Genomic DNA, 72,089 nt, shown 5'->3' with positions numbered 1-72,089 from the left:
CTGAAAATTTTTTTTAATTTATAAAAGTTATTTGCTTATTTATCTATTTTTTACATATGGAGTCTCTCTCTTTTTTTAGTCAAGAGTGCAGTGGGGTGATCAGAGCTTACTGCAGCCTTGAATTCCTGGACTTAAGTGGGCCTCCTCTCTCAGCCTCCCAAGTAGCTAGGACTACAGGCAAGCTCCACTGTGCATGGCTAGTTTTTAAATTTATTTCAGTAAGATATAGTGTCGTTTTGTTGCCAGGATAGCTGCAATCTTTAATCTATTTTATGCCCTTAGCCTAATCAGGTGTTCTCAGCTTTCTAGATGTCATAATCAGACTAATGACCCCAGTCTTCTCAACTGTCTTTCTCCAACTCCACTTCTAAATTCCAAATTTTCCATTTCACTCTTTTCTTCTCAGTCCATTCTTCAACGGGATTGTCATTAGGGAAGTCCATCCAAGGCGGGTTGTGAAAGTTTACAGTTTATTGCAGGTGACATGGGGCTCTGCTGGAGCAAGGAGGTAGGCTGTACAGTTTGTATTTATTTTGTCTACTCTAAACTAGATTTCCCCAGTTCCCTGTTTTGGTCGAGAGCTGCAATAAAAAAGTATAATGACTTTATTGTGTTCTCCAGTTGCCACATACACACTTACAATTAAACCAAGCACCATGAGTCAAATGCCGACTTGTGTGTCATTCTTGTTTGCAGCCTCTTCCTGTCTCTAAGCTGGCAGATTTAATAGTTCCCTTTGGAAACAATGTTAAATCCAATGATTTTATTTCTATCATTTGACTAAATGAATAACCCAGGAACTAGCAGTTTTAAGAGATGTTTCAAACATGATTTTGTATATATATACATATATATATATTTTATAAATATATCCAGGTTTTTCATGACTAACTTCCCTTTAAGACACAGTTTGACATTTTTATGTTGTTAATTATATTATTAAGTTGAGTATTTCAAATAATGATGATTATATTTAATAAATTGTGTTATAATGCAGTTATATGAAGGGTGGCTATATCTTAATGTTCAACGTCTGACAATAAACAGGTTGCTCAGGACTTAAAAATAACAAAGGAGACAGACACACTTCCTCCTATAAAAGACTCTGTTGTGACCACTTTGCGAATCTCAATAGTGAGGAGGACAGATGCTTACTGAAAAGGCAAAGTCTAAAATTGTAATAGACATTGTTAGTTGCCCTCAATATCCATTACCCTCCTCCTTTAGTAATTTTTTAAAACTCTGATTTTTTGTTAAGAGTGTATGACAGAAAAAAGTTTCCACTTAACAGTCTTTCTAGTAGATAGGAGTAATCATTAGACTGAATGTGGCAAACAGGATTAGTCAGGTATTGCCAAAACAGTGTCGTGTAACAAGCCCCTCTAAAATTCCATGGTTACAAGTATAAGCATACATTTGTTTTTTTTTTTTCCGAGACAGAGTCTCTCTCTGTCACCCAGGCTGGAGTGCAGTGGTGCGATCTTGGCTCACTGCAGCCTCCGCCTCCCGGGTTCACGCCATTCTCCTGCCTCAGCCTCCTGAGTAGCTGGGACTATAGGCGCCTGCCACCACACCCGGCTAATTTTTTGTATTTTTAGTAGAGACGGGGTTTCACCGTGTTAGCCAGGATGGTCTCGATCTCCTGACCTCGTGATCCACCCACCTTGGCCTCCCAAAGTGCTGGGATTACAGGCGTGAGCCACCACGCCTGGCCTAAGCATACATTTCTTACTCACATATCTGTGAAGTCTCCCGGAGTTCAGCTAATATAGAACTGATTTAGAACTTCTGGGCTTGGCTCTAAGTATGGATAGGGTCCAGATCAGCTTCCTCTGTCTCTTATCCTGAACCAGCAGTTCTCTAAAGGCATATTCTTCTCATGACAAAAGACAGAGAACAAACCCAATTACACAGGCACTGTTCAAGCTTCTGTTCATATTACATTCACTAATATTTCATTAGCCAAAGCAAGTCATATGGTCAAATCTAAAGTCAAGGAGCAGAGAAATATTTTCTGTCTGCTATGAAGCCAAAGCAAGTTACATGGTGTATTAGTCCATTTTAGCACTGCAATAAAGAACTGCCCAAGACTGGGTAATTTATAAAGACAAGAGGTTTAATTGACTCACAATTCTGCATAGCTGGGGAGGCCTCAAGAAGCTTATAATCATGGCAGAAGGCACCTCTTCACAAGGTGGCAGGAGAGAGAAGAAGCATGCTGGAGCAGGGAAAACTGCCTCATAAAACCACCAGATCTCATGAGAACTCACTCACTATCATGAGAACAGCATGGGGGAAACGACCCCATGATCCAATCACCTTCCACTGTGTCCCTCCCTTGACACATGGAGACTAAGGAGATTACAATTCAAGATGAGATTTAGGAGGGGACACAGCCAAACCATATCACATGGCCAAGCGCAACATCAATAGAAAAGGAAATAAACTCCTCCCATGAAGAGAGATGGGTAATGAATATTTGCTGCAAAACAATCTAGCCTACCACAAAACCTAAGTAAAAGTCTTACGTGTCAGCCTTCTTTAAAAGCTTTCTGGCTCATGCTCTTTGCCCCAGTGATGACTACAGTTCTAGTTGTCATCTTTGCTCATGAGATAAAGGCTCAATGCCATACCTAGAGATGGCAGAACAACAAAGTAGAAAATGAGTTCCTGAGATCTTTAAACAGAGCCACTACTAGCCCTGTTTTCAAATTCTCTGAACTTTAAATGATAGCCTGATATTGACCATGTTGGAAGTATGTACACTACATAAATCCTGAACACTCCAAGTCAGGGCATTCCAACTCTCCTGCAGAAAGTCATTTTTTAAATGTTCACCAGAACATTCTGAGAGGCTCTGTTAATGGCATAAGTGTTCTGAGGATAATTATTGACAGTAAAATTAGTGGCAATTGGCTTATAGACAAGATGACTATACTATATTATATTTATAGTATATATATAAAATAATTACATTGGGACAGCATATATACATATATATATTGTACAGCAAATATATAAATATATAAAAAGTGGGTGCTGTTAATAATTAGACTGGAGCAAAAATATAAATATATTTGCTGTTTTGGGGGATGAATGAAGTGGAATGGAGAAATATTTCCCCTCACATATGAGACTCTAGTGGCCCCTGGAAGAGTTATATAAATACATCCTAGCACTGTTAACATATTGGGTTGGATATTTCTTTGTTGCAGGGGACTGTCCTATGCGCTGTAAGATGGGTTAACAGCATCCCTGACCTCTACACACTAGGTGCTGGTAGCCTCCCATCTCCCAGTTATGACAACCAAAAATACCTCCCAACACTGTCAAGTGACCCCTAGGGAGCAAAATTGCTTCCTTCCGTAAACCAATGTTGTACAGTGTAAGGGTAAAAACAAATCTCAAAACAAAAACCACAACAAACATGATTTTTCAGGTGCCAAGAAAGAAAGATATCCCTTCTTTTCTCTTACATCATTTTCTTTAAAAAACAAGTAATTGTAAATTATTTCTGTCTTTTTTATTTGGATGTAAATCTTCCAAAAAGCTAAAAGCGTCCTAACAGTTTTATTACTCAGGAGTGTTTTTCCTGAAGAAACTTGGAGCCCTGTCTTTGAACTGTACACATAGGGAAGATAGTACCCCTATATTTCTGTCTATAGGAGTTTAACTAGGTTCCTGGCTCTCAGTTGCAATTACCAGCATAGCACAGCACAGCACAGCACAGCACCGCACCGCATCGCATCGCATCGCATCACATCGCATAGCAGAATAAGACATTTTGGATAAAGACAATCAGCCAACACAGATGTCCACGCAGTACCTAGTGAATTTAGGATAAACTACGTAGAGCAAATGGTTCTGTCAAGTCTTCTTACTGGTGGACAAGTTATCCTTTATCTTGAGAACATACAGGCAATGGGTTGCATCTGCCTTTTTTTTTTTTTTTTTTTTTTTTTTTTTTTTTTTTGAGACGGAGTCTCACTCTGTCACCCAGGCTGGAGTGCAGTGGTCTGATCTCAGCTCACTGCAAGCTCCACCTCCCGGGTTCACGCCATTCTCCTGCCTCAGCCTCCCGAGTGGCAGGGACTACAGGAGCCCGCCACCACGCCGGGCTAATGTTTTTGTACTTTTATTAGAGAAAGGGTTTCACCGTGTTAGCCAAGATGGTCTCGATCACCTGACCTCGTGATCTGCCCACCTGGGCTTCCCAAAGTGCTGGGATTACAGGCGTGAGCCACCACGCCCAGCCGCATCTGCCTATTTTTATAAAATGGTGAGACTTCTTTCTGTTCTTACAATTGCTTTAGCAAATTGCCTGTGATGTGCATTGCAATCTGGTTTAATGTTTATCCAATAATGAAATTGCTTAATTATTTTCTACCTTTGTGGAGAGAATTCAGTGGACTGGCAGAAAATTTTATTTTTATTTTCCCCAGTGAGAACATCAGGAATGAGAAGGAATTGGGAAAGTGGAAGCAAAATAGGACACAGGGGTGACTACAACTGTGTCACCATAGAGATAATAAACACAGGGAGCACTGAGTCTTAAGTGTAACTCTTTCAAGAGCCACTCTCATCTCATATATGGGGGGAAATGTTTCTCCCTCACATCACGTCTGCTCCTAAGTGAAGATGTGCTGAGGATTGCTTCCCAGTATTGTCCGTCTTCTCACCATTGTTCTGGGCTCCTCTAGTTGCCACCCTCTCCCCATCCCACTTCATTCATCCCCTAAAACAGCCACTTAAGCAAGACTATTATGTATTGTAGATTTTCTGGAGAAAATGGGATAGGTGATACTGAGGAAGAATGCAACATTATAGCACAGCATACTCACCAGTAGAAAACTAAATACCATACAGTGTAATCATTATTCTAAAGTTTCTCCCTTGCCACAGGGACTTTTCCACTAGGCAACTTTTTCTCTCTTCATCACTGGATTTACCACTTTGGACTTCCCATCTCTAGACCAATGGCCATAAAAGCTGCCTGATACATCATTTTTGTGTGACCATGTTTACTTCCCACAGTGTCTAAAAATACCGTTTATCTAAGCAGGTACTATGCTTAGTTCCAATTGTGAAAAAATGAAGCAGTTAGCAATATAAGCAAAGTGAATGGGGTGAAATTAAGAAATGCCAGATATTAAATTTTAGATTCTGAGATAAAATTGATGTTGAGAAGAGAGGAGTGTCATAGCAAGTGGAGAAAATAGGAAGGAAACAGAAGAGAATAATATATAGAGAAGACCAAATTCATAAATAGTTGATAGTTACTCAGAAGAAAAGCAGATACATGTACAATAATTAAATCACCTCAGTGGCAAAACCCAAGATTGAAGATTCATAATGTCTTGTGACTGAGGCCCCAGTGCTTCATGAACCCTCTTGATTCTAAAAATATATTTAATTATTTGAGAAGGCTTGTTATATGTCTGCTCATAGATTTGATCTTACAACACTTAATTATTTATCACTCGCTTAGCCAAGCACCAGAATAAACACTGAGGAGACACTGATGAATAATTTAGACAAGTCCCTGCCTTCATGGGGATTATATTTTAGTGGAATGCTCTCAAGAGATTCCATAGCTCCCTCTTGTCACATATATTCTTAAAGTGAATGCCATAGTATCTTAATATAGCTTAAGTTTTTTTATAACCAATAAACATAAATGAAACATTATACAAATATAAAGAAGTAGAAGAAAATAAATCTCCTTCCCGGAATAGTCTTAAGCCTCTATAACTTGCCAATGTTGGACAACTTCCAGGCTTTTATTTATAGGTTGAAGCTTATGATATGATCATTTTTTGTAAGTCAAAATGATTGATTATTGGCAGTTTTATATGGTTAGACTTTACATATTTTCCTTTATATCCACAGATTACTATAAGAAGAAAATTTTTCTTTAAACCTTCTGTTGGAATGAAAATTGATTTTTGTTAGAATTACATACTTACGGCTAAATAATCAAAACACCTAAACGAATGTAAAAATCACCTGAAACAAACTCTTTTGAAAAGAAAGACTATGAAATCAGAAATTCCTAATATTAGGGAGTAAAATGATATGAATGAAAACTGACAGTATAATATATAAGTATGTTCAAATAGCATTTTACAAATATTAACCTGATCTTAGAGGAAAAGATTGGCACCAACAAAATTACAAGGAGAGTAAACAATAAGTGATATCAGTATAACACTTCCAACTGGTTTCTACAGAATACTGAAAATATACATCTGGTTCTTTGAATACATGGTTTACTCATACTTAGAGGAAAGTAAACTGGCATTAGAGATTTCTACTACTCCCTATATTTAATGACATCACCTTAAAATAGTGGATCTGCACATCTAAATTTTAGCATTGAAATAGGAAGCACTATTTTCTACCATGGGTAGCAGAGAAAACATAAAAGAAAGTTGGAGTCAAAACAGGAACAACAATAACAACAACAAAAAAGTAAATCTAAACATGTGTTTCTGGGTCCTGGAGAATTTTCACGGGTTCTCTGGTCAGTTCAGGGAAGTTCCAGTTACTATACCCATTTTATGATGTAGTAGTTGCTGGTGTTTACCCATACCACAGTTTCCTGTGGCATGGGAAAAGCAGAGGCTAATTTTCCTAGTAAAAGAAAGAATTCTACACAAGTTACCCAGAGTTGAGAGTCTATTATTTAGTTTGCTACTTCTGCTGTTGTCATCATACCAGCAAGTTGGGCTTGACAGGAAATGATTATGACAATTATTTGTAATTACCAGAAAAGAGAAAATGATATGCTTCTGTAACACCTAGCTTACCTAACACACAAATCAAAGGAAATATGCAAAAGACTTTAAAAGTGACAATACTTAGAAGCATAAGAATTAAAGAATATTATCATTTCATAATAAGATGAAAAATGGCCTTGGGAAAATAACAAATATGTTAAAATATAGAGAATTTTCTAAAACAAACTCATTTTACTATGAGATCAATATAGGCATAATAGGAGTTCCAAAAAGAGAGGAGAGAGTGAGAAATTTATGCAAACAGAAGTACCCAAAACAATCTTGAAACAGCACAAATTTGGATGACTTACTTCCTGGTTTCAAAATTTAACTACAAAGCTACAGTAATCAAGATAGTGTGGTACTGACATAAGGTAGAAATGTTAATCAGCGGAGTAGAATTCCAAGTCCAGAAATAAATCCTTACATTGATAATTAATTAATATTTGACAATGGTACCAAGAGAATTCCATAGGGAAAGAAGTCTTTTTAAAAAATGTTGTTGAGACAACTGTATAGCAGTATGCAAGATAATGAAGCTGGACCTCTGCCTTAAACAATATACAAAAAGTATCTCAAATTGAATCATAGACAGAAATGTAAGACCTAAAACTATTAAAATTCTAGAAGAAAACTTAGAAATAAATCTCTGTGACTTTGGGTTAGGCAATGGCATCTTAGACATGATACCCAAAGCCCAAGGGAAAAGAGAAACTAGTGAAACTGTACTTCATCAAAACTAGAAAATTTTGAGGTTTGAAGAATAGCATTGAGAAAATGAAGACAACCTACAGCATGAGAGAGAGCACTGGCAAATCCTCTGTCTGATGAGGACTTTTATCCAGAATATGGAAAGAACTCTTACAACTCAACGATGGAAAGATAAATGGACATTTCTCTAAAGCAGATAAGCAAATGTCCAATAGGCACATGAAAAGATGTTCAACATCACTGGTCATTAGAGAAATGCAAATCAGTCTGGGTGTGGTGGCTCATGCCTGTAATCTCAGCACTTTGGGAGGCTGAGGCGTAAGGGATCATTTGAGGTCAAGAGTTCGAGACCAGCCTGGCCAACATGGTGAAACCCCATCTGTACTAAAAATACAAAAAAAAATAAAAATGAGCCTGGCATGGTGGCACACACCTGTAATCCCAGCTACTCAGGAAGCTGAGGCATGAGAATCTTTTGAATCCGGGAGGCGGAGGTTGCAGTGAGTTGCGATTGCTCCACTGCACTCCAGCCTGGGTGACAGAGTGAGACCTTATATCCAAAAAAAAAAAAAAAAAAAATTGCAAATCAAAACTACAGATGGTACCACTTCATGCCAACAACCCAAATGTCCATCAGTAGAAAATGGATAAACAAAGTGTATTGTATCAATGCAATAAAATAGTGACAATAAAAATTAATGAAGTACTATCCATTTTACCACATGAATTAAACTTGAATACACACTATTGAAAGAAGCCAGTCATAAAAGACTACATATTATATGACTCTATTTATATGAAATGTCCAGAAAAGAAAAATTCATAGGAATAGCAACTAGATTAGTGGTTGCCAAAGGAAGGGAGAGGGAGAAAATGATGAGTGGCTGCTAATGGGCACAGGGACTTTTGGAGTGATGAAAATAGCCTAAAATCAGAGAGGAGTATTAATTGCAAAACTCTGTGACTATATATTAAATGCTTTAAAAGTGTGAATTTTACAGTATATTACTTATGTCTCAATAAAGATGTTACAAAAAATAGATCTTCACCTGGTTGCTGGAATAAGAGTACAATGAGAATAATGGAAACGACTTTTTAAAATCAGGCACTTCAAAGCTTTCTGTGGTCACCTGAAATTGATACAGTGAAAATATCAGTTTATTGTATCGACCACCATAAACCCTTCATCACCCACCTAAGTTATTAGGAAGTCATTTCTTTGCTACTCATCACTGTAATCCTGGAATAGTGTGTATTCAGGGTAGTAAACACCTGTTTTATCAAGAACTTATGTGAATATGATAACAAAAACAGTAAATTTTCCAAAGTGAAAAAGGCATAGCAAAGTCAGCTAAATATTTTCGTTGACTTACCTGTGACATCCCTCCCTCTCCCATTCCTATTCCTTTTGATTACATGTCAGGATTAGCAAATTACAGCTACATGTAGGTATCTGAAATTATCTGTCTTATTGGAGGAGAAACAAAAAAACTTGGGTTTTGGTAAAACGGAGGCAGAAAAAGTGGACATATATTCCTTAAAGGACTCAGGAATTGAAAGAAGAATCTAAATGTAGGTGTCTGCTGCCTAAACCCTGAGAAGACAAATACAGTGATCTGAAAAGTGGCAAAGCTTCTGACAGAGACCTCTTATGATAATAGAGTTAGGTTCAAACAAGAAACAAATCTTTTCACCATCATGTTCTAATAAGTCAAAAAAGAAAACTCTAATAAGAATCAAATTGTCCTTTAAGAAAAATCGTTAAAGTTAGGGTAGGAGATAATTGTCACCATTTTAATCAAGATACACAATAGAAAAAAAGGAAAATGTGTACAAAAGGTGATAGAAAAAAAAAATTCAGTGAAAGATGCTTGGTTAACTCTAGGAGAAAGAGAGGTGAGACCAGCTAATTGGAGAAGAGGACTGCAAATTGGTTAGCATTGAGTGTGGGAAGGCTGTCAGCAGACTTTCACAAAGACCAAGAACAAATAAAGTCCAAGATCAGAGTGGACCTCTATTGCCTATTTCTTTTCTATCTCTTGAATTGCCACCAAACTCTTAGCTCTACACTATGTACGAGTGTACAACAAAGGTGTCTATAGAGACCGCCCAAGCTGCTGTTTAATATATTCTTTTTTTTTAATTTTAGGGGGAGGAGGATCTTATTTTCATTTACCTTTAACAATATTCGCTATATCTGTAGGGAGAGAGAGAGATTTTGATTTTTTTTGCACATACACATGATACTTAACTTACTTTAAAATAAATTGAAATAACTTCACCAATTCCCAAATAAAAATAGTATCTTTTGATGGTAGATGTATTTTAAACTATAGATTCTGATGAAACTAAATTGATGAAGTTAATAATATACAAAAAAACCCTCAAAAACCTACTTTCGGCCGGGCGCGGTGGCTCACGCCTGTAATCCCAGCACTTTGGGAGGCCGAGGCGGGCGGATCACGAGGTCAGGAGATCGAGACCATCCTGGCTAACACGGTGAAACCCCGTCTCTACTAAAAATACAAAAAATTAGCCGGGCGTGGTAGCGGGCGCCTGTAGTCCCAGCTACTCGGGAGGCTGAGGCAGGAGAATGGCGTGAACCCGGGAGGCGGAGCTTGCAGTGAGCCGAGATCGCGCCACTGCACTCCAGCCTGGGCGACAGAGCGAGACTCCGTCTCAAAAAAAAAAAAAAAAAAAAAAAAAAAAACCTACTTTCACAATCTGATGTTTGTAGTTGTTTCATTTTGTACTTCATAAATTAAACTTTATAATATTTTTGCATTTTGATTCCAAATTATTCAATATTTTAGCAGTTTAGTGCTTCTCTTCAAAGCTTTACTGTGGATTTGATCATCTTTGTTCCCAATAAATCAAACACCAAATAGGCCCAATTATTTTCTCATTTAACAATGTTTTTATTAGGTATAGAAGTATCCTAATATGCTATATAAACATTTAAATTAGATAATGGAATTTCTAAAGCTGTTATACAGCATCTTGAGACAAATTTGCAGGTTTATCACCACAATCATCCTCCTTATTAACTTGTAGTTTAACGCAGTGCTCCGTATGTTTCCTATTCAACAGTGGTCCATATTAAACAACCTAAGCCTAAGTCTTAAAATAATTACAAACTGTATAATGGTCAAAAGTACCACTGTGGTTTACAGCATTCTGCTAAGTGCTTTATCAGCTGAGTTACTGCGTCACCAGCAGGCTCTCTGGACTATATTAACCATCCTAAACTTCCACTCCATGTGCACATAGGAACTCTCAAAACTGCTCTGTTAAAAGAAGGGAGATTAAATAAATAATATTTTAGTGGATATTTAAATAGCACCTAATTGTGTCTTTAGTGACTTTAATGGCCCAAAATACTTCCATGGGCTACCCGAAGGTCTAAAGAACACACTAAGGAGACACTGACCCACAGCAGCACCAATGGCACTGTCCTTGAAGGCAGGGATGCAAATGAGATCACTCACGTAAAGTGCCTTCAGTGTGTCTAGCAAATAATAAGCTTCCATTGTCTATGATGACAGTGATGACAACAACGATGATGATAAAATAACACTTCATATTTTTATCATACCAATAATCATTATAAGGTTTTCTAATTGTTAGGTTTCGATTCAATTGTTGAAAAGAGGAAGACTAGAGACTGTGCCTGGATTACATGGGAAAATGGACTGAAGCAAGGTCCACACCAGTGCTGCTCTGATTTTGCTTCTTTGCCTCCAGGGAAGGCACTGGACATCATTCATATCACCCCCCATCTCCAGAGACCAGAGAGGCCTTTACAGTCCCTGCTACCTGGTATCCAAGCACCCAAGACTAATCAGAATTGCCATGCCTGCCAAAAACTATTGCTATTCTAGACCTCTTATCTCAAGGATTAGGGAATTTAGATGGCGGGTTTTCCAAGCTAGCATCTAAGAAAAGGGTATGAACTTTAAAACTAGAAAATTTAGACTTATGTGACAGATCTACTGACACTTTTTTAAAATAGACACCTACCTACATACATAAGGAATAAAAAAGTCCAAAGAAATTATTTACTAAAGTGTAGTTGATGGGGAATAAGTAAGTAGTAGATATATAGATTGTATATCCATAACCCTGTATCTAAAATTCTGAGATCCGGCATATTTAGAAAAATATTAATATAACTTCATATTGGATATAAATATTATATGGATATCCATGCTATGCATTATTTACTACCCGCAGTGTGGTCTGGGGTCGCTGTCTATAATCAAAAATATTAATATTTCCATAGCAAAATGCATGACAATACCTGCCAAGTGGGCTAAATAAAGACCATAATTAGCATCTTATGAGTTCAGGTCAGCTCAGTAATGATTTATAAAGGATGATAAACCTGTATTTAGGATGTAATACTAGGAACAAGAATTTTCATGGAAAACGTAAAAGAATATAATTGTAATATCTTGTCATCCTTTTTATCACCATCCTCACAAACACTTCTATGGTGAATTTGAGAGTAGTTAGTGCCAGACTGACCACCATTTCACCTGGAAAAGCTATTTTCCTGAATATCCACTACTAAACAGTCCTAGCTTTTAACACTTTTGATAAATGTTTCTGATTTACATTGAACTGCATGCGTTGCATTAGCCTGACTTTAAAACAAATTACATGGAGTATAATAAAATTACTAAAAGTGTTCAGGATTATCCAAGTTCAATATTATGCTGACTAGCTCTTGACGTTCAACCCCTTTAGGAAACCTATTGAGAGAAAGAGAGAGAAACCTAAAATCCCATAGTTGAGAAACTCTCATTCTTTCAAATTTTCCCATTATCATTTATGATTTAGAATTCACATAATGGATACCTTCTTCCATTGTGATTAAGTAGCTTCTACTGTATCCGACTGTTTCACAGGTAAAAATTATAAATACTGAACCAAAAAAACATAATGACCTGGAGGTAACTTGAAGGAGCTCCTACTGACCAAAGATGGAACTATTTGAGCTTCAATAATGATAATAAAGGCAAAGAATCAAAGCCAATCAAATGTGTTTACATCCATGAGTTGATCACTTTCTAATAATTCGTAAATAAAGAGATAGTATCAAACTTTCATTGTTTTTCCTAAATGAACTGTACCATTGCATAACCAAATAATAGATACAAGAAAGTATCTTTTCATTAATGTATTTAATCTAATAAATGTGAAAGAAATAATAGAATTAAAACTTCACCATTTTTGCAACCCCCAGTGAACTAACATATATATGGGCATTAAGCATCCATGGTGGTGAATATCACAAATGAAGTTAGAGGAACACAGTCTGTTTTCATAACTAGAGCTATCTTTTTAGTGTAAGTCAGATTATGTCTTCTCGCTGATCAATATCCACAATAACTCCTCATTTCACCAAAAGTGAAATTCAACATCCTTACAAATACCTACAAGGACCTGTGACATCTGTCCCTAAACCGGCTCCTTGTTTCATTTCTGTCTGTTGCACTTCTGCTACAGTGAATCCTTCCTGTTCCTTTGACACTCAGTGTGCTCCTGGCTTCAAAGCCTTTGCACTGGCTGTACCTTCTGCCTGCAGTCCTCTTTTCCCCAGTAGTCACACAGCTCACTTCCTCACCTCTTCCTAGTCTTTGCACAAAAGTCATCTTCTCAATGAAAGTATGGAACCATCCCATTTGAAGTTGCATCCATCTCTTTTTTTCCCTCATGCCACATGTGCGTGACTTCTGTCCCTGCTCTGTATTGTATTAAGATTCTAATCATTACTACTAATATACTGTTATTGGGTTGAATTGTCCTCCTGCCTAAAAAAATACTGAAATATTAGTCTCCAATACCTCAGAATGTGACCTTATTTGAAAATAAAGACATGGCAGATGTAGTTAGTTCAACTAAGATGATGTTCTACTAGAGTGTGGATGGGTTTGGGGGGTGATCCAATATGACTGGTGTTTTTATAAGAAGAGACTGGAGCACAGAGACACAGGGAGAACATCATATGACAAGGCAGAGGTTGGAGTTATGCAGCTGCAAGGAATACCAAAGATTGCCAGCTAGCCCCAGAAGCCAGAAAGGGGCAAGGAAGGGCTCTCCTTCAGGTTTCGGATGGAGCATGGTCCTGCAGACACACTGATTTCAGGCTTCTAGCCTCTAGAACTGTGAGACAATAAACGTCTGTTGTTTTAAGCCACCCAGCTTGTGGTGCTTTGTTTTGGCAGCCTTTGGAAACAATACATGTATCTATATAGTGTACCACTACTATATACTTCATTTTATTGTTCTTATTTCTATTGCTTGTTCACCTCCTGCCACTGACTCCCCACCTTCCAGAAAGCCAGCATCAAATGAGTAGGGATCTTTTTGGTCTGTTACCTAAAAAAGTCCCTAGTACACACTAGATATTCAATAGACATCTGTTGGTTAAAATAATCCTCATATATATTTCTTCATCATTTAATTGAATTACTCTTTGTGCTTTTGCCAGCTTTTTAAAAAAAAAATCTAGTGTTTTATTATTCACAGTAATGGGCAACATAGCTGGAAGGAATAGTTTTTTTTGGGGGGGGGGACAGGGTCTTGTTTTGTTCCCCAGGTTGGAGTACGGTGGCATGATTATGGCTCACTGCAGCCTCCAACTCCTGGGCTCAAGCAATCTTTCCAACTAAGCCTCCTGAGCAGCTAGGACTACAGGCATGCACCACCACACCCAACTAACTTTTAAAATGTTTGTAGAGACAAGGTCTCCCTATGTTGCCCAGGCTAGTCTTGAACTCCTGGGCTCAAGCAATTCTCCCAACTTGGCCTCCTAAAATGCTGGGATTATAGGCGTGAGCCACCATGTCTGGTCAGGAATAATTTAAATAACCAGTAACACCCAATGTAACATCTCTTCCTGAATTAAATATTTCTAAATAATTGCAAAAAAGTAATGAGGTTGACTGTTTACAATTTCATCTCATTTCCCCTAGCCATGCTTTTGTGAAGATGCTATTGAACAAGTAATCAAGTCAGACACCAGGAGAGAATAGGAAAAAGATAATCAGCCTTTGAGCAATGGAGAGTTGAATGAACATAAATTGTTTAACTCACTAAGCAAGTGTCTATAAAATAAATCATTATTCATAATAATCTTCTAAAACCATTAATCCCAATCTCAATGACTTCTGTCCACCAGCCCATCCAAAGTTCTCAACTTTCAATTATTAAGAACATTCAGTTATTTCTGTTTAGGAAAGATAAATTTCTTGCTTCGAGTTCAATAGTTTAAGAGCCTCAAATTAGTTTATCCAGCTGAACTAAACTCATCTATCAACAGCCATAAAACCTGTGAAGTTTGGCAGTTATTGTATATTTGCTAATGCAAGTTTTTCTAACAGGATAAAACACCTCCCTATGCATTTATATGAGCCCTTATCGGTGAGATTTTTCTCCCTTCAGCCACTAACATCGAACCTTGAAATTAATTGTGCTAGTGAAAGTGCAAATGCCAATTGCTTTTAAATGAGAGGTCAGTCCTCAGATTACTCCCCTTTCCCTTCTTCTTTTGTCCATGGTGAGATTGAGAGAAGAAAAAAAAAAGTTTTAATCACAAAAATCTTCCCTTCCAAAAGCAAGCCTTGATTAACATAGTTCTACTATGTCATAGTGCAGAGAAAAGGGATGATATTCGTGAGGGACATTCTTACTAGGCAGAAAAAAGTAGAATCCCTTAGAATAAAAAGGAAAGAGGAAAACAGAAAAGCAAAAGTGAACCAAGTTTTTTCACCTTTTCCATCTGTTATAATATAAAAACTTGGGACAGGCACTCATATAGCACCAGAAAGATTCGAGGGAAGCTAAAAGCAGAGGGGGCTTGTGACCAGATTTATATTTGAAAGTCTAAAAAAGGACTGAGAGGCAGAGTGCTATTGTACCAACATGGAGTGGACACAACAGAGTTGATAGGGCAGCTTATCACATATGAGCAGAGAGAAAGCCTGAGTAAGCCCAAGTTGCCTCAGTTCTTTGTTATCTATGTGAGGAATAGTGTTTCGTAAGTTCCTGTGGAGTTCCAGTGATGAATGTAAAGTTCTCCAATAGTTTCCAGGTTTGGCAAGGGGCAATGTCATTGACTGCATAGCAAGACTCCACAGAGTAGACAGCCTAACCTTTGAACAAAACAGAGGATGTGGCTGACACTCAAGCAACGACAGTTTAAGTCAATGAGAATATCAATCCTACCATGTCAGCAGGGGTTGGGGATTCTGGAGCTGGACTCTGAAGCCTTAACGTTGTTGAGAACAGAGCATACATGGTACAGCAGAGCCTGATGTAACACAGAAACAAGGCAACATTATCGTGCCTCAACTGGAGTTCAGCAGGAACCAGTAGAGGATATTTTGTAGACCAGCACTATTTTCCCTGTGGCAAGAAATCACACCAATTTCCCGTATGTGGATATCATCCAGGGAAGAAGAAGGGCATAAAGAATGCCCCATAGAGATTTTGGATTTTTAATTAATTAAATACTTACCAGCATGGCTTATTACTTGTAAACTTAGAGCTTTTGCGTTTGTTTTGTTTCATTGTTTTCCCGTATTATGAACAAGAATCAATATGGAAAAGGCTTAAATCAGTTATAGGAACTGAAGATGTCAATGTTATTATGCACATCTGAATCATATATGCAAATATGCTAATTTTTTTCAGATACTTGGTTCTTTAAAAGACTAGGCTAAAACAAAGTTTCAACAATTGAAAAGACTGACCTCAATTTAACAAGACAGCGTATGAGACTACAGTATTGAAACAGTATAAAGTATATTAATCATTCTATATGTTGGCCAAAAAAAAAATTATCTGTGCACGTTTAAAATATTCTTTAAAATTATTTAATAATTGGAAATACAGATACCATTTAGACTTCACATTTTAGAATAGAAAAGATGTATATGAAAACAACTTTTATTGGTAGTGTTTAATGTTGTATAATGAGTCTGGAAAGGATTTAAAATTCTTTATTTGGTAAATTACTTGTGTATTACTAGGACAGTGGAGTTAAATTGACAATTTGACCAATTCTCAATAGGCAATAACATTTTCCTACAGGACTTCCAAAACTGTACTTAATGTTGAAGATTATAATCATAATTTGGGCATACATCTGTCATTTAGTTGTGATTTTCCAGGCATATTAAATTTTTTCTGTACTTCACAAACTAAACATTAAGAAGCCTATGGAGTAGAAATGAATATAGATAGCTGGTAGATATTCTTCAAGTTTGAAATTCAAAGTTCCTCGAGAAAAAGTTTTTCTTATTATATTTTTGGACAAAAGTACTGAGTTGGTTAGATATAACTTTTACTTTCAACAAAAAATACAATTCATTTGTTTATAAGACAACATGGAAGTGGAAGGTAATACAACTTTCTAAAGTGAAATTACAGATTGGATTGACACTGACTGCACAACTAAATAAATTAATCCTACTATAACACATAAAATTATCTTCCATATATTATGAACTGACATTTGAATCCAGAACTCTTTCACATAAATTAAATTCCATGTTAACAAAATTTCTATTTATTATATGTAAATAGTTATCATAAATATATTTTATATGACCCCAGCATTTGTTCTTTTCTTGGTAAACAGTGAGAATTATTACATATGAAGACAGTGTATAAGGGACACTAAATCAGCTTTAATCCCATTATTAAGAAATCCATATAGAATTGGATTAAGACAACAGGACATCATGCCCAACAAATGACAAATGCAATACACCAACTTGAAATGCCTATTTGAAATAAGATTGTCATTAAAATCAGTTACCACATGGAAAAGGTGTAGTGGCATCCAACTAACAGCAAATACTAATATCAGTATGGTCAGTCTGTAGAAAACACTTCGAGATCTCTTTTTTATTCTTGTAACAGAACGTTTTACTCTCAATTCATGAACATCTGAATTTTCTTCAGGTTTTATCTCAAAGCAAGTGGGGACCCCTGGTATGAACTTACTGGATGAAGAGAGCTGACTTCTTACAGAGCCAAAGTTTTCTGGAAGTATTCTGGAGTGGTTCTCTTGAGAAGGTCTTTCTGGAGCAGGTAACACACATGCTGTCTTCTTGCTATATCTTCTTCTGTGTTTTTTGATGAATGAATAACTCCATTTATGGCTGCCAGAGAGTTTCACCTGAGGCCCACTCTTTTTGGATGGATGAAGAGTTAAGTTGATCATCTCATTTTCTTCAAGTCTGTTTTCTTTGTTGGACAATCCACAGCTTATACTTCTGCAGACACTTGTATGACTTACAGTAAGACAAACTAAGGGCAGAATATACTGAACTAGCAATAAAGAGATAGTAAAGGCAATTCTGTATGAATCAGATGGCCATGACTCAACACATAAATACCTGCTGCTCAGCAATGCTGAACCAAATGTTTCTTGAAGTTCCACAAGACTGTGAAACACTGGAAGGGGAGAACAGATGGCAAAACCTAGTGTCCAGACAGTAGCTATCAGAAAGTAGCCATGGTTTGCTGTTAAATTATTAGATATGGGATGTTTTATCATATGATACCTGACAATGGCAATTGATATTAAAATTAAAGTTGAAACCAAAACTGACACACATTGAAGAAAAGGCATAATATGGCACATGACTTTGCCAAACATCCACTGATCCAGCAAGACAGACGTCAGTGTGAAAGGTGAGCAAAACAGCACAACCAAGATATCAGAAAAGGCCAGATTGCCTATGAGGAAGTTTACCGTAGTCTTCTGATTACGCTTTTTCATGAGAGCCATTAAAATAAGTAGATTCCCCATAAAGCCAAGAAGACTTACAAATGTATAGAGCCCAATCAGAAAATACTGTAAGTCATCTACACTGCTTTTATAGTCATCCCAGACTGGGAAATCAGAATTCCGAGTGGCAGCAGTATTATTCTCTGTGGCAAGTGTCTTGTTATAATACTCGTCGAGCTCTAAATCCATATTATAGTCCTGCTTGGAATAAAAAGACATTTGTCAGCAACCAAAAAAAAACATTACATGACTACTTTAAATTAATCTATTCAGAGGGAAACTACGTATTACAATCAGCTCCCGTGACCTTATTAATCTCCTAAGGAAGTTTATGATGTCTTTTTTTTTTTTTTTTTTTTTTTTTTTGAGACGGAGTCTCGCTCTGTCGCCCAGGCTGGAGTGCAGTGGCGCCATCTCGGCTCACTGCAAGCTCCGCCTCCCGGGTTCACGCCACTCTCCTGCCTCAGCCTCCCGAGTAGCTGGGACTACAGGCGCCCGCCACTGCGCCCAGCTAATTTTTTGTATTTTTAGTAGAGACCGGGTTTCACCGTGGTCTCGATCTCCTGACCTCGTGATCTGCCCGCCTCGGCCTCCCAAAGTGCTGGCATTACAGGCGTGAGCCACCGTGCCCAACCCAGAAAGTTTATGATATCTTCAACTCGTTCCAAGGGCAATGCAAGTATCAGCCAATAATGATTATAGTAAATTTAATTTTATCATTACTTCTAAGATGTATTAATTTATGTTAAGGTAGTAGATTGCATTTTTAAAATTTCTGTAGTAAATAACGTAAGGAAAGAAAAAGGCAAATGTAGACAAGAACTTCAAGATACATGCTTTGCAATCACTCATTAGTATTATTCTCCAAGTCAATATACCTGGTATGTAGTATAGTCACATAATCTTATCATAAAAATTCCATTTATTTCTATCTCAATCTAGGCCAAACTTAAAAGTCACTTGTCCTGGTCAACTCGGCTGGACATGATCTCCTCTTCAGAACTCCTGTTACATTCTGTTTACAGTTGTCTGATGCTACATATCATAATCTGCTTTCATTGCATTATAATGCCTACCCATCTACCTTGTTTATTTACAAGCAATGGAAAAGCAGAAACTATCTCTTACTCACTTTGGAATCCATCCCAATACATGGCAGAGTAACTTCATCACTGCAGGTATTAAATAAATGTTTATGAGAGAATAAAACGTTCAAACAAAACTCTAGTAACAAATATCACCTAGTTTGTACAATGTTCAAATTTATGCTCCTTGAGAATAGGATCACTATCTCATGACCCAGATGCATATAGTAGGCACTCATTAAATATATTTATCAAACTGTACTGTTGACTGTGTGGACACAATGCTGGATGATGACATCTTTCTGTGACCAATCCTCAATGGTTTGAGATGTGCCAGATTATCTCTGATTAGGACAACCACTGACAGACTAGCAGTGCTGTTGGCGTTTTAAAAAAACAAACAATCAAATTTCACCTGTTTATTAATTTAAAAACTGTGTATAGATTTTGGCTTATGAACGAGTCAATGAATTCATTGTTCAAGGAAAACATTATACCTTAAACGTAAATGTAGCAGTGATATTAATATAACTCCCAGTAATAAGTTTTCTTCATTTCAAATTAAATTAATGTCATACCTCAATGGCATTACGTATTTACCTCTACATATTAGACTTTTGATGCTACTGCCTGATGAAGCACTAAATTGCCTATAACATACCAATAAGAGGCAAAAGGACTCCCTCCTCTCGTTTAAAAAAAAAAGGACTTTTTTTTTTTTTTTTACTTTTTTATTTTTCTTAGAAAAAGGGTCTCATTCTGTTGCCCAGGCTGGGGTGCAGTAGTGTGACCACAGCTCATTGTAACCTTGAACGCCTGGACTCAAGCAATCCTCTCATCTCAGCCTCCCAAGCAGCTGGGACTACAGGCACGTGGGACTACAGGCACGTGCCACTACATCTGGCTAATCTTTCTATTTTTTGTGGAGATGGGGTCTGGCTATGTTGCCCAGGCTGGTCTCAAACTCCTGGCCTCAAGTAATCCTCCCACCTTGGCCTCCCAAAGTGTTGGGATTATAGGCATGAGAGGCATGAACCACTCTGCCCAGCCACTTTAATGTTTTTTTAACAAGAATTTCCTACAGAAAACACAAACCAACAAAGAAATTAATTCCAATAAATACATTGTCATAGAGATTGTGATATATATAGTTAAAAAACCACTTTTGTTACCTATCAATATATGTTTATCTACTTATTTCTAGATCTATAATTGAATAATTATACTAAAACTATAAAAATACATGTTTATTTAAATTAATAGTAAACACTGTTATCTTTAATTTATGAGGGACCTGCAGGTCTTAGTTCAATAAATTTCCAAATGGCAAATACTATTGTGTACATACATTCCTTACAAATAAGTTTAACTTCAGTTCTATGTGTAGCAAGTTTCAAACAGGATGACAGAGTCATCATTGTGCTATGAGAAAAGTTACAAGTTTTTCACAACTTCTACAAGTGATTCTATGTTGACCAAATTATTTTCTGGAAGCTAACTACATCCTTTTAAAGGATAAGTTAATTCAAAGACTTTGGATTGTATTCATTCATTCTTAGATCCTAGCCAACAATTTACATTGATATTGCCTCAATGACAAAGAACACCTGGTCCAAAAGTGACTCGCATGACCTACTGAATCATATTATTCATCATATTCCCAGTCAATGGCCTCTCGGCACCTACTCTGGATAGGTCAGCAAGCTTCTTATCAAAACAGCTTTGACTGGTGCTTTTGCCTAATTTCCTGAGTTCTGATGATCCCCTTGCTCAATTCAGCTTATTCATGATCCTATTTATATTTATAATGTGTACAGGCTGCTTGTAACTGCAATCCTGCTTAGTTGTTCTTCTCTTGACTTACTTTCTTGAATCAATCCTTTCTTCTAACTTTGCGGCAGGTCAGTTGTTACTGATAGCCTTTCCTTGTAACACCTAAGCAAGAACAAGAGAGAAATTAGATGGCCCCTTCTACAATGGCTTTGTGCCTTTTTGGAACATGTAACTGTGGATGATACTTACTTAGTGTAAAATTGCTGTCCAAAATTTTTTGAAGAAAAGGAAGATGCAGCACAATTTGTGGTAATAGAAACAATGTAGTTTTGAGTCTAAAATTCAGATTTTTCTCCATTCCATGTGGTTAGACCTCTCTATTATATTCGAATGGAGATAAAAGTCTTCATTATTTTCATTCTAGAAATGATGTTTAATAAAGCATATTACACATAGTGGATGCTAAGTAAATATTTGTTACCAATCATTTTAGAAAAGCAGTTTAATTTCCCTTGCTTTAAAATAACAGAAATGAATCATTCTGGCAATGTGGGAAAATTCAGGATAGAGTATGACTATATTTTTGTGTGTACATATATATGTGTGTATATGTATCTTTATATATACATTTATAGAGAACCATTGAAATTATAGATGTTTCAAATGGCCCCAAAATGCAATGAGGAGGAGATACCTAGACAGACAATAAAGATAGTTTAGCACTTTAAATTTGGATATCTTCATTGATAAAGGCTATCATACAAGCAACATGAAACTAAAACTGTAAGATATATTTACAACATTTAAAAAATGTAAATGAAAAAAGAAGTATATCCATTTCCACGACTGTGCAGTCTGTTATTAAAACTTTTATTTTAAATATATGCACATAAAATATTGAATGCATTAAATTGTAAAACCACATCTCCTTAGTAAGAAGATGAAATAAATGCCATCTTGAGTATTCATTGGACACTGGAGAAAAAACTGAGGATGCTTCTTTCATTCCTTAAAATATTTGAGTATTTTAAGAAAGTAGATAATTTATATATAATTTTAAAGGGTAGGCTCCTTCTATTAATGAACAGCTAAGAATGATTAGTTGTTCCTTCTTTTATTCATTCAAAAAGTATTTATTGAACATATATTCTGCTAGGTGCTCTGCTCTGCTCTAAGCATAAAGACGACTAATGCAAGGTGCTATGCCAAGAATATTCTATATGGATTAATTCAAGCTCACACCCTGAGTAACTGTAGATTGCTGAGATATAAAAGGCCCCAAATTGGATGATGAATGAATTAATAAATGAATGGCATTCTCCTGACTGATAGTAATATATTATTTCTCTATAGCATGGACACATGTATTATTGCTGAACATAATGAATACTTTATGTAGCTACTGATAGATTGATAAGCAAATTAAAAAAATTCTCTCTTAGCATTCATTCATTCAACATTCATTTATTCATTTTATTTTGGTGTGACTGTAGTCAACTTTCTCCTGCTCTCCCTCTAGCCCCACCCCACACCATCTACCACATAAACATACACACATGTAATACCTAATATATAGTCTGCACAAAATGAACATTCTGTGAATCTTTGCTCCAATGAAGGAAGAATTTCTTCTTACAACTAAATAATGAATATTGCAAATGCTGGAGGCGGGGAGGGGGGTGGGGGAGGGGTGGTGGTGGACGTGTAGTTTTTTTTAAAGTGCCTCCTGGTAGCCAGGGGATAGTTTAAACATTAGGAAAATTTTGTACAATAAGATTTAAGTTGGAAATCTAAGGTACAGGAACGCACTTAAAATGAAAAAACAAACAAAAAAGCAGGATTTTTTTCATTAAACTTACCCTTTCCCTTCCTTTTTCCTGAAAAACACAACGAGCAGACCTACAATGGAAATCCAAATTTCAACAAGTGTCATTACGAGTGCTGTACATTTTTATGCAACATATTTTATCTATTATAAAAGTAATGATACATGTGAATCTTCTGAGATTGCTATAGAAATTATGAAATATAGCCAGAGAAAAAATATTTTAACATGGAATATTATTTGACAAGAAATCGGATATTGACAGCATGAGACTTTTGTCATACCTAATTACTATATTTACTCATTCTCTTTTGTATTAGTTGTATCTCCCACCATCAGAATTTCCAGGCTGAAACACAGAACTTTAATCTCTGAGTAAAAAGTGTGAAAAATAAAAGTTCTTTATTAAACTATGGCAACTTATAAAAAATAATATCTTTTTAAAGGTTTACTGGAATTTTCTTATAAACTCTTCTGTATCTGACACCTAGACAAATGAAACCTTCTGAATAGATTTTAAGTATTTTAAGAAAGTAGATAGTTCTTAAGAATAATAGGAGGAACTGCAGGGAATTCAAAGGATATTAAAAGTCTGACTTGTACATTTAAATAAGGTTTCTTTGTTTGAATAATTTTTTGCTTTATGAAAATACACATCATTCTTTTCACAAAGGATGACAATCACACAAAAGAATAAAATGTATGTAATTCTTTTTCCTCCTGCAATGATACAATATCAACTATTGTCTGTTTTGCTGTGATCGTGGAACAGCAGCATGATTCCATGTTCTCAAATATTCCCATGGTTTGTTCTTAAAGCCAGAATCTGGCACAATTTGAATTGGAAAGATAAATACAGCTCTGCTCAGCTGACAAACACACAGGCATGCACCACCCTCCCTTCCAAATTCTAACAGCAGAGTTTCTCTTCCCTTGAGAAATCTGAAATCTAAAATTGCATTCGGACTGCAAAATTCTGCTGAAAGAGCCTTAGGCTATTTTCCATGGTCTAAGGTAAAATCGTTTTGGCTTTGGTCCAACACAACGCCTCAGTTCCTTTAAAAGATTAACTAAAGGTCTGTGAACTTGGAAAAAAGAATTCCCGTTTCTGGAATTCGAGTTCTATGGATGTTTGTTATTGCTCGCATTTGTTATATGAAGACACCTCGCAAACAGGAGCGCAAACCTTAGAGCGCAGCTGCCTCCCGGGCTCGGGTCAGCGCTGGACCGCGCGGCAGCTGGACGGCCTGAGTGGCGCCCCGCGGGCTGCGCCCCTGGCCTCGCCAGAGACCCGCTAGGGTTGAGCCCTGACCCGGGCACCCCGCGGGCTGCTGTTCCCAGCTCCGGACGCCAGCCGGGCTGCAGCCAGAGCGCGTCCAGCCGGGGGCAGCGCTTTGTCCATCCCCCGCCCCATCCTCAGGAGGCTCCTTCGCGGATCCCCGACACTCTCCTCCCGGGTTCGGCCCGCGCCTGCTCCACCCGGGTGAGTTGGGAACCGGAGGGACCTGCTCGGCACGAAAGAATTCAGCCCAGTACCCTCTCCGCTGTCTCTTCACTCCTGACAAGTGCCTGTTCCGCCACCCTAATCCCCATTTTTCCAGCCGCGCTCCCTTCACCTTCCCCACCCCGCTCTCTTGGGACCCCCGACAACGCCCTGGCACCAGAGACAGGGGTGCGGGCTCCCAGGGACCTGCGCAGACTCGCAGCCCGCGCGGGGACCCGCCACGGCCCCTCGGTGCGGGCCTACCCGGCGCGAAAGGGGTTGGCAGGGAGGGGCGGGAGCCCGTACCTCGGGGCGCCCCGGCCGCTGCAGGCCCTGGGCTCCCGGGAGCGCGGCCCAGCGCGATCGCTCCTGCACCCCGGCGGTGGCGGCAGCAGCAGGAGCAGGACCTGGAGGCGGCGGTGGGGAAGAGGGGGCGGGGGTTTAACGGCGTCTCGAGAACACGTGACTGTTCCGGGGACCCCCGAGACCCTGCTCCAAGGCGCCTGCTCCGCACCAGCCTCTTCCAAAGCCGGGGGCCGGGGGCGTCCCAGACCTACGCCGCTGTTTGGGCGCTCTAGGGAGAAGCCACAGGGCCCCGGGATGTCGTCCCTTCACCCTGGCCTCGGGTCCCAGGCCGACCAAGTTAACTTGATGGGCAAATCGAGTTTTGCCGGTCCAGCCCCCAACCCTGTGTAGTGAACTCTGAGAAGTCTTGGACTGGTGTGAGGATGGCTGTGCCCCTAAGTTCTTATTATTCCTGAGAACAAGCTTCGACTCTCAGGTTTTATCTTTGTTTGGGGTGGGGGACGGTGGGGGGTGGTGTGGTGAAAAAAAGAAAGAAAGAAAAAAGAAAAAACACTGCTCTTCCTTTGCACCTTTTTGAAGTAAGGAAGAGTGGAGGTGGGGAGGCTGACCCAATGTTCAGGAGAGGCAACAGAGTCTGTGGTAATGAGCCCAGCAGAATAGAAGGGAAGTTTCCCCACTCCAAGGAGTGGCAGCTGTGGGTGTGGGCAAGTGGCAGGAGCAGGGGAGTGAAGCTGAAATGAAATCAACGCTGCTCAAGACTATATTCAATAGCAAAGAGATGACGAAGGGCTAAAAACGAATTGTCATAGGTTAAAAAAAAAAAAAGACGGGAAAAAAGCCCACACAAAAGAAGAAGAAGAGAAAACCTGTCCTTCTGTTCCTTCTCAACATGATTTCCATCCCTAATGTTTCCAAATCTGTATTGCGCAGGTTTGCTTTATTTTTAGCTAATCATTAGGTGGCGGGTACTTTAGGCGCGCGCGTGCGTGAGTGTGTGTGTGTGTGTGAGAGAGAGAGAGAGAGAGGGAGAGAAGGGAGAAAAGAGACATTGGGTAGATGTCCATGTGTCTTTGGACATAGCTTTACCATGAGAAAGGGTGTAGTTATTGTACCCTTTAATACTGAGAACTATTATGTAACAGACAGCATCTCCTGCTGAGTAGAGTCGTGTGGGATAAACCGAAGAGAACTGTACCCCTTGGGAGCAATGTGACTTGTAATTCTAACATCTGGGGCAGACATCACTGTTACACCAGAGGTCAAAGAAAATTTTTTGTGTCCCCTTTCTGCTGAATTTCAGCATTCAATACTCAGGGGATCTGTATAGATTGCCATTTCATCAGTCAAAGAGTCATCCAAGAGCTTTTAAAGAACTCAAGTAAACACAGTTGCTGTTTTATTCTTCTGTGTGTTATTTCTGAAATATTAATATATTCTCCCCAAAAGCTTAACAGAATAGGCCGTCTGAGCAGGCACCTGGGATTCTGGAGTAAGGAGCAGGGGATGAAAGTGTCAAGAAGGGATGACCTTGAGAAAATAAGGCTTGTTTTTTAGACTTTCTTAACTCCACCGTCACTGCGGTTAATGCAGTACACATTGCCACATAAATTTCTATCTTTCCATCTCTTGCACAGTCATAACATGTACACTTCAAATACACATTGTCTTTAAAACAAATTCCAAGTGAACCCCATTGTGACTTTCAAAACACTGGTCTATGCTACAGGCTTTTGCATATTAAAAGTATTTTTAAAATCTTATTTTTTATTTTCCACAAATTTGTTTTCTATTTTGATGATATGAACCTTTAGGTTGAAGTCACTGTTATTAGAGTATTGAAAATAAAAGGCTACCTGCCATTGATACCAAGATTCTAATTAACCTGGCTATTTTCCCTTCCCACTGCACCCACAAACAAGCAAGTCTCAAAAACGGGAGTTGGCATTTCTTCTTTAAATACACGTGACAATACACAGTATTAAGGACACTTGGAGTGGACAAGTTATTAAGAGTTTTTTTGTTTTGAGGAAATTATAAATTTACAAATTTAAGCAATATGCTACATAAAGAGGAAGATATGAAGATAAGTGTGTTTTTACCTTTAAATTTCCCAGGGGGGATTTGAGACTGATCATCATTACTCTTTGTAGAACATAATAATTTTATTTTTATTTTATGGAGTAACATCTTAGCGAAGGGGAATACCAGAACAGAAATAGTAATGTCCACCTCTGTTTTATGTATTTTTCCTACTCACTATTTATAAAATGCTCATTTGGGAAATTAAGTTGGATTTTATGCATGTTACAAAATTAAACTGGCTATTGCCCTGTTATTACAGTTCATTATCAGTTATGAAAGAAAGCTTATCTGTAAAGGTAAAAGTTAAAAGTCACTTGGGACTCCTAAGACAAATTATTGAACAATAAAACAGTCACCCAACAATTCCTGGGGTAGTATTTTGCTGAGGAACATGGCTGTGGTTTTTGTCAAAGCCACTGTTGCATTTTAATAACAGCTACTATTTGTGGAAAGCAATTACTAAAGTGCTTTGGTATAATCTCAAATGATATTTGACTTTGATATATTAGTTATAGAACAAGTAGAGGTAAATAAACTAGAGAAAACAGTATTATTTTACTTTATGCATTTATTTCTCTGAGAATTTCGTTGTATTCCTTAAGGGTAAATGTTTCTTCATCCACTTTTTCTATCACGGTAAATTTAAATCCTTAATACTTAAAAGATGTGTTATCAAAAATATTTTATGATGCTCTATGCTGCATTGATTTCTTTGGAATAGTAATAATTTGTCGCATAAATCAATATTTAGGACTTCAAATGAGGAGCCAACTTCTTATTATGAAATACATGATTTTTTTTGAACAAAAAAAAAAACCAAAAGCTATTGAAAAAAAGTTTAGCCCAAAGTATTGTGTACATTGAGTCCATTTCCCAGGCAACTTAACGATAATTGTGAGGTCCTACGGGGGCATCATTAACATTTTATTGACTTCTGATAAACACTGTGCTCCTTAAGCAACACTTTATTTATCCTTTTGATGCCTAATGATTAGACCATAAAACAGTGACTGACTTTCAGAAAGAATGTATAATTCTTTTTACTAGCAAATACTCTGGTTAAAAATACATACACACATAGATATGATACAGATGTATTTTATATGTTCATGTATTACATACATATTTTTATAATAGACACTTATCAGAACACCTGAGTTGTAGCCAGGCTTGATCTCAAATTAATGGTATGGCTTTAGATAGGCACTTGATTTTTCAGTCTTCACTTTCTTTGTAAAATGAAATATTTTGAATCGAAGATCTGGAGTCCCATTTGAGACCTGACTACTTACGACTTTATGCCATTAATTAGCATGCATTACAAACATATGTGTAGAAAAATCATCTTTTTAGATCTTCAGAAAAATTTGATAGCCATAGGCATTGTTTATTTTCCATCTATATTAAAATTTACAAAGAAAATACTGATACTAAAGTTTTCCATTATTATTGGCACATTCTCTTCTCTGCAGCTAGTATTAACTATATTTCATGTATTCATTTCAAAAAGTTATGGCTGTCTTACATATCAGTACTTCATTCTTTAATTACATTGTTTTTCAGTTTTGCAGCACAAATATATATATATATATATATGTACAAGAAGAGAGCATGGATTCCTTTGAAAATATAACATTTTATTATGTCAATCCATGTATAGGCCATACAATTATTTCCTTTTGTAGTTTAAAACTCCTCTGAGAAAAGATAAGTATCCCGTAATATTTTTAAAAATGTTTCCATTTCCTATCTATTTTTTGTAGTTAATATTTTAAATCTAATTATAAGTCTAAATATAGCTTTACTATATTTAAGTGGAAATGAAAGGGAAATGGTTTGTTTATATTTGGTATATTGGTTTGTTTTAATCTTTAAAAAGAATGTTTACAGAACTGTTCAAAGCATAAGCCCAGGATCAAAAGTTGAATGATATGCCTTTTAAAATGTATGTTACCACATTCTTAGTCTTATCATTCTCACAGGTAATACAGCTATTAAAATACGTTATTGAACAGGTAGAAAAAAATATGAGACCGTTCCTCAAGTAGACATTATAAGCATTTTCAAAGGAAGTAGGGTCCATATTCAAGTTTATACCTAATAGAGGAGGCAGAGCTAACACATAAGAATATCCAAAAATATGAGGCAGATCATCAGAAGGAGTGTATTAGTAAGCAAACTATGCATAAAATGTATATGCATAAAGTAGCAATCATCCATCATAGCTGCAAATGCTGAAGACACTTTTTTAATGTTTGAGATGAACAAATGGGCTTGATTTGTGATATTCAAAAATTTTTGTAGTCCTACCCTATTCCTAGTTTTTCAATCTTTCAACAAAACTTCTTCAGTATCTTATGATGTGTTAGATACCCTTCCAGGCTCCTAAGTTTAAGAGATGAAAAAAAAACAGTCACTGTCAGTAAGAAATCAGAGTATAGTTGTAGATATGTGCAGCTACATAATGGCAATACAATGTGATAAGTTCTGCAATTGAAATAAACTCTAGGTTTATTTCTTATTTATATTCCTGGGTAATTCATTCTTAAAAATAAACTGGGGATGTAACAGAGGGCTTTATACCTGAGAAGACACTTGAACTGAAATGTAAAGGGTTGGTAAGAGTTAAACAGGCAGATGGAGGGGATGGAGAAGCGAGAAGTGTTGTAATAGCATGAAGGTGAGAGAGTGTGAGGCATTCAGAATCATGTAAATGGTTTCGTATGACTGCAGTGTATAGGGTAGAGGATGATACTGAATATGTTGATTAAAAAGGATGTCTTTGGCCCTTCACTTGAGACACCTGGATGGAAAGCAGCTAAAAGATTTAAACTGGGAAGCTGTATGACTGGATGGCTGTGAAAGAAACTGATGGATTTAGACCATTTAGAAGAGAAATAAGTAGAGCTTGATAGAGGTGAAAGAACACACGTGAGAGATACTTAGGAGATAAAATCAGTGGCAATCTGAGACCAGTTGGATTTGTGAGTGAGAGTGAGAGATGGGAATACATGGGACAATTCTTAGGTTCTGGCTTGAGGGAGAAGAATGATGCTGCTGATCAGGTCCATAAGCAGAGAAGCACAATGTCCAAGGAAACCTGAGAGGGATCTGTACTTTTGGTAAAGATTGAGGGTTGTGTACATGCAAGCATGTAGTTGATAGCAGAGGGTGTATTTGTGTGTTAAGAATGAAAAAAGGAGAAGATTAAGATTGGGATCTCTGGTGGATTCTGGTAATTTGGGGGTTGGTCAAGGAAGAAACAGGACCACTAAAAGCACAAGTTTATTTGGGTGGCACTTGCAGGAGGTTGCATGACAGGAGTAGTCCCTCCTAGCAAGAGAACTTCTAGAGACAATGATGTGGGGTACCACCTAGAAGGGGCAGAAGGGGAAAGTAGAGAGGAGACTTACATGTGTGGGTGATGTCACTCAGCAACAAACTGGGGAGCCTCTGGGTCAGAGTCCTCTGAAGGGAGCTGTGGTTTGGTGTCTTTCACAGCTACAAGATTTGTCTTATGTATCGTTAGCAGATGTTGGGTGGAGTTTCATGGGGCATTTAAGAAGGTAGGCTCTAAATGGGCTAAAATTAATTTATTTTTGACTATATTTAGAGCAATTAGATGCGTGAGATTTTGAGGTGGTGCTGACAGGCTTTGGGCTAAGGGCCTTAGCCTGCTGTGAAGAAGCAAACAGTATGGGGACCATTTTAGGCCATCACCCATGGGCCAGCTCTCGCCCATCTACATAACAGGATCCTAGGGGGAAAAAAAAGCCTAAGAAGTAGATGGAAATAGTAGATCTTGGGAGAGATGACTGAGCAACAGCCAATGAAGAAAAGCCTGAAGTGTGGAGTTGGTGAAGTCAAAGGAAAAAAAGATTCCAGAAACAGTGGATGCTCAGTTGAGTCCATTGCTACATAAAGAACAAATACAAGAAAGTCTGAATTGTGTTCATTGGCTTTGATCATTAGTGTCCTGGGCAGAAACAGTTTCAGGTGGGTCATATTTGAGGAAAAAATGAGGTGACTGTATATGTACCTTATCCTCAAAGAAGCTTGCCAGGAAAGAGAAGCAGCTAGGGAAGATGTGACTCCAGTAAGGGAGTTACTATGAGAAAGAGATGAGCAATTTTGTTTTGGTCTTTATTTTAATCCTAAGCTAAGAAAAGTGAATTTTTGACTAAACAGGTATTATAGTTATTTTATTGTTGTTTAATAAACCTTCCTCAAACTTAGTGGAATACAACTCATGGATTTTATGCTTATGGACTGCGTGGTGGGACAGCACCTCAGAGGAGCGGAGTGAGATGGCTTGTCTGTCACATGGTGCTTGGGGCCTCAGCTGGGAAACCTCAGCGGGACAGGCTGACTCAAAGCCTGGGGTTGAAACAGCTGGGTTGGAGAACTATTGCCAAAAGGAGGGACTTGAAAGTTAGGGGGTAAATACCCTATGGCGTTTAATTATCCCAAAAAGGAGGAGTCCGTTGAGACTGAGGGTATGAGGTAGGAGGCTGGGAGAGGGGTGGAATTTCAAAATAGCTTCTAAAAGGAGAGAGATTGGTAATCACCCAAGCCAAGGCATTTCTGGGTAATATTTAAGGCTCAGTGAAGGTTTTGAATTTGTAGTTGCAATAATCTGCACGGTTGAGCTTTAACCTACATGCTATGCTAGCGGAGAGTGGCAACTAAACAATCTCATAAGATCAGATGGGTCATATTATACCATTGACCATCCTTAGATGTGTGTACTCTTTCTAGATGTATTTGTATCTGGGGAAAGGAAGCAATAGCTAGACCTCAAACAAAGGAATGAAAGGAGGATACTTACCTTAGCAAAATGATGCCTCAGAACATTTCATGCCATTTTTGCATGCACCTGCTTGTGCTATTATGTAGGTGTACAAAAATAAAAAAACACTTTCTCCTATTTATTTCTTTATTTATTTAGAGATGGAGTATCACTCTGTTGCCCAGGCTGGAATGCAGTGGTCCAATCTCAGCTCACTGCAACCTCTGCCTCCCGGATTCAAGTGATTCTCCTGCTTCAGCCTCCCAAGTAGCTGGAATTACAGGCACATGCCACCATGTCTGGCTGCTTTTTATATTTTTAGTAGAGACAGGGTTTCACCATGTTGGCCAGGCTGGTCTCGAACTCCTGACCTCAGGTGACCCACCCGCCTCGGCCTCCCAAAGTGCTGAGATTACAGGCATGAGCCACTGCACCCAGTCTAACTTTCTCCTTTCTTTAGAAAAAATTATACCTTCATAGCTTTTCTTCATAGGCAAAGTCTGATCTATTGACATTGGCCACCTGAAGTGTTGTGCTGTGAGAAAGTCTAATACCAAGCTTGAGATTTTGGGGAGCGGGAGTCAGGGGCAAGACGACCAAGTAGAGATGTTTGTCACAGATGATGAGAGCTGTTGTGGTGGCATTCATACTTATTCTTTTTGCCAGCTATTTTTATTTTGTCTCTTCAAAAGAAGATATGAAGGGAATAGTAATAATAATTATTAAAAACAATAATAGTAACAGTGGCAAAGCTCCTTTCATATATCATATAGTAAAAACATAATGTTATGGTTTTGTAATATAACATTACACTTTTTTTTGAATGTCTAAAGGGTATCTGAAAGTATGAGGCATGCAGAAAAAGATTTGGCTATTTACTAAATTTTAAGATCCTACTTGTCTAGAGCCTTATTGTGACAGAGTTTTAAAAAATGCCCCGAAATATGCAGCCCATGTAACAAAATGAGAACTTTACTGAAAGGCATTCACATTTCAAATCAAGATCAAAAGAAAATCCACAAATAGTATTGCGTGTTTTCTGCACAAAGGAGATCATTGAATTGTCTGTGCACTTGTATACTCACATTTTTAACTAAATTAATCATCACTTTTTTTCTGGTAGTTAATGCTCTCCAAAAGTCAGATGAATAAAATGATTGTACTGACTATTTTTGATTGTGCTGATTAAGTCAAAACTCTTTACCAACTATATTTCATTGGCTTTAAGATGTGGGCTTAAAAAGCATTTTAATATTTTAATATTCATTTGCTATTGATGGTATGCCATTGCTTTACTGAAAGCTTTTTCTTGGTGGTCCATAAAATAAAATTGTGGCTTACATTCTTGGGCATCAAAGATCCAAAGAAATGCAGCAGGTAAGTCACAGAAAGAAGGAAAATCCTGACACAAAATCAATTCATAGAATATGAACTGATTCACTGACATGCTTCATCATAGTTCTACCCCCATGGAATTACCCCCTTATCAATGTCATATACATTTCAGTTTTCTCGTGTAGTATTAATGCCTATTAAGTTTCTTCTGAGTGACAATTCATGGTAATTTACCTGTATCAAGGCCTGATAGCATTTCAGAAACTTTAACTCTTGTAGCAGAAATTCCTCAGAAGACTAGTAATTAGTGTGTTTCAATTCCAGTAGCAAGCATACTGTCACACTTTTATTTAAGCAGTTACTGAATCATGGAATTTAAAGGCTGAGCCAGGCCATAAGTTTGTTCCATTGTTTAGAATACAAAACTTAGATAAACAGAAATTTAATGAGTAGATCCTATCCCTCAGTTTATACCACAGAGCAAGACTGTTGTTCAAGAGAATATGAGATTAGGTCATTAACATAATTCCCCTTGGTTTATAGGTCAGGCTGTTATGAAACTACAGAAAGAAATACACAGAATTAAAGAAAAAATTCTCCCTAGCAAAGATGAAGTTTTATCTAATTTGAATCCCAGATAGGAAAGTAGGCAGCTGATTATTCACTGAAGAGTAGAAAAATATATGATCTTAAAATTGGAATGAGGAAACTCTTTAATAAGTATTTTCTAAGAAATTCAAACTACTTTGCATATTTTAAATCTTCTATAAGATCACATTATTGGAGAATTTTATGTTGTGTTTGGCCATTGGACCATGTCTAATTTCTCTATTTTTCACATTGGAAAGAATCCTAGTAAATGGTATTCCTAAAGAATTATATAATTTTGCTGTTGAGCATTTCTTTTTTTTCCAAAACAGAGTCTTGCTCTGTTGCCCAGGCTGGAGTGCAGTGGTGCGATCTCAGCTCACTGCAACTTCTGCCTCTTGGCTTCAAGCAATCCTCGTGCCTCAGCCTCCTGAGTAGCTGGGATTACAGATGCGCACCACCACACCTGGCTAATTTTTGTATTTTTAGTAGAGACGGGGTTTCACTATGTTGGCCAGCCTGGTCTCGAACTCCTGACCTCATGATCCACCTGCCTAGGCCTCCAAAAGTGCTGGGATTACAGGCGTGAGCCACCGCCCCCAGCCACTGTTGAGTATTTCAGAACTTCTCTTTGTATCATAAAGTTGTCATAGAAAAGAATCCTTGAGACTAATGATCTTTCAAAGATTGGTATCTGACATTAATAACTCAAGAATGCAGTTTCACAAATTTTCCTTAGGGAGAACACTTCATAAAAATTGAGTTAATAAAATGATAAAATACAATGGCCATAATAGTTCAGACCTCTGGCAGACATGCCTTCATTAGTATTCTTGGGAAATAGAGAAAGCATAGTACCTGAGTCCAAATTATATTCTCAAGTCCAAAATATTTGCTGACATAATAAAAGTTTCTACATAAAAATATATTCTTAGTAGAGAATTAAATTACTTCATTTGTAATTCTTATAGCAGGCTAAAGATAGCCAATTTGATGATCAAAACCATGGGGAAAACTTCCTTCTAAGAACAGAATGTGACTTAAGGCAATAGAGTAGACAGAGGATGCATAGAAACCTGAATGAATATTAGTTCTTCTTCCCTGAAAGAGTTGAAATTCCTAAGTTGTGCCTTGGTAAAAATTATTGTGCCTTGGTTAAAAAAAAAAGTATGTGTGTGTATATGTGTGTGTGTGTATAAATGAATCTGTTGTCATTTTACTCTGCTTAACCATTAGAGATTTTTATATGTATGCTTATATCTGTTGTTATACACTAATAGTACAATCATTACATAATCATGACATTTTAATTCTTAATTACAATGCCTTTCCAACTATATAAAAATATGTCTAGTGACACATATTTTGGAAAGCTTTCTTGGAAAAACATCCAGAGATTGTGTTCATCACTATCTATATAAATGAGCTTATACTGAACCTTAAATATGTTTATTCAGCCTAACAATCAGAAAAAGAAAACGTTTTTTAACAGTATAAAGTTCAGATGAGTCCACTTGTCTTGGAATTTTATTTTGATTTTAATTAGAAGAAAGACTGCCATTAGAATTGTTTTCTAATGAAATCTTTATAAATTCTCTGGGCAGTGCCCTGTATCTTTATTAGAAAGACTTCTTATTTTTAACAATTTTATTTGGAAGAAGTTCTACTCATTTGCATCAGTTCATCGTCTACATAATTTGTGTGTGTGTGTGTTTAAAACTTTGACTTTTGAAACTAGAATAGAATCAGGTAAAACATCTAAGGTCAGTGTGTCAGTAATTGGCCTGAATCATCGGGCACCATGATGGGTTTGGCCGCCTTCAACGTACTCGGTGTACATTCTATTTTTTTCTTCATAATGTTCAGTACTGTAGTACTAATCACCGAGAAAATTGCATTGACTCTTTTCGACCACCAGGGAAATATTCAGCTCATGGTTCTCCCCTAAAAAAACTAAAAAGCAGCTAAGCGCTGAGAACAAATCTGACTTAATGCATTTTCTCAGTGGGCCAAAGAAAGGAGGGCCGATTGACTGCTTTGACTTTTTAAAGGTCTTCTCTTTGTTCACTTATAAAGTGAGGAAAACAAATTCTAGGCACTGGCGTGAGAGTTATTTGAGCGTCACAAAAGAAAGCAAAAGAAAATATTAGTGCCATTATTGTGGCGAATTTCATGTTTCCCAGCGAACCCTTTGATTCCTGGTTTGGGCTGGCGCTCGAGCTCTCCAGCCGGGTATGACTTCGGCCACAAGATGGCACTGACCTGCAAACAAAGAAAAGCACAGTGGCACCGACTTTTTCAAGCCTCGGGAAACTGCCCTGCCTTCCCCGGAGTCGAGGACTGTGGGGATTAGGGCTTCCATTCCCCTGCGCGGGGCGTCTGTGTCGAATAATGTGTGGCTTCTGTTGGATTGCTTTTCTTTCCAAAATTCCTAGGCAATGCTTCCCCGAGGTGTGCACCTTTGTGAGGTGTTTGTGGGGTTGGGGGAGCTTCAGGCGCTACTCGCGGGACGCCGTCACGTGATCCGGGATGAGGTGGAGTTCGGCTTTAAGGAGGCGTCTCTTCCTAGCTTCATCAATCTTTAGGATCTGAGCAGGAGAAATACCAGCGGATCTTCCCCACTCTGCTCCCTTCCATTCCCACCCTTCCTTCTTTAATAAGCAGGAGCGAAAAAGACAAATTCCAAAGAGGGTAAGTTGCGAGTTTATGCCTTTCCAGAGACTTCTGCGAAATCTCTCATTGACAAGGTGAAGGATGAGAGGGGAAGAAAAACGATGCGAGTGTCCGAAACTGGCTCTGGGGGACTAAGGTGGGGTCTCCAGTGCAGGCAGGTGGCAGGTTGCTCCAAATCACCGGACCGTTCGCGGGATCCTGCCGAAGGGTATGGGGCCGACGCGGGTGAAAGGAGAGGGTACCTTACGCGGAGTTCGGGCTTTCCCACCACCTGCTCCCGGGGAATTTCTGGATGGGGATCCAAGTTTTCCTCTACCCCGGTTCTCTTTAAAAGGCCGAGGCACTGGGAAGGCGCCCGAGTTCGCCTATCCCACATCCGCTCATTTTCCTTACGTGTCTTGAGCTGGCTGGAGGCGCTGGATCTGGCCGCACAGGAGTTTTCGCGGAGTAACTGGCTGGGATGAGCCGGAGAAGGGTGGGCTTGGCGCGTCGCCCAACGACGCATGGGTCCCGCGGCAGGTGTCGGGCTGGGAGCTGGCGGAGGTGGGAGTAGCCCTCGGCGCGGACCCCAGCGCGCAAACCCACCCCCACTTGCGGGTTCCGCGCGTCTCGGCTGCAGTCGAGCCGCGCACCGCAGTACCGGGCGCTTCGAGTGTGGCGCTGCGCCCCGATAGACACCCGAAGCTTTTAATCATCGGAGTTCTCATCAGGGAACTCTTTAGCTCTTTCTTTTAGAAAAGTAATGATGGAACGTGGCTGGGTTAGGAGATTGGGAATGGACAGGAGGTGGAGGTGTCTTGATAGGGTGTGCCGTTGGTTCCCAGGTAGACTGGAGAGATGAGAATGTTTTAAGGTCTGATGTTGGGCCAAAGAGAGAGAATTGACTTCGGTTTGGGATCTGCTTGTTTTTGGTTGTTTATATCTTTTCTCTTTTGCCAGTCTCTTATCACTGGTAGAAAGGTTTTTTGATGGGAGAGAGAGAGAGACAGAGAGAGAGAGAGAGAGAGTGTGTGTGTGTGTGTGTGTGTAGTAGGGAGTCAGGAATGGAGTAAATTTCGGGCGATTCACCTAGTTACGCAATATGAAAAAGGTGGGTGGGTAAGCGTGCCAACAGGAATTTTGACTGAACATGTCCCATTTCCCATTTCGTTGTTTGATAACTTCTGGAGCACAGGAAAAACCTAGGGGAGAGGAGCAAAAGAGAGTGTGTTTCCATGTACACACACTCACACTCACACACACACACAGAGCACGCATTGCTTCCCCCACTCCCCATCCTATGAGAAAGCTTGACGGGCGGGATGGCACACACAGGCAGGGGACATGTGGAGCTTGTCTGTCAGGTCTGGAACAGAAAAGCAGTAGCTGTTTGTTCTTGACCCTGGGCCGGCTCTCTGGCGAAGCAAGCGAGGGAGCAGAAAGCTAACCGGACCGGGTTCCCCGCCCAGGACTAGACCGAGTGCTCTTCCGTGACTACTACTTTATTAGTCTTTATTGTCTTAAGGCAGCAGTCTGTTGAACAAGCCCTCCCCAGCAAGGAAGGAGCAGAGAATTATGTAATTCATTTAGATAAGCTAGCAGTAACTTTGGGAGGCTGTATGTAACAAGGCTGACATTTCTTTTCCAACACAAGTGAGGTGAACAGCCAGCCAATCCTGAGTATTTGAAAAAATTTATCTGCAGCAGGTTATGATCAGGGAGCTGTATTTTCAAGTAGTAACAGCACTGCGAAGAGCAAGCAATGAAAGGCCAGCATTCTAATTGGAAAGAAAGAAGAAGAAATTTCCCTCTGCAAGGGGGCTAATTTGCCAACTGGTGATGTATGTAATGTCTGTTTTGTCTCTATATGCACATGGCAGCTACACTGAGATTTAACAGTCTTTAATTTTTGCAGTTTCTGCAGTTGCATAGCTTATTTTACAAATTATATTAGAATAGTAAATATCAAATTATTTTCTTTTGCAAAGATAAAGTGTGTAAATTCTCTCTTAGTATTGTTATTTTCTGACAGTTATTCTTTCTTGAAATTACACTAAGGTAAACTGAAAATACACATTTATCCAATGCAGAATTGGTTTACACAACTGGAATAACTATCAAATGTGCACTTAGTAAAACAGGCTTGAAAACACCTTAAAAAAATACACTTTTCATTTTCTCTATAGCTAAATTAACTTCTACCTAGTAAGAAAAATGCTTCCTCATTGGGCATGCCTATTAAATACAATTTCAAAGGTATCAGGCTAGAGCTTCAGTACGCTTACCTGAACTCATCTGTAAGAAAGCTATGTTTGTAGCCTGTACTTTGCAATAATTTAATGTCTCTGTGAATTCTTATATGTATTCATTTTTGCCAAAATCAGTCAGTGGATAGAATATTTCTGTTTCTTTTTCTCCATGGTATACATCTTGGTCTCTGTCCCTATTATTTCTCGCCAAAATTATTGCACTAACTTTCAAATGAATCTCCCCATTTCTTCTCTTCCCTTGAGTGTGTTGAAAACAGCAGCTAGAATAGTAATTTTAAATCAAAAGTCATAAAACTTCACACCTTTGCCAAAGACTCTCCAGAGGCTCCCCAGCTCTCTCAGGATTATAGGCATAGACCATAAAAAAAAAAAAGCTCTACAGTCTGTACCCCCCTCTTTAGCCTTCCCAATTAATTTCCTAAGAGTCCCTCCCTTATTTATCCTACTTCTTACTGCTACTTAGCACACCAGTTACACATGGGCCTTAGGGATTTTTGTTCTTTCCATATGGGATGCAATCCCTGAGATACTTGCGTAGCTTCCCTACTCACCACTCCTCTCAGGTCTTAACTTACATGCCTTCTTCTCAGACAGTCAGAGGCCATCTTTTACAGTCAAGTAATAAATTGCAGCTCCCGCTAATCCCAGTTTCTCTTTCTTTTATTTTTTTTTTTTTGAGACGGAGTCTTGCTCTGTCACCCAGGCTGGAGTGCGGTGGCCTGATCTTGGCTCACTGCAACCTCTGCCTCCCAGGTTCAAGCAATTCTCCTGCCACAGCCTCCCGAGTAGCTGGGACTACAGGTGTGCTCCACTCCACCTGGCTGATTTTTGTATTTTTAGTAGAGACAAGGTTTCACCATGTTTGCCAGGCTGATCTCAAACTCTTGACTTCAGGTGATCCGCCTTGGCCTCCCGAAATGTTGGGATTACAGGTGTGAGCCACCTCGCCCGGCCCCAGTCCCTCTTTCTTGCTTTGTTTTACTTCATAATATTTATTATCATCTAGCATACTATATCTTCTACTAATTTTTTTCTTGTCTTTCTCTGCCCACAAGACTAGAAACTCAGTGAGAAGGTCACATTATCTCCAGTAAAACCATGCCTAACACAAAATAAATGTTTAATTAATATTTGTTGAATGAATAAATTTTCTTTCAGAAATTTTTTTTTATATAAAGTGTAACATTTTCCCCTATATACATGACCTAGGAGTACGGCTGTTGTGATTAGCATACATTTTGCCTGTTCAAGGACTATGATGGAATTGAGCTATTGATGTTAGAATTAATTTACCCAGGAACCTACTATTCCAACCATGCATCAGTTATATCAGTCAACACAGTTTTATTCTAAATCTAATACTTGCAAGGTACTATGAAGTATGCACAATGCCTACCTCAAAGATGTTATATTAAAAATGAGAGGAGCCAACTAAGGATTCTAGGGACTAAATGGTGCTTTGAAAGATGGGTAGAGTTTGGATTGGTGGTGGGAGAGAGAGAACACCCAGCAAGAGGAATGGCAGAGGTGGAGACGCAGAGCTATATTTGGTAGACTGTGAACAGACTCACCTGCCTAGAGCAGTGTATTCACATTGGGATTATTAGAGTAAAGTGTGGACAAGAGGTATAATGCAGAGGTCTTAATGTGTCAGGCTGGGGAATGTACTTAGTATTCTGTCTCTCATGTGTCTCAAACCAGGGTCCTCATTCACCTGTTGGTACTTGGTGACAAGGATAAAAAGCTTTTCCCTACTCTGCTAGTTTTACTTCAAATAATGAAGGGAAACTTATAATTAATTGATGTCATGTTAAATATCTCTATAGCAACTTAAATAGGAAATATGATGATAAATTTTCTTGAATTCTTAAAATAAGAGATTTCCAAATAATTTGAAGTTATTACTGCTCTTTTGAGAGTTTTTTCAAACTCTGACAATCACTGATCATTCTCTCTGCCTTTGGAATTCTTGAGAGACAAAGTGTGGTTATCACATAAGTATTAGGGAGTCATTACAGGTTGATGCATAGAGAAAGAGAGAGCCACGTTTCTAATAACACTCATACCTGAAATCATTCCATTACCATTCTTTAATAGTTTCATTCTGACTTCATTGTAGCAACTCTTACTTTATTCTTCTTAAGTTTTTAAGGCCAAATCATGGTTTCATAATAAAAAAAAAACCTCATGTTCTAGAAAGCACAAAAATTAAAGGAAAGGTTTATTAGAGGCATTAAGTAAAAGGCAAATGCATTTCTTGTTCATTAAGTTTTTTATCTTTCTTTCAATGGAAGTAACTCTGCATGATTTTCTTTATTGGTCTTATTTAAGAAAGAAAAGAATGAAATTCAGTTTCTTAATACAAGCATGATGGCCTGTTAATTAACATAAGAAACTCCATCTCACATATTTACTTAGTAATCTAGGGAATATCAGACTTATTTTTGAAAAGGAGTTTTTAAAATAGTTTCAAACTTTTTAAACCTCTACAAGTCTGTGATTTGTGTTGTTAATAAGAGAAAAATGTATCACAAAATGCTGTGAAAAATCAAAATTACAATTAAAATCTAGATCCTTGCATTGGGCACACATATAGTCTGGTGGGTAGGGAAGATATTTACATAAATAATACCTTAGAAATCCTTGAAAGCTTCTAACATATTAATAAAATAACAGACTCTTAAAGTTAGAATCTCCCACACAAGATAGAAACTCTCTGAAATGGTCTTTCATATGGTGGTTATAAAATTTGTGTATGGAACACTTGCTAGATTTGCAGGCAAATAATTCCATTTTATTAAACTTTTGTTCCTCACAATGATGTGATTAAAAAAATAATGTGCACCTCTTGGTCCTACTTTTAACTCGTACATAGAATTAGATGTAACATTCTAAGCTCAACGCTGTGTTCTACATGCTACCCATTAAAATACGAGAAGACACCTGTACCATTCCTACTAAGTATTTTCCGGATTAAACATTGTCTAGTCTCTCAATAGTCATTCATGGCAAAGTTTTTTGATGTTTCACTGTAGTGATCATCTTTTGTTGAATATGTTCATGCTGAATAACATCTGCCCTAAAAAGCAGTCCAGTGTATGTATGGTGGAGCTATTGCTACAACTTGACCTTGACACTAATTCTTCCATTTCTATAGCATATGGAAGAATTAGGTAATTTATTTTCTTTTGCTTTGTTTGTTTATTTTTCTTATGTTTTAATCTGTGCATTAAGTGGTTTTTATACATTCATATTCTTACAATGTTTAGGAATGTGCTGTTATTACTGTTTATGTAAGACTTGGGGCATAATATTTATATTCCTTACTAACTTATAGACCATTATGTTTTACTAAGACTTGTTCTGTAAGCAAGTCTAATTAAAAATTTTATTTTTTCTTTATTCAGTATGTTTTCACCATTTCTGCTATTTTAGAAAAATGTTTACAAGATTACATTTTGTTTATTTATTTCAGTGTTTTCACTTTAAAGAGTTCTGTGAGTCAGAAGTCATTTTGACTGCCCTCAATAAAATTAGTAATGCAATTGGTCATTTTCTCTTTACAGATTGTTCAGTTCAAGGGAATGAAGAATTCAGAATAATTTTGGTAAATGGATTCCAATATGGGGAATAAGAATAAGCTGAACAGTTGACCTGCTTTGAAGAAACATACTGTCCATTTGTCTAAAATAATCTATAACAACCAAACCAATCAAAATGAATTCAACATTATTTTCCCAGGTTGAAAATCATTCAGTCCACTCTAATTTCTCAGAGAAGAATGCCCAGCTTCTGGCTTTTGAAAATGATGATTGTCATCTGCCCTTGGCCATGATATTTACCTTAGCTCTTGCTTATGGAGCTGTGATCATTCTTGGTGTCTCTGGAAACCTGGCCTTGATCATAATCATCTTGAAACAAAAGGAGATGAGAAATGTTACCAACATCCTGATTGTGAACCTTTCCTTCTCAGACTTGCTTGTTGCCATCATGTGTCTCCCCTTTACATTTGTCTACACATTAATGGACCACTGGGTCTTTGGTGAGGCGATGTGTAAGTTGAATCCTTTTGTGCAATGTGTTTCAATCACTGTGTCCATTTTCTCTCTGGTTCTCATTGCTGTGGAACGACATCAGCTGATAATCAACCCTCGAGGGTGGAGACCAAATAATAGACATGCTTATGTAGGTATTGCTGTGATTTGGGTCCTTGCTGTGGCTTCTTCTTTGCCTTTCCTGATCTACCAAGTAATGACTGATGAGCCATTCCAAAATGTAACACTTGATGCATACAAAGACAAATACGTGTGCTTTGATCAATTTCCATCGGACTCTCATAGGTTGTCTTATACCACTCTCCTCTTGGTGCTGCAGTATTTTGGTCCACTTTGTTTTATATTTATTTGCTACTTCAAGGTAAGAAAACTTTTTTTCTATCATTTCCATTTTTACCTTCTTTACACAGAATTCCTCATCAAATGAGTGTTTCTATTTAAACTTTTTTCTTCCGTAGATATATATACGCCTAAAAAGGAGAAACAACATGATGGACAAGATGAGAGACAATAAGTACAGGTCCAGTGAAACCAAAAGAATCAATATCATGCTGCTCTCCATTGTGGTAGCGTTTGCAGTCTGCTGGCTCCCTCTTACCATCTTTAACACTGTGTTTGATTGGAATCATCAGATCATTGCCACCTGCAACCACAATCTGTTATTCCTGCTCTGCCACCTCACAGCAATGATATCCACTTGTGTCAACCCCATATTTTATGGGTTCCTGAACAAAAACTTCCAGAGAGACTTGCAGTTCTTCTTCAACTTTTGTGATTTCCGGTCTCGGGATGATGATTATGAAACAATAGCCATGTCCACCATGCACACAGATGTTTCCAAAACTTCTTTGAAGCAAGCAAGCCCAGTCGCATTTAAAAAAATCAACAATGATGATAATGAAAAAATCTGAAACTACTTATAGCCTATGGTCCTGGATGACATCTGTTTAAAAACAAGCACAACCTGCAACATACTTTGATTACCTGTTCTCCCAAGGAATGGGGTTGAAATCATTTGAAAATGACTAAGATTTTCTTGTCTTGCTTTTTACTGCTTTTGTTGTAGTTGTCATAATTACATTTGGAACAAAAGGTGTGGGCTTTGGGGTCTTCTGGAAATAGTTTTGACCAGACATCTTTGAAGTGCTTTTTGTGAATTTATGCATATAATATAAAGACTTTTATACTGTACTTATTGGAATGAAATTTCTTTAAAGTATTACTATTAACTGACTTCAGAAGTACTTGCCATCCAATACGGTCATTAGATTGGGTCATCTTGACTAGATTAGATTAGATTGTCAACAGATTGGGCCATCCTTATTTTATGATAGGCATCATTTTAGTGTGTTACAATAGTAACAGTATGCAAAAGCAGCATTCAGGAGCCGAAAGATAGTCTGAAGTCATTCAGAAGTGGTTTGAGGTTTCTGTGTTTTGGTGGTTTGTTTTTTTTTTTTTTTCACCTTAAGGGAGGATTTAATTTGCTCCCAACTGATTGTCACTTAAATGAAAATTTAAAAATGAATAAAAAGACATACTTCTCAGCTGCAAATATTATGGAGAATTGGGGCACCCATAGGAATGAAGAGAGAAAGCAGCTCCCTAACTTCAAAACCATTTTGGTACCTGACAACAAGAGCATTTCAGAGTAATTAATTTAATAAAGTAAATTAGTATTGCTGCAAATAGTTAAATTATATTTATTTGAATTGATGGTCAAGAGATTTTCCATTTTTTTTACAGACTGTTCAGTGTTTGTCAAGCTTTCTGGCATAAATATGTACTCAAAAGGCATTTCCGCTTACAATATGTAGAAACACAAAATGCGTTTTCCATACAGCAGTGCCTATATAGTGACTGATTTTTAACTTTCAATGTCCATCTTTCAAAGGAAGTAACACCAAGGTACAATGTTAAAGGAATATTCACTTTACCTAGCAGGGAAAAATACACAAAAACTGCAAATACTTCATATAGCCCATTTTAACTTGTATAAACTGTGTGACTTGTGGCGTCTTATAAATAATGCACTGTAAAGATTACTGAATAGTTGTGTCATGTTAATGTGCCTAATTTCATGTATCTTGTAATCATGATTGAGCCTCAGAATCATTTGGAGAAACTATATTTTAAAGAACAAGACATACTTCAGTGTATTATACAGATAAAGTATTACATGTGTTTGATTTTAAAAGGGCGGACATTTTATTAAAATCAATATTGTTTTTGCTTTTTCTGAGGAGTCTCTTTCAGTTTCATTTTTTCTCATCCCATGACTTCCCTCCCATGATGTTCCCAAAGCATCCTGTATCTGCTTGCTAATGAAACATAACCACTGATGTGATATAACCATTGATGGCTGTGGTATAACCATCAATGGTTATAACCATTGATGTAGTATAGCCATTAATGGCTCAGTCTCCCTCTCTTGCTAGATCGTAAGCTTCTTTAAGGCAAGAATTGTTTAATATGACTGTCCCCAGTGCATATAGCACAGTGCAAATACTTAGAAGCATTTTCAAAATATATTTCCAAAACAAATGATTAATGACCAAGTTTCCTTCCTTCTCGTTGATAATCTTATTGAATTCACATCCTGCAGTGTTCTTGGATCCTTCCTCCTAAGTTATTCTTTACCAAGAAGATGTTTTCTCTTTCATTGTATTATTTTCATTTCTAAACTGAGCAAAAGGGCATTTTAGATTTTAGAAATTTGCATTATCAGTCCTGTAACTCAAATGTCACACTTTTTGCATTGAATGGTAATATGAAATAAAATTATGGCCTAAGAATGTCCTTTAGTTAACCAAATTAAAAAAAAAAACAATTCAGCTGGGCACAGTGGCTCACACCTGTAATCCCAGCACTTTGGGAGGCCAAGACAGGTGGATCACGAGGTCAAGGGCTCGAGACCACCCTGGCCAATATGGTGAAACCCTGTCTCTACTAAAAATACAAAAATTGGCTGGGTGTAGTGCTGTGTGCCTGTAGTCCCAGCTACTTGGGAGGCTGAGGCAGAGGTTGCGGTGAGCTGAGATCGTGCCACTGTGCTCCAGCCTGGGCAAAAGAGCTAGACTCCATCTCAAAAATAAAATAAAATAAAATTCTAAAATTATCTTTTAATACTTATTGGAAAATATCATAATTTTTCCTTACCCAAGCCTGAATTTTTGAACTACTTGATGTTTTTTCTGCTTTTGGGGACAAATGGGAACTTCTTTCTTTCTCTGTCTAGGTAATATGGAAACAAGTTGTTACTTGGGAAGAGTCTTAATAAGTAAGTGCTTCTTTGTCATACATTTGCTGAAAAGGCCATTTCTAGAATTCTCGTTCAGTTGTGTATGCTGCCAACTCCTTGACTTCACATAAATAATGAACCAAACATCAAATTCTTCTTTTGTCCAAATATGTTGATGAGCTACTAGTAAAGTCAAGGGTCAGCCACAGATGCATTGGAGTTCAAGAAGAAAAAAATGGCCATATTAAACATGAACTATGGAACAAACCACTGGATTTTCTTAAACCCAAGAACAAAAAAAATTAAGTTAGTAGGAAAGTATGATGATAATGTGGCTTATATGAATTTTAAGTAAGTTGATAATAGCTAGAATATTTAAACTAGTATGTGCCAAGTACTGTGTCAAGTACTTAAGTACCTGTGAGGACTAATGTTACTGCCACTTCACATAAGAAGAGACTGAAGCTCCAGTTGGAATATCTGTATGAGGCACACATTGAATAATAGGTAAAGCAGGAATCAAACCCAGGCCTGTCCAGTGCTACTAAACTAATGACTGAACTATACCTGCAACAGTTTAGAAAATAATTTTCTTCTCTCTTTACAAGTTACAATCTTAGGGCGTAACACTGCCATCCACCTTCTTTCTGATTTTTGGCTGCAGAAGGAAGGGAGTGAAGTAGAAGAGTTGAGAGAAAATGGTCATTTTGATTATATGTGCCCATTATCTCCCTTTCTGAATTAAACAATTCTGCTTAAAAATAGAATTTCATTATTCACATTAATTTTATTTCTGTACTGTTAACTTTATTCTCTTATTTTATTTTACATATTCCAAGAAAATATAAGTACATATTATACTGAAATTTATTCCACAAATTCTCAAGGAAATATAAATACATACTGTAATTTCCAATTTTGATGTCAAATAGAGACTTTGACAATTTAAATATATACACATAATAATAATGGTGGAAAGAGGCAGTTTAAGCTGGGGCTTCAGGAATGTCTGGCCTTGTGTCTTTACCGCAATTCAGAGTTTATGGGTACTTCTAGGTGTTTCATCACAGCCAGGGTTGCTTTCCTCAGCAATCAAGGATTGTGCTGGAATTAATGTAGTTTCTCAATGAGTCTTGAATTCTTTGATAGTCTCCATATTTTCTTTGTCTACTTATCTCCATGATCCATCAAACAACATGTTGGGCTTAAGTGTCTGAGCAGGTGAGAGCAGCTAGTGAGAATGAGAACATGACTTACCAGGGCAAATTAGTAAGATTTCTCAAATTGTATTTTTTAATGATTCGTTTATTAATATATTTTTGTGTAAATGTGTGTGCACATGCTACATATTATATGGCTAAGAATATATATATTTGTATATATAGATATATGTCCTATATAATTCTACAGTGAGTTTATTTTCATTGCTATTCACTTCTTGATCTCTTATCAAAGCTATTACATATGTAGTGCTTATCACAAACTACCCTGTGAAGTAGTACTTTTGTTTCTCTCATTTCACAGATAAGGAAATTCAGCATGAACTTGCCCAGTATCACTCAGCTAGTAAATGATAGAACTAGGATTCAAATCCAGGCAGTTTGGTTCCTGAGTCTTAATATGACAATAAGTTTTTAAACAGCACACACTAAAAATCTTCCCCACACACCAGCCTCTGCCTGAATTCCTCAACCTCTGCGTCTCGTATCTTTCCATTACTGGATCCACATATGACCCCATCTGCAGCCCAGGTCTGTTCTGAGCCTTAATAATTTCAAAAAAATAAAAGATATTTTTAAGGTCATCTAAGACAAACTTCTAATCATGGTGGTTTAGACACAGTTGCAGAATTGAGACACAAATCTGTTCCATCCAAAAATTATCACTGCAAAGCTGCAGGTCTTCATTTCCTCTGTCATTTTGGTTTACACAATCCTTATTTTTCTAGTTTCCTAGTCAATGTCAGAGTCATCTTCTGGGAGCATTTTCCCAGTAAATGGCTGGGGCTTTGAAACCTGACTAGTTTTGATCAACTCTCTCTCCTTTGGAGTCCAGAGTATTACTCTACATGGTCCCATATTCTAGCCCACAGACTAGAAAAACATCTATGAATTCAGTTTTAGAACAAACACTGCTGCCTATCTGACTTCTAAATCTTGAATATTGTCTGGGAGATAGCAAAAAGGGCTATCAGTTAAAATTGTTGACTAATGGTGAACACTATTTTATTCAAGTCAAAAAACATACTGAAGCAAAGTAATTGATAAAATGACACTACAGCCCTGTCACCTAACAGCATTATATTGTGGTCTGTGCTTTGTGACATAGCATTTAAATACATTTTATTATAGGACTACTTTTGTCGTAAATAGCATTTCTCGAGCATCTTTTTGTTTTGTCATCGGGAATGAAAACTGTGAAGGTTATTTGTATTTCAGGCTAATCTGTTGTATGATTTTATTATTGAGATACAATTGACATACTAAAAAGTGACATACATTCACTTTTTAAAAGCATACAATTCAGTAGTTTTTAGAATATTAACAGAGTTGTTAAATCATCATCCCTATCTAGCTCCAGAGAATTTTCACTACTCCAAAAACAAATTTCCAAGTTTTGGTTTCTGGTCTCATATGAAAGGGGCTTGAAAGATGTCACTTTGTCCTAACAAGCAAAAACCTGAACAAACTGAAAAATCAACAACTCTTCTTAGATCTTTCAGAAAAGTGAGGTCAGAAGGAAAATCCGCTGCCCCCCAAATTAGAGAGGCAGACCAATATAAAAAAAATCATAATTCACCATAGCAGAAACCCCTAAGAAGAAACCTCCATTGGAACCAACCAGTGCCTGAGTATGAGACCTGAGTGGTTCCTACAATAGGGCAAGTGTGAGCATTAAAAACTCCCAGGGAAACCAGTCACAGGGAGATCCCCCCACTTTTGTGAGTTTTACCCCTAGGAGTTCAACTAAATTATCACAATGAATATTGGAGAAAAATTCCATGTGCTTCTGGCAGGGAGAGGAGAAAATAAACCAATGCTCTGAAACAGACCAAAGCATTCTGCTCTTCCTAACAGGTCTGCCCTCAAGAGACACTGTTTTACTATAGTGTAAGCTGTTACAGTTTTATCAGCACTTAAGTGACCTGGCAGAAGAGAAATATCCAATTCCTGACTCCTGTAGTCATCCTGTTTCACTTTGTGAGAGAGAAAACTGAGAAGCACTTCTGAAATTCCCAGTTCAAAGGCTTACTAAAAGACTGAGGACAAATCTTAGTTCTATAGAATGCTTTCCCATCCCCCATATCTTCCCACTACATTAATAAAGGCAAGTCTATTCCCCAGCACCTCATATCCAGCCATCAAGGAAAAATTACAAGGCATACTAAAAGGCAAAAAAAACACAGTTTGAGGAGACAGCAAGCATCAGAACCAGACTAAGATATGGTAGGGATATTGGAACTATCAGACCAATACTTTGAAACAACTATAATTAATATGCTAAGGGCTCAGATGGATAAAGTAGATAGCATGCAAGAACAGATGGACAAGGCAAGCAGACAGATGAAAATTCTAAGGATAAAAAATAAATGCTAGAGAGCAAAAACACTAACAGACATGAAGAATGCTTTTCATGCTCATTGGTAGAATGGACATGGCTGAGAAAGAGTATTGAGCTTGGACATATGGCATGGAAACACCTAACAGGAAAGCAAAGAGAAAGAAGATTTTGAAAAGAACAGATATCTAAAAACTGTGGGTCACCTATAAAAAGTATAACATAAGCAAAATGGGAATATGAGAAGAGAAAGAAAGAGAGTAAAGAACAGAAGAAATATTTGAAGCGATAACAATAAGGAATTTCTCAAATTAATAACAGACACCAAACCACAGACCCAGGAAGCTCAGAGAACACAAGATAAATATTTAAAAAGCTATATATAGGTATATCATTTCATATTTTAGAAAATCAAAGATAAACAAAACATTCTGAAAGAAGCCAGAGGAAAAAAATGTTACCTATAGAGGAGCAAAGATAAGAATTATATCTGACTTGTCAGAAACCATGTAAGCAAGAATAGAGTGGAGCAAAATATTTAAAATCTTGAGAAGAAAAAAAAACTTACCAAGCTAGAATTCTGTATCCTTTAAAATTATCCTTTAAAAGTGAATGAGAAATAAATACTTTCTCAGGCAAACAGAGAAATCATCAGAAATCAAAATAGGCCTGTTTTAACAAAAAAATGTTAAAAGGAGTTCTTTAGAGAGAAGGAAAATATTATAGGTGAGAAACTCAAATCTACATAAAGATGGGAAGAACATCAAAGAAAGAATAAGTTAGGGTAAAATAAAACTTTATTTTTTTTTGTATTCCCAATTGACCTAACAGATAACAGTTTGCTCAAAATAATAATAGAAAAAATTTATTTGATTATATATACATTTCTGTATATATACATATATGATATGTGCTTAAGTTTGCTTATATACAAGTAACATGAATGACAGCCATGATACAAGGGATGGGAGGAAATAATTTAAATTATTTTATTACAAGATACATTACCTGTGAAGTGGTGATATGGTTAAATCTCTGTTCTCACCCAAATCTCATGTTGAATTGTAATCCCCAGTGTTGGAGGTGGGGCTTGGTGGGAGGTGATTAGATTATGTGGGTGTATTTCTCATTAATGGTTTAGCACCATCCTCTTGGTGCTCTTCTTGTGATAGTGAGTGAGTTATTGCAAAATCTGTTGTTTGAAAGTGTGTAGCACTTCCCCCCACCCCCCAGAGTTCTGCTCCTGCCAGTAAGAAGTGCCTCACTCCCCCTTTGCCTTCTTCTATGAGTAAGAGCTTCCCAAGGCCTCCCCGTAAGCAGAAGCCAATATGCTTCCTGTACAGTGTACAAAACTGTGAGCCAATTGAACTTATTTTCTTTATAAGTTATGTAGTCTCAGATATTTCTTTATAGCAGTGCAATAATGAACTAATACAGAAAATTGGTACTGAGAAGTGGGGCATTGCTATAAAGATACCTGAAAATGTGGAAGCAGCTTTGGAATTGGGTAACAGGCAGAGGTTGTAAGACTGTGGAGGGCTCAGAAGAAGAAAGGAAGATGAAGGGAAATTTGAAACTTCCTAGAGACTTGTTAAATTGTGATCAAAATGCTGATAGTGATATAGACAGTGAAGTCCAGGCTGAGGAGGTCTCAGATGGAAATGAGGAACTTATTGGGAAGTGGAACAAAGCTCCCTTTGGTTATGCTTTAGCAAAGAACTTGTGCTTCTGTTCTAGGGATCTGTGAAACTTTAAACTTAAGAATAATGATTTAGGGTATCTGGCACAAGAAATTTCTAAGTAGCAAAGTATTTAAGATGTGGCCTGGCTGCTTCTAACAGCCTAAGCTCATATGCATGAGCAAAGAAATGACATGAAACTGGAACTTATATTTAAAGGGGAAGCAGAGTCTAAAAGTTTGGAAAATTTGCAGCTTAGTCATCTGGTAGAAAAGGAAAGCCCATTTTCAGAAGAGGAATTCAAGCAAGCTGCATAAATTTGCATAACTAAAAGGAAGGCAAGTGCTAATATGCAAGACAATAGGGAAAAGGCCTCTAAGACATTTCAGAGAGCTTCACAGTAGCCCCTCCCATCATAGACCCAGAGTCTTAGGAAGACAATGGTTTTGTGGGCCAGAGCCAGGACCCCACTGCCCTGCACCAACTCTAGACACTGCTTTCTGCATTCCAGCTGCTCCAGCTCCAGCTGTGGCTCAAAGGGGCCCACATATAGCTTGGACCACTTCTTCAGAAGATGTAAGCCATAAGTCTTGGCTGCTTTCATGTGGCATTAAGCCTGCAGGTGTGCAAAATGTAAGAAGAGTTGAGGCTTGGAAGCCTCTACCTAGATTTGAGAGGATGGATGGAAATGCCTGGATGTCCAAGCAGAAGCCTGCTGCAGGGGCAGAGCCCTCATGGAGAACCTCTATTAGTGCAGTCCAGAGGGGAAATGTGGGGTTGGAGCCCCTACACAGAGTCCCCACTGGGGCACTGCCTAGTGGACCTGTGAGAAAGAGGCCACTATTCTCCAGATCCCAGAATGGTAGATCCCCCAGCAGCTTGCACCCTGTGCCTGGAAAAACTGCAGACACTCAACATCAGTCTTTGAGAGCAGCCACTGGGACTGGATCCGGCAAAGACACAGGGGCAGAGCTGCCCAAGGCCTTGGGAGCCCCCTCTTTGCATCAATATGCCCTAGATGTGAGACATAGAGTCAAAAGGGATTATTTTGGAGCTTTAATATTTAATAAATGTTCTGCTGGGTTTTGGACTTGCTGGGGGCCTATAGCCCCTTTCTTTTGGCTAATTTCTCCCTTTTGGAATGGCAATGTATACCCAATGCCTATAACCCCATCATATGTTGGATGTAGCTAACTTGTTTTTGATTTTACAGGCTCATAGGTGGAAGGAACTAACCTTGCCTTAGATGAGACTTTGGACTTTGGACTTTTGAGTTAATGCTAGAATAAGTCAAGACTTTGAGGGACTGTTGGGAAGGCATGACTGTATTTTGCAATGTGAGAAGGACGTGAGATTTTGGAGGTGCTAGGGGTGGAATCACATGGTTTTAATCTGTGTCTCCACTCAAATCTCATTTTGAATTGTAATCCACAGTGTTGGAGGTGGGGCCTGGGAGGAGATGATTGGATCATGTGGGTGCCGTTCTCATTAATGGTTTAGCACCACCCTCTTGGTGCTCTTCTTGTGATAGTGAATGAGTTATTAGAAGATCTGGTTGTTTAAAAGTGTGGAGCACTTTTCCCCCACAAGTCCTGCTCTTGCCATGTAAGAAGTGCATCACTCCCCTTTTGCCTCCTGCCATGTGTAAAAGCCTCCTGAGGCTTCCCCAGAAGCAGAAGCCATTATGCTTCCTGTACAATGTACAAAACTGTGACCCAATTAAACCTCTTTTCTTTATAAATTACCTAGTCTTGGATATTTCTTTATAGCAATGCAGGAATGGACTAATACAAGTGATATAGTGTTTCTGAAAGTGGGCTTAGATTAGTTGTAAATGTGTATTACAAACTCTAGAAAAAATACTATAATAGTAAAAAAAACTACAATACTAAAAACAGTTTTAAAAACCCACTAAAAAAATTAAAACATCATAACTGACATACTGAGAAAGGATAAAATGGTATTATGCGAAATGAATAATTAAAACCACGAAGGCAAATAAAAGTGGAAAAAATTGGAACAAAGAATAAGGGCAACAAGCTGAAAATGGTAGCAATTATGACAAATATTAATCCAACAATATCAAGAATGACTTTGAACATCAATGATCTAAATGCACCAGTTAAAATATGGAGATTGTTAGAGTGGGCAAAAAACAAGATCCAACTATTTGTTGTCTACAAGAAACCATTTTAAATATAAAGATGCATAGATGAAAAGTACATAGATAGAGAATGATATACAATGCTAATACTAATCAAAGTAAAGCAGGAGTAGCTATGATAATTTCAGACAGAACAGAATTCAAAGGAAGGAAAGTTATCAGACATAAAATGGGCCATTATATAATGATAAATGTCAGTTCTCCAAGAAGACATAAAAACATTAACATTTAAATGACTAACAAAAGAGTAGCATAATATGTGAGGTAAAAACTGATTTAACTACAAGGAGAAATAGATGAATCCACTATTATAGTTGAAGATTTCAACATCCCTTGATTAGAAATGGACAGATACAGCAGGCAAAAATTCAGTAAAGGCATAGTTGAACTCAACAATACCATCAATCAACTGGGTATAATTGAATATCAATTAATGTAATTTATCACATCAACAGGCTAAAAAAATCACATGATCATGTTAATGGATGCAGAAAAAACATTTGAAAAAATATACCATCCATTTATAATAAAAACTCTCAGCAAAGCCAACTAATAGAGGAATAGAAAACCAGATACCACATGTTCTCACTTACAAGTGGAAGCTAAACATTGAATACACATAGACACAAAGATGGGAACAACAGACACTGGGAACTACTTGATGGGGGAGGGTGGGAAGGAGGCATGAGTTGGAAGGCTACTTATGCTACATTCGCTACCTAGGTGATGGGATCATTCATACATCAAGCATCAGTGACATGAAATTTACCCATGTAACAAACCTGCACATGTACTCCCTGAACCTAAAATAAAAGTAAAAAAAGCGAAGAGAGAATGAGAAGAGAAGCCACAGACCTAGGAGAAAATATTTTCAAAAGACATATCTGGTTCTAGATCCTTGAGGAATTGCCATACTGTCTTCTATAATGGTTGAACTAATTTACATTCCCACCAACAGAGTAAAAGTGTTTCTATTTCTCTACAGTCTCACCAGGATCTGTTGATTCTTGACTTTTTAATAATTGCCATTCTGATTGGCATGAGGTGGTATCTCATTGTGGTTTTGATTTGCATTTCTCTAATGATCAGTGATGTTGAGCTTTTTTTCATGTGTTTGTTGGCTGCATAAATGTCTTCTTTTGAGAAGTTCCTGTTCATGTTCTTTGCCCACTTTGAAATACCATTTGACCCAGCAATCCCATTACTGGGTATATACCCAAAGGAATGTAAATCATTCTATTATAAAGATACAAGCACATGTATGTTTATTGCAACACTATTCACAATAGCATAGACATGGAATCAACGCAAATGCCCATCAATCATAGCCTGAATAAAGAAAATGTGGTACACACATACCATGGAATACTACATAGCCATAAAGAGGAATGAGATCATGTCCTTTGCAGGGACATGGATGGAGCTGGAAGCCATTATCCTCAGCAAACTAACACAGGAACAAAAATCCAAACACTGTATCTTCTCACTCATAAGTGGGAGCTGAACAATGAGAACACATGGACACAGGGAGGGGAACAACACACACTAGGGCCTGCTGGCAGGGGGTCAGGGGAGGAAGAGAATCAGGATAAATGGCTAATACATGTTGGGCTTAATACCTAGGTGATGGGTTGACAGGTGCAGCAAACCACCATGGCACATGTTTACCTATGTAACAAACCCGCACATTCTGCACGTGGATTCCAGGACTTAAAATAAATTTTTTTAAAAAGACATATCTGATAAGAGGCTGTAATCAAAAATATATAAAGAAATTTGAAAACTCAACAACAAGAAAAGTAATAACACAATGTAAAATGTATAAAATACTTGAACAGATGTTTCACCAAAAAAGTTGCACAGAAGTTAAATAAGCATATGAAAAGTTGCTCAATATCATATGTCATTAGAGAATTGAAAGTTAAAATAACAAAGAGATACTACCACATATCATTAGAATGGCCAAAAGACTAACAACACCAAATGCTGGCAAGGATGGGGGGCAACAGGAACTCTCATTCATTTCTAGTGGGAATTCACAAGGGTACAATCACATTGGAAGATAGTTTGGAAATTCTTATAATACTGAACATACTCTTACCATATGATCCAAAAATCACACTCCTTGGTATTTACCCAAATGAGTTAAAAACTTATGTCTACACAAAGCTTGCACATGGATGTTTATAGCAGCTTTACTCCTACTTGCCAAAACTTGGAAGCAACCATGATGTTCTTCAGAAGGTGAATGGATAAACAGTGATATATCTATGTCAATAGATATATTATTTAGTGCTATATTATTTAGTGCTATATTATTTAGTGATATAGATATAGTGATACCTATATCAATAGAATATTATTTAGTGCTAAAAAGAAATGAACTATCAAACCATTGAAAGATGTGAAGAAACCTTAAATGCATTTTACTAAATGAAAGAAGCCAATCTGAAAAAGCTTTATACTGTATGATTCCAACTATATGACATTGTGAAGAAAGCAAAATAATGGCAACTGGAAAAAATTCAGTGTTTTCCAGTGGCAAAGGGAATGAGGGACAAATAGACAGAGTGCAGAGTATTTTTAGGGCAGTGAAACTACTCTGTAAGATACTATGATGGTGGATACATGTCATTATACATTTGTCAAGACTCATAGAATGTACAACACCAAGAGTGAACTGTGATGTATACTATGGACTTTGGGTGATAATGATATGTTAATGTAGTTTCACCAATTGTAACAAATGTTCCACTCTGGTGTGGGATTTTCATAGTGGTAGAACTGTGTGTATGGGGGTGGCAAGGGGTAAATGGGAAATTTCTGTACTTTGCACTTCATTTTGCTGTGAACCTAAACCTGCACTAAAAAATAGTCTAGGCCAGGTGTGGTGGCTCACGCCTGTACTCCCAGCACTTTGGGAGGTTGGGACAGGAGGATAGCTTGAAGCCAGGAGTTCAGAACAGCCAGGGCAATACAGTGAGATCCTATTTCTACAAAAAATAAAAAAATAAAAAACAGTAAAATAAGTAAAAAAAAAAAATCTATTCACAAAAACCAACAAACAATAATATATCCACTAGCAATGGCTTCTGATTCTTTTTCCCCTCCACCCCCTGGCAACCACTAGTCCTATTTTTGTCTCTATGCATTTGCCTATTCTAGACATTTCCTATAAATGGAATAATATAATATGTGATCTTTTGTAACTTACCTCACTTTGCGTAGCATAATATTCACAAGGTTCATCCATGTGGTAACATATATCAATATATCATTCCTTTTTTATTACAAATAATATTTCTATGTATGGATGCACCATATTTTGTTTAACCTTTCATATGTTGATGGACATTTGGATTGTTGCCACTTTGTCAGCTATTATGAATAATGGTGCTATGAACCTTCTTGCATACTTTTTTTTGTGGACATATGTTTTCCTTTCTCTTGGATATATACCTAGAAGTGAAATTGCCAGGTTGTCTGCTAACTCTATGTTTAGATTTTTGAAGAACTGCCAAACCATTTTACAAAGCAGCTGCACATTTTACATTCCTACCAGCAATGCATGAGGGTTCCAATTTCTCCACTATTGTCTGTCATTTTGATTATGCTCATCCTTGTGGGTGTGAAGTGCTTATCACCTCAGCATGATGTTAATTTTCATCTCCCTAGTGACTAATGTCATTGAGCATAGTTTCACATGCTTAATGAACATTTGTATATCTTCTTTGGGGAAACATCTATTAAAGTCCTTTGCCCATTTTCAATAGGGTTTTTTTTTTTGATATTTTTGAGTTCTAAGAGTTCTTTATATATTTTGGATAATAGTCTTTTATTAGACGTATGCTTTGCACATATTTTCTCTTATTCTTTGGGTTGCCTTTTATAATTTAATTTTGAAATATAAGTTCCTAGGAGGAAAACTTACATAAGAGGCATTTAATTATCATAAAAAATGAATTTTATTTTCACAATGATTTCTACAGGGGAGAAAAAGGTACAGAAGGCCAGAAAACTACTAAAATTTGAGCACCTACTATATGCCGAAAATTTCATGTATGTCATCTCATTTGATCCTCATGAAACATCTGTAAAGTCACTTCTCTATCCTAATTTCACAGATAAGGAAACAGCTTTGGACAGATTAAACAGCATTCCAAACTCACCGAGTTCATAAATAGCAAAGCAGGAATTGAATTGCATGTGTTTGACTCTAAGTCTTGTGCCACTTCTAGTGTACCAGATTTCCTCTCTTATTTTCTAAACTTCCCTAAACTTGGTCAAAAGAAAATTAATAAGAAATTCTGTGCAATGCTTCAATGCTTCCAGTGAAAGCTGCTGTATTAATGCCTCATATGCATTTACTGGGCAAGCACTAAATACTCCCTGGAGACAATGTCACAGATCTACAGACTTGTATCCATGTTAGATTTTGCATTTGCATTTTACACTCCTAAAGGAAACAGAAGAGAAGCATTTGTTGATTTAAATCATGTCTTTTGAAAATTGCAGTAAAATATGTATCTGACTTAAGTTATCTTGCCAGATGCTTTTATTTCTACATTATCTCATAATATTCCAAATAAGAAGTGATAAGATTGGAACCTAGGTCCATGTGACTGCAAATTCCATGGATTTTTCTTCTATACCGCTACATCAGTGAGCAATTGAATGACATCATACAGTTGATTTATTTTTGTCTATGTTCCACATAAACAAAACTACTAGTGAAAAAAAAATGAGTAAAGGCAATCATGCAAAATATTTTGCTTTGTCCAAATGACAAAATAAAGAAGAAGAAAAGTGCGTTTTATAACTAAATATTTCTGTTGTTTTGGCATAACATCACCTTTGTGCCCCCAACCCCACCTCCTTTATTTTATTTTTATCTTGAGCCCTAATATTTTATAGCTCTTCAAAAGATTGATGAAATAAGTAAGTTTCTCTAGTTCCACTCGTTTTGTTGTACTGCTTATTTCCCTTAGGAAGACAAGTTTGGAGATTGTTGTATCTATCCTATGCATGCATTTCCCCTAGTTATATAAAATAAACTTTAATAATAATAGCTGGCAATTTTGCAGCACATATGTGGTAGATGCCTTTCTAATTTGTATCTGATTTTCACTTCAAGTTTGCATTACGGTACTTGTTAAAGCCCAGAGAGGTTAAGTTAGTTAACCAAGGCCACAGGCTGGCAAAGTAGTAGAATTCAATCCAGATCTGTCCAGCCTCAAAGTCCAGGGTCTCTTTGCCATACAACGCACACTATCCTTTATGGGGACTGAGTTCATCCAAGGGCCTAACAGATGGCAGGGGACAAACAGAAATATGGTAGAGGCAGGTTCTACATCCTCTCTGCTGTTGGTTTTAAGCACTGACAACAAGGGCACCCATTACAGGCACAGTGTTTTGATATTTTGACTCTAAAATTATATCAAAATCTTTCATAGTAGTTATTATTTTCTCAACACAAAAGCATATTTAGATTTTGCAGACACATGGGGATGTGCATAAAATGTAGTCTTTGCCTTCAAGGAGTGATTGTAATTGGAGAGAAAGGATAGACAATGTTTGTTATGCACATCTGTAGGCTTCAGCACCCTCATTTGCGAAATTAGGAAATTAAACTAAACGACATCTAAGATAGATATCAGCTCCAAAATTTTGTAATTTGTAAGATTAATGGGTTAACAGAAAAGGGAGATCTGGTCAGGGACTCTATCCGGATAAAATACGTCTTTTATTAGACATATGCTTTGCACACATTTTCTCTTGTTCTTTGGGTTGCCTTTTATAATTTAATTTTAAAATATAAGTTCCTAGGAGGAAAACTTACATAAGAGGCATTTAATTATCATAAAAAATGAATTTTATTTTCACAATGATTTCTACAGGGGAGAAAAAGGTACAGAAGGCCAGAAAACTACTAAAATTTGAGCACCTACTATATGCCGAAAATTTCATGTATGTCATCTCATTTGATCCTCATGAAACATCTGTAAAGTCACTTCTCTATCCTAATTTCACAGATAAGGAAACAGCTTTGGACAGATTAAACAGCATTCCAAACTTCATTCCAGATGTTCTACTTACAACAAATCATGTAAGAGAAAGTGTCCTGAAAAATAAAGACAAAGGCTGGGTGTGGTGGCTTACACCTGTAATCCCAGCACTTTAGAAGGCTGAGGCAGGCGGATCACTTGAGGTCTGGAGTTTGAGACCAGCCTGGACAACATGGTGAAAGCTCGTATCTACTAAAAATACAAAAATTAGCCAGGCGTGGTAACACACACCTGTAATCCCAGCTACTCGTGAGGCTGAGGCACAACAATCACTTGAACCCAGGAGGCAGAAGTTGCAGTGAGCCTAGATCGCACCACTGCATTCCAGCCTGGGTCACAGAGCAAGACTCTGTCTCAAAAATCAATAAATAATAAACATATAAAGGCGTGGTATAGCAAAATAAGAAGAACTCTGTGACTTATACAAGGACAGACTGGGGAAAATGGAGGTGAAATTGTGGTCAAAGAGAACCAAGTCTGGCTGAACATATGTAAGACTGAGGCAGGCTGGAAGGAGCGGAGGGTTTGGAGGAGCTGCCTAGGAAAGTGCACCTAATTTTCAAAATGGACAATATATTTAAAGGTCATATAAAGGACATTTTGCAACTGGAAAGAGAACATGATGTTTATAAATGTAGATGGATATGAATGAAGTAGAGGAAAGCAAATTAGCCAAACAGACTCTATATGCAAGGTGAAATTCACATTCAATGATTATACTATGCATGGAATCATAGAGACCAGGAGTTTGTGGTGAGGTAGAAGGAAATAGAAAACATGGCAGTTAGTAAGACAGTTAGTAAAATGAAGACAGTGATCTGTCTTTCCTATAATAGGTTGGAAATTAGAAAATACCCAATTGGAAAGTAGACAAAGAAATCCCTTGACATCAAGTGAATAGTTAAAAAAAAAAAAAAACTATTTCATAGAGGGTATATGAATAGCTACCAATTGAGAATTTAAAACCTCAAAACATGTCATATGTATACAGTGTTATTATTTTATAGGTAAGAAAGATGCAGCTCAAAGAGATTACATAGAATCCCCAAAGTCTCACTTATTAATCTGCAGAAGTTGAATTTAATCCCACATCTGGGTGACTCCAAAGCATGTCTACTTAAAAACTAGAGTATTACACTTTCCAATGACAGCCAAATGGAATTTTTAAAATTGCATCCGTAGCTTTCTGCTTGAGCACATCCATAATACTAGTCTATTTTTTAAATAATCAATCTCAAGATACTGTGGTTAGCCTATATTTAACACTAAATAAAGAACACAAAATACTTTTGGAAAAAAGTGGAAGTTTTTCTGCAAATTTTTTATGTATTTCTTTAGGGGAAAACATGTACCTAATATGATTAAGCACTGTATAAAAACTTTAAAAAGTCACATCTTGAGAGAAAATACAAATTATAATTAAATAGCCATGCTAATACTCCAAATATCTCATTATTACTAGAATGTCTGCACCTAAGTCAGCCAGATACAGGGTGAAAATAAAATAAGCTAATATATTGGAAGCTAGAATATAGTTAAGTCCTACTCAAATATTTTCCCTTTGAGGAAATCAGAAACTTTGTGCTTTGAAAATATTTCAATTGTTCCTGGCTTCCAAGGCATCTTAACACTTCTAACTTTATACTTCTAGAGAAATTCTTTTATTTCCTTTTCATGCTTCCTGTGGCTTGGACATAATGTTCTCTTTCCAGCCAGATTTGCTGGGTTTCTGAACAGTTTAACACAGTATTCTTGGCTGGAGGGTCGGTAAGGGAAAAACAGCAAAGTATGAAGTTAAGAATTCTCATCCCATCTTTATTTAGTAGAATATGTTCATCTCACTCTCAGTTTGTATGAGAGAAGAATGGATTACAGCAAGAGGTAGTATCAGTTCAGGTTCATTCAACTGACATTTAAGGTGTAAACCAGCTGGTGCCAAGTTCTGCGGAAGATGATGGCAGTAAAATGAGACTGACCTTACTTTGGACAGACACTAAATTCAATGGGGAAAATATACAGAAATATATCATTTCGCATGTAGCATATGGTGAACATAACCCTAAATGTATATTCACAGCATTCTCAGAGGTTCTTAGCTCAGACAGGACTGAAGGAAGCTTCTTGAAAACACCTGAACCAAACCTCGAAAACAAGGTAGAATTACAATTACTTGACAGAAAAAATTATAGAGAACCTTAATCTGTCCAGTTCATATAACATACAACAAAATTATTAGAGTTTTTTGCTTGTTTTTTGCTTGCCTATGTTATACACAATTTATGCATTCACATCAAAAGTTATTTTTAAACACAATAAAACTAGAAACATTTAGCTAAGGAAGGAACTAACATTAATCAAAGATAAGTATAAACAAAATGTTGGCTACTATTCATAGTGCTAGAAAAATAATTACCACATTTAAGAATCATGCTTTTTTTTTTAGCTTTTTGGTTCTAAGTTCAGTTATTTAAGGACTGTTTCTTCCTTGAATACAGCTATTGGCACATGAATAACACCTAGGCCAGTGCTGGAAACTCCAGTTTAATATATTTAGGTTGATTGAGGAAGATGTATTATTATGGGTGTCTGTTGTGTAAGTTAGATATTTGAAGGTGAGGTACATGTGATACCCAAGTACACTTTCATTTTCTTCAAGCAGAAATTCTTTTTTATTCAAACAATCAGACTTGAAAACAGACGCCAGTTTATTAGTCAGAATGAAGAGGCTCTCTTGGGGATCTGTGTGAGTACGAAGCAGGTTATTTTTTCTAATAATCTTGACTTGCACCCAGCTTTGCTCAACAAGTCTTTTCCATTCCAATTTGCTGTCCAAGCCACTTTGTTTGCTAAGTAATAACCAAGTAAACTAGGTGAAGTTCAAGTGGGCAGACACTATAAGTTAGTTGCACTGGGGCGACCAATAGAATGGTTGACTTGATATTAGGGCTAAAGGAATATCATGGCCTGGCTCAGTGGCTCACACCTGTAATCTCAGCACTTTGGGAGGCCCAAGACAAGCAGATCACTTGAGCCCAGGAGTTCAAGACCAGCCTGGGCAACATGGTGAAACCCATCTCTACAAAAAATAAAAATAAAAATAAAAATAAATTGGCTGTGCATGGTAGCATGCACCTGTAGTCTTAGCTACTCAGAAGGCTGAGGTGGGAGGATCTCTTGAGCCTGGGAGGTGAAGGTTGCAGTGAGGTAAGATCATGCCACTGCACTCCAACCTGGATGACAGAGTGAGATCCTGTCTCGAAAGAAAAGAAAAGAAAAGAAAAGAAAAGAAAACAAGAGAAGTGAAGAGAAGAGAAGAGAAAAGGAAAGGAAAGGAAAGGAAAGGAAAGGAAAGGAAAGGAAAGGAAAGGAAAGGAAAGGAAAGGAAAAGAAAGGAAAGGAAAGGAAAGGAACAGAGCATGCCCATATCTCCCACTGCCATTTATATTACCTGATAAATGGCCACACTGATAAGAAGATGGTGCCTCAGAAGGCGCACAGGACACCATTTTCAGTTTCTATTAGAAACTGACGCTAAGTCCCTGAAAGTTTGCACTCATTCCTTGTACTAAGGAATTCACTATCTCTTGTTCCCAGGTCTTCCTTGACCTGATAGCTCTTTAGAGGAAAATAACTTATATTTAAATAATATTTTGCAATTCATTAACTGCTTCCATATAGTTTGCTTTATTTTGATATTTTTGGCCGCTCTTTGTACTAAGTAATTATTAGCTCAATTTTACAGGCCAGAAAACCCAGATTAAAGGAGAATGAGAAATAAGATTTAGTGATGCCTGCTAGTCTTCATAAACCCTGTCAGGTAGGTGTCATTCATCCCTATTTTACAGTTGAGAAAACTAAATGTTTCTGTAACATCTTCAAAGTCATAAACTAATGTATGGTAGATTTGACACTTAAAATTAACATTGTCAGAAAGTTACTCTTTGGAGTAATTATCAACAAGAATAATGATTAGAATTACCTATGGAGCTTTCTCAAAATACACATCTATCCTGTATCTTATACTTCTTTGAGACTAGTAAAACATTTGAACTTTGAAAGCCTCCTCAATTTATTCTAATATGCACCCCTGGTTAAGATACTCTGCTTCCTCATTTGCTTCTTTATTACATATTATCTTCTCAAACTAGAGTTGGATCATCAAGAATCATGTACCATCTTTTAAAAACGAATCATTGGCCAGGTGCGGTGGCTCATGCTTGTAACCCCAGCACTTTGGGAGGCCGAGGCAGGTGGATCACGAGGTCAAGAGATTGAGACCATCCTGGCCAACATGGTGAAACCCCGTCTCTAATAAAAATACAAAAATTAGCTGGGTGCGGTGGCCCGCGCCTGTAGTCCCAGCTACTCCTGACGCTGAGGCAGGAGAATCGCTTGAATCCAGGAGGCAGAGGTTGCAGTGAGCCGAGCCCGCACCACTGCACTCCAGCCTGGCAACAGAGCGAGACACCATCTCAAAAAAAAAAAAAAAAAAAAAAGAATTCTTGGTTTACATGGATTCTGATCATCAAGTTGATCATTAACAATTATGAAACTTACCAAAGAGATATCTAGTTTTTTACTATCTTATAATACCCTCAATATGTTGTAATATTATAATCACTTGAAACATCTTAAGCACAGATAAAGTTATTACAATTAAAACATTGGTGCTGAAATAAATAAACACACAGACAAATACACCAGTGGAACAAAAGAGAGAGCCCAGAAATAGCCACGTTTTTATTAAATTAGTATATTTGACTATATACAATGAGCACCATATTTGATATCATTATTGTCATTGCTATTATTATTATTGCCATTACTGTTATGGGAGAGGTTACTCTACAGAAAAATGAATGAGGGATGGTCTTCTCACTATAGTTAATGATATGAAAAAGTGATTCTAGATTTAAGAAAGAAAAAAATTATCTCTAGCCTTAGACCATATAAAAACAGTAGCTCCAAGTGGGATGTAAACTTACATGTAAAAGATAAAATTAGAACGATTTTAGAAGATACTATAGAAGACTATCATCATAACCTTGGGGTTAGGAAAATATTTCTTAAATGAGACACAAAAAAAGCACATTTAAGAAATAAATTATTAAATTTGACTACATTAAAATAAGAACTCCTTTATCAAAAGACATCATCAATAGAGTAAAAATACAAGTCACAGAATTGAAAAAAAGTTTGTTAAATAAATAACAAAGGACTAGTACAGAGACTTTAGAACAAACAATAAGAAAAAGGAAGAAAATCCAGTAGAAAAATTGACAAAATATTTGAACAGGAACTTCAGAAGAAAGGAAATTCAAATGGTTGTGAAACATATAAGAGGTGTTTAACATTATTAGTAATCAGGAAAAGGCACATTAAAACTGCAATATGACACCCTTACAGAGCCATAAGACTGAGAAAGATGGGAACAGTATGAGTTGCATACACTGCTAGTAGGAGTGTAAATTGGTACAGCCATTTTGGAAAACAGTTTGGAATTAGCTAGTAAAACTGAAGATATGCATGTCTTATCATCCTACAATTTCAAACCCTGGAATAAAACTCATACAGTCTCCTCCTATGTGGATCAGAATATACGACATGCAAAAGAATGTCTATAGCATCATTTCTTCTAATTATCCCGAACTGGAAACAATCCAAATGTCCAAAGACAGTAGAATGGTTAAGTCATATCATGTATTCATAGATTGGAACTTTTATAGCAATAAAATAAAATAAACCGTGGCCGTATTCTGCAATCTTCCAATATGACATTGAATAAATGAAACCAGAACATATAATAATACATTTTGCATGTATCCAAATTAATTTTTTTGCTTTTTTGTTTTTTGTTTGTTTGTTTGTTTGTTTTGAGACGGAATCTCGCTCTGTCGCCCAGGCTGGAGTGCAGTGGCGCGATCTCAGCTCACTGCAAGCTCCGCCTCCTGGGTTCACACCATTCTCCTGCCTCAGCCTCCGGAGTAGCTGGGACTACAGGCGCCCGCCACCACGCCCGGCTAATTTTTTTGTATTTTTAGTAAAGACGGGGTTTCACCGTGTTAGCCAGGATGGTCTCGATCTCCTGACCTTTTGATCCGCCCGCCTCAGCCTCCCAAAGTGCTGGGATAACAGGCCTGAGCCACCGCACCCGGCCCAAATTAATTTTTTTAAATGCAAAATTAAACTACATTACTAGGGATGTGCACATAGTTGGGAAACTATAGAGAAAATGGTTGCCGTAAAAGCAAGGCAATTGCTGTCTCAAGTGGGAAGGAAGGAGGAATAGAATCTGGAAGAGACACACAGTGATATAGAAAACCTCTATGAATGTAGCAATATTTTATTTCTCATATTGGGTGTTCTCTTTATACTTTTCATTGTATTCTTCAACCATGCTTTATACTTTTTTTGTATTTGTGTTATATCTCACAATACTGAACAGGTTTTAAAAAGTCTGCTTAAGCAGAAAACCTCCTGTGAAATGTTTATTACTATCAAATTTGAGTATAGTAAATATTTAGTGTTAAGAAATAACAAGGATAAATGGGATAAATGAAATAAGTTCGGTCTACTGCTGAAATGGTATACATATATATATTATATATTATATATATATATATAATTGTTAGTACGCATCAAATGTGTTTGTGTGTTTTTTCATTTTCATGTGGTGTGGAGCAGTTGGTGATTCTGGAGCTGCTTTACAAATTATAATAAGACATCCCATATGATAATCTCTAGAAATCAGAGAATAACAATACAGCTTTGCTCTTGGTAACACTAACACTGAAGTGCCTGCAGGCAGGGCATGGTGACTGAGATTTTAATTAATCAGTATGTTTATTTTAGTATGAATTACACTCCCACCACTTCCTGTGTTCAGAGTTTATTATTAATATTTCTATGGATGACATATCTTCCTTTCCAAGACCTTGCTGCTTTCTTTTTTTATTGACTTGGGTAGCTAGGGGGTTGTTTATTTAGCTCTGGCTGATTCTTACATGAATCTTTTCACAAGAAGAGCCTGATGAAAGGATAAACCAATGGATCCTTATTAAAATATGAAAAACAAAACTATGGACAGCATGGCTACAGATTTGGTCATAAAACCAAGAGCACGCTATGTCAGGACTAAAACATATTGACACATTAAATAAGAACATTATGAATGAGCACACAGAAAATAGAGCTATCACAACAATGTAAATGGAAACTAGCCCCTTATCTTATTTGACACTTACAGAACCCTTCACCCTTCACCATCTAGGGAAATAGGACAGAACAGAATAACAAATAAAGGTGTTCCTTCTAGCACCTCTAGATTTTTCGTTTTCACCAGGAGTTGCATCTTTTTATTCTGATTAGTGGGTCGTGGTCCAACCAAACCAAACAAAAAATGACAACTTTCCTGAAATGAGAGTAGTTTTTAGCTCTTTCATCATATGCAATAAAAGCTAACATCCATTTATCCCTTAACATCTGAAAGTGACTTACCTATATTATTCTTCAATCCTCACAAAATTTTATAAAATTGTTATTCTGCTTTCCCATTTTAAAGAAGAAGAAACTGAGGTGTAGAGAAGCTGAGTATTTTGCATACAGCAAACTGGTACTTGTGGAAGAGTCAAAATTCAACCCCAGGAGTCTGATTCCAGAGGCCACACTTAACCCACTACATCATATAAGATGACATATGTCCTCCCATCAGCTAAGGGACCCAAGAGATTCTATAGAATTTCCTGACACTTCTGGAAATGCTGTGAATGCTGTGCTTTGACGATAATCTCTAGAATAATGCCTGGACAGCATCCTTAAAAGCCTGAAGAAATTATAGTAGATTTTAGAAACATATGATTTATTCCCAGAAATCTTATCCATAGAGCCTTTGCCGTAGCTAGAAAAGGATCAGAAATGTTTCTAAAATTCTGCATCTTAACATAATCTTATAAGTGATGTCTCTCTCGGTTCCCAAAGGCAATATACCCATGTCCCTTTGCCACTGCATTTTTCTCATTATACTCCTGTTTATTTATGTTTCTTTCATCTCTTCTAGATTTTGAGAACCAATAAAACCAGGAATTTTGAATATTCATATGCCCAGTACTTTCACAAGGCCTGGAATATAGCAGTTACAATATATCATTCTGGAATGCAGGATTAAGCAATCCCATAATAGCATTGATATGGTTTTGCTGTGTCCCCACCCAAATCTCATCTTGATATGTATAGTAGTTCCCATAATCCCCACGTGTTATGGGAGGAACCTGGTGAGAGGTAATTTAATCCTGGGGGCAGTTCCCTTCATGCTGTTCTCATGATAGTGAGTGAGTTCTCATGAACTCTGATGGTTTTATAAGGGGCTTTCCCCCTTTTTCTCGGCTCTTCTTTGTCCTGCCGCCCCATGAAGAAGGACGTGTTTGCTTCCCCTTCACCCATGACTGTAAGTTTCCTGAGGCCTCTTTAGCCCTGCAGAACTGAGTCAATTAAACCTCTTTCCTTTATAAATTACCCAGTCTTGAGTGTGTCTTTATTAGCAGCATAAAAATAGACCAATACAGCACTTAATATTTATTGCATCTACTCTGTGTTAGGTGTCATAGAAGATATTTTGTATGTATTATCTTATTTATTCTTCACAAGAGCTTAATGAGGTTAAAAATTCTTATTAGGCTTATCTTTAAGTGTATAATTAAATGCTTAGGTTATATCCAAATAGCTTGCTCATGGTCATTGCAGGTAGTTATAATGAAGACAAAATCCAAATTCAGAGCCATCTGGCTCCAGAGTCTGCCGTCTCAAACACTACACTGCTCTGTTTTCCTGTCTTAAAATTCATCACTTTTGTTAGAAAAAATTAGTCAGATTCAAATGGTAGGTTTTTGTATGACTTGATGATAAACGGCACTGTTTAGACTGGTATGCATAAATATTCCTCTTGAAATCTTTTTAATTTCCTGGATGGATGATTCCTTAAGAGTCAGAACTGACTGGCATAGTGGCTTCATGCCTGTAATCCCAGCACTTTGGGAGGCTGAGGCGGGCAGATCACGAGGTCAGGAGTTCGAGACCAGCCTGGCCAATATGGTGAAACCCCATCTTTACTAAAATTACAAAAATTAGCCGGGCATGGTGGCGTGCACCTTCAGTCCCAGCTACTTGGGAGGCTGAGGCAGAAGAATCTCTTGAACCCGGGAGGTGGAGGTTGCAGTGAGCCAAGATCGCACCATTGCACTCCAGCCTGGGCAACAGAGCAAGGCTTCATCTAAAAAAAGAAAAAGAGTAAGACCCTTCAACCTCATTATAATCCTGTTTCATAACTGCATACATGGAAGAATTAATAGTGTTTGCTCTTTCTGGGGTATAAAAACTGAATAATTGAATAGTGAAAGCAAGTTTCTACTGACTGTGTATTAGATATTAAAATATAGTGGCAATTGGGTTGTAGAGAGCACAAATTATTCCTATGAAATACAGTTACTGCATTTCTAATAGTTCTAATTACCATCAAATATAAGCCCTATATACTTAAGAAAAGAGAAAATAATGTTAAAGAGCACTCCAGTTTGAGGAAAAATGAAAATGATTCCCATTAACTATTCTGGAAGGTTGTAAATATTATATAGACACTGTAGGTCTGATTCTATGTAAGATTAGCTATTTTTATTAAAGGTAGTTTTTTTTCCATACAGTATATTTCTGCACTTTGTTTTTAATAAGAAATTTAAGAAGCATTACCAGAGCCATGGGAACAATTTCACACTTTAAGCAAGAGCTTAGAGAAAACATCAAACTATGTATTTGAAATAGATATAAAAAAGAAACCATTTGTTCTGGCATTTTTCCAAAACTTGGTCACAATAATTTGAATTTTTAAGCAATATAAAATTGTTCTCTCTAAAGTGATGAAATTCAAAATAAGTCCAAAGAAAATGCTCACAAAGATTTGCTTCTCCATAGCAATTCATGGATTCTGAGGTTAAATTATTCCTGAAAATAAAACAAATGAAACTGTGATACTAGCAACCCATCAGGCCAAGTTTCAGCAATAGATGCTATTGTTTCTTTTTCTTCCATTCTTTCTTATACTTCCTACTCAAACCCTTGCACAAGAAAAACATAAGAAAGTTAAACAGTCCTCAGAAAATAATGCATTTCAGAAGGCAAAAAAATTAAAGCTTGTTTTTTTGTTTGTTTGTTTTTGTTTTTGTTTTCCTGGGAGAGGATGAATTATCCACCACTGGGCTTACTGAAGCAGAGAATAGACCATCACTGGTCAGGATATTGTAGGATATTGAGAATTACATCAGTTAGTTTTCTCCCAAATCTGAAGGTCTATGATTCTGACACTCATTTGTGCTAACTGCTTGTACCCAGCTGCTGTGAGGTCATCCTTTCCGGTCTTGACTTCACTTTTTAAGGGTAGGATTCGCTCTCAGACCTCTGGCTTCTGGCTGGCTGGAAATCACACCTCTGGGTCCAGGAGCACCTCTGTCCAGGCAGTTTAAAATGGAGCAGAGAGTAAAACCATCTCTGTGCCTGTTCTTAGATTTCTGTTCAGAGTTCACCTACCCTGGTTCTCCTTCCGGCCAGATCCACTTATCTATTTATAAACATAAGCTAGTACGAGGTGGGTCAGCATTTAAACCAAGGTCTAACTCCAAATCTCATGTTCCCATTGCATGTCACATTATCCATTATCCTAGATCTTTCACAACTGAGCAGTGGAATTATAATTTGTTGTTGCTCATGTCCTGACATAGCTCATAGCCTAGCAAAGACTGCTTAGCCTGGAGTGTGCAAAGGTCAGGGACATGGCTAAGCCAGATGGTCATAGCTGAAAAGATTCTCTTGTCCATCATCCAGGCTAGCACTGATGCCTCGAGCATATCAGTTTAATCCTTTCAAATAAATGAAACTGTGCTTCTGCTGATAACATCCTACACTAGGGATTGTTGGCTACAGGATTAAATTTGCATGTCCCAGCTAAATTGGAGAATCACAGAATTATTGAATTGAAAGTAGAACATATCTTAGAAGCCCTTGAATGTGTAAGTTACATTTTTAAAGGTGGGAAATGGAGGCTCAGTAAAGCCTGAGTAGCACAGTATGAACTGATACTAACGTTGGAATTAGAGCTTTGGTCGGAGCCCTTTCTCCAACATAAAGGGATAGATTATTTCATCATGCTTTGCTTTATTGGACTTCACAGATAATGCGTGTTTTACAAGTTGAAAGTTTGTGGCAAACTTGCCTCAGACAAGTCCATCAGCATCATTTTTTCAACAGCATGTGCACACTTGGTGCCTCTATGTCATGTAATTCTTATAATATTTTAAACTTGATTATTATCATATCCATCATGATGATCTGTGATCAGTGATCTTTGATGTAACCATTGTAATTGTTTTGAGGCACTAGAAATCACTCTCATATAAGATGTCAAACTAAATCACTTAACGTTGTACGTGTTCTGACTGCTCCACTGGCCGGCTGTTCCCCTGTCTCTCTCCCTTTCCTTGGGCCTCCCTATTCCCTGAGATGCAGCAATATTGAAATTAAGCCAATTAATAACCCTAAAATGGCCTCTAAGTGTTCAAGTGAAAGGAAGAGTTGAACTTCTGTCACTTTAAATCAAAAGCTAGATATGATTAAGCTTAGTAAGGAAGATATGTCAAAAGCTGAGATAGGCTAAAGGCTAGTCCTCTTGTGCCAAACAGCCAAGCTAGGAACGGAAAGGAAAAGTTCTTGAAGGAAATTAAAAGTGCTACTCCAGTGAACACATAAATGAGAAGAAAGCAAAACAGCCTTATTGCCAATATGAAGTAAGTTTGCATGGTCTGGATAAAAGATCACACCAGCCACAACATTCCCTTAAGTCAAAGGCTAATCCAGAGCAAGACCCTATATCTCCTGTATAATGCCAGAGAGGCGAGGAAGCTGCTGAAGAAAAGTCGAAAGCTAGCAGATGTTGGTTCATGAAGTTTAAGGAAGGGAGGCATCTCCATTACATAAAAGTGCAAGGTGCAGTAGCAAGTACAGATGTAGAAGCTGCAGCAAGTGATCCAGAAGATCTAGCTAAGACAATTGATAAACATGGCAACACTAAAAATCATTTTCAGTGGAGACAAATAGCCTTCTATTGAAAAAAGATGCCATCTAGGACTTTCATAGCTACAGAGGAGAAGTCAATACCTGGCTTCAAAACTTTAAAGGTCAGGCTGACTCTCTCGTTAGGGGCTAATGCACTGGTGACTTTAAGTTAAAGCCACTATTCATTTACAATTCCAAAAATTTTAGGGCTTTTCAGAATCATGCTAAATCTACTCTGCCTGTGCTCTATAAATAAAACAAGAAAGCTCAGATGACAGCACCTCTGTTTACAGCATGTAAACAGAATATTTTGAGGATTCAAGACTTTAGTGAAGGAAGTAACTGCAGATGTGTTGGAAATAAGAAGAGGACTAGAATTAGAAGTGGAGCCCAATGATGTAACTGAATTGCTACAAGTTCAGGAGAAAACTTGAATGGGGCCTGAGTGTGGTGGCTCACGCCTGTAATCCCAGCACTTTGGGAGGCAGAGGTGGGCAGATCACTGAGGTCAGGAGTTCGAGACCAACCTGGACAACATGGTGAAACCCTGTCTCTACTAAACACACAAAAATCAGACGAGCATAGTGGTGAACGTCTGTAATCCCAGCTACTCGGGAGGCTGCAGCAGGAGAATTGCTTGAGCCCAGGAGGCAGAGGTTGCAGTGAGCCAAGATTGCACCACTGCACTGGGTGACAGAGCAAGACTCCATCTCAAAAAACAAACAAACAAACAAAACTTGAATGGATGA

At 37.5% G+C, this 72,089-nt stretch overlaps 2 protein-coding genes across 12 annotated transcripts; one reads left to right on the top strand and one right to left on the bottom strand.

Moving 5' to 3' along the window:
- Window positions 1-16,482: 16,482 nt before the first annotated feature.
- Window positions 16,483-25,491, bottom strand: NPY5R (neuropeptide Y receptor Y5). Of its 9 annotated transcripts, none has more exons than XM_054682674.1 (6): window positions 24,517-24,682; window positions 23,265-23,351; window positions 23,015-23,054; window positions 21,405-21,575; window positions 21,247-21,317; window positions 16,483-18,495 (listed from the first exon to the last, which is right to left on the bottom strand). In XM_054682674.1, exon 6 carries the CDS (start codon window positions 18,484-18,486, stop codon window positions 17,149-17,151), a length of 1,338 nt encoding a protein of 445 aa, XP_054538649.1. In that variant the 5' UTR covers window positions 18,487-18,495; window positions 21,247-21,317; window positions 21,405-21,575; window positions 23,015-23,054; window positions 23,265-23,351; window positions 24,517-24,682; the 3' UTR covers window positions 16,483-17,148.
- On the top strand, window positions 23,892-44,779 carry NPY1R (neuropeptide Y receptor Y1). 3 transcript variants are annotated; one of them, XM_009448500.4, is made up of 3 exons: window positions 23,892-24,463; window positions 42,052-42,901; window positions 42,999-44,779. In XM_009448500.4, the coding sequence occupies exons 2-3, from the start codon at window positions 42,203-42,205 to the stop codon at window positions 43,449-43,451; spliced, it is 1,152 nt and encodes a 383-aa protein (XP_009446775.1). In that variant the 5' UTR covers window positions 23,892-24,463; window positions 42,052-42,202; the 3' UTR covers window positions 43,452-44,779. The 3 variants fall into 3 exon arrangements, with proteins under 3 accessions (XP_009446775.1, XP_526713.2, XP_009446776.1); XM_526713.7 differs by lacking the exon at window positions 23,892-24,463 and adding an exon at window positions 35,149-36,254; XM_009448501.4 differs by lacking the exon at window positions 23,892-24,463 and adding an exon at window positions 36,268-38,056.
- The last annotated feature ends 27,310 nt before the right edge of the window (window positions 44,780-72,089 follow it).

Source organism: Pan troglodytes, chromosome 3 (genome assembly GCF_028858775.2).
Source record: "Pan troglodytes isolate AG18354 chromosome 3, NHGRI_mPanTro3-v2.0_pri, whole genome shotgun sequence".
NCBI lineage: Eukaryota > Metazoa > Chordata > Mammalia > Primates > Hominidae > Pan > Pan troglodytes.
The sequence above is the reverse complement of the archived record's forward strand: the minus strand, read 5'-3'. Positions and strand labels throughout refer to the sequence as shown.

Coding starts and splice junctions, on each gene's coding strand:
- NPY1R (XM_009448500.4), top strand. CDS start 42,203: ATGAATTCAACATTATTTTCCCAGGTTGAAAATCATTCAGTCCACTCT. Junction 42,902..42,998: donor TATTTATTTGCTACTTCAAG/GTAAGAAAACTT, acceptor TTTCTTCCGTAG/ATATATATACGCCTAAAAAG.